The sequence below is a fragment of the Pecten maximus genome, chromosome 10 (genome assembly GCF_902652985.1).
Source record: "Pecten maximus chromosome 10, xPecMax1.1, whole genome shotgun sequence".
In the NCBI taxonomy this organism is placed as follows: Eukaryota; Metazoa; Mollusca; class Bivalvia; order Pectinida; family Pectinidae; genus Pecten; species Pecten maximus.
The window spans coordinates 26,444,327-26,516,415 of NC_047024.1; the positions used below are offsets into that span (position 1 = coordinate 26,444,327).

Here is a 72,089-nt window from a genome sequence, read left to right on the forward strand (position 1 = left end):
TGCGACACTATGTACAAGGTGCGACACTGTTTGTACATGGTGCGACACTGTGTATATGTACATTGCGCGACACTGTGTGTATGTACATGGTGCGACACTGTATATGTACATGATACGACACTGTATATATGTACAAGGTGCGACACTATGTATATGTACATGGTGCGACACTATGTATATGTACATGGTGCGAAACTGTGTGTATGTACATGGTGCGACACTGTATATGTACATGATACGACACTGTGTATATGTACATGGTGCGACACTGTGTGTATGTACATGGTGCGACACTGTATTTACATGGTACGACATTGCGTATATGTACATGGTGCAACATGTGTATATGTACATGGTGCGACACTGTGTGTATGTACAAGGTGCGACACTGTATATGTACATGATGCGACACTATTTGTACATGGTGTGACACTGTATATATGTACATGGTGTGATACTGTATGAACATGGTTCGACACTATATATGTACAAGGTGCGACAATGTGTATATGCACATGGTGCGACATTGTGTGTATGTACATGATGCGATATTGTGTATATGTACATGGTGCGACACTATGTATATGTACATGGTGCGACACTGTGTGTATGTACATGGTACGACACTGTATATGTACATGGTGCGACACAGTATATATGTAAATGGTGCGACACTATATATGTACATGGTGCGACACTGTATGTACATGGTACGACATTGCGTATATGAACATGGTGCGACACTGTGTATATGTACATGGTGCAACACTGTATATGTACATGATACGACACTGTATATATGTACATGGTTCGACACTGTTTATATGTACATGGTACGACACTGTTTATGTACATGGTGTGACACTGTGTATATGTACATGGTGCGACAATGTGTATATGTACATAGTGCGACACTGTATGTACATGGTGCGACACCGTATATATGTAAATGGTGCGACACTGTATATATGTACATGGTTCGACACTGTATGTACATGGTGCGACACTGTGTATATGTACATGGTTCGACACTGTGTATATGTACATGGTTCGACACTGTATGTACATGGTGCGACACTGTGTATATGTATATGTTGCGGCACTGTATGTACATGGTGCGACCCAGTATATGTACATTGTGCGACACTGTATATGTACATGGTTCGAGAATGTGTATATGTACATGGTTCGACAATGTGTATATGTACATGGTTCGACACTGTATGTAGATGATGCGACACTGTATGTACATGGTGCGACACTGTATATGTAGATGGTGTGACACAGTATATGTACATTGTGCGACACTGTGTATATGTACATGGTTCGACACTGTATATTTACATTGTGCGACACTGTGTATATGTACATGGTTCGACACTGTATGTAGTTGATGCGACACTGTATGTACATTTTTTGACACTAGTATTAAATTGTAAATATTAAAGATTATCAGATTAATGTCAGGAAAATGGTATGCAATTTTTTGGTGTTTTTTTTAATCAACGTTTGCCTGAACAATATTCAAGTTGGTAGTAACTATACTTTTTGAAATACAGATTGCTTCATTTTACAAAATGTTCATGTTTTGTTGAGACCTCAAACATCTTCGTTAACCCTATTTTGAACATCTAGTTTGACATAATTAATAGTACCCTGTCATACATCAAAAGTAAATTTCGTTTGTGGAAGGGGATAATAAACCATTGCTTGTGGTTATCTGTTTTGAGCTTTTTTCCCTACCACATGTCCTAAATAGTATAGTTCCTCTTACCAAACTTTTTGAAGGCTTTAGCCCACTGTCTCTGAGTCTGTCAAAAACAGTCTTGATGTGTAACAGGTGGTCCTCCCACTTGTCACTAAATACAACGTCATCAAATTAGGCGACAACATGTTCTTCTCCTGCAAATCTAGCTGGTGCTGATTCCATTCCAAAAGGCATTACCTTGAGTTGGTATTGTCCGAATTCTTATGAATTATGTAAAGAAGGGTAACTGCCAATATCCCTTTGCTAGGTCCAATGTGCTGAAATATAGCGCTTTACCTGGCTTTTCAAATATCCGTCACACAATGTTACGTCGTTGAGTCTTCTGTACACAGAGCCGAGAAGTGGTATCCTTCATTTTGCACCAAGAACATTGGCGATGAGCACGGATGGGCGTGTTATGTATCCACACTGTACCATTATTTAACATCTTAACTGCTTCTTTACTTGTGGAGTTCGATACGGCTCCTGTTGTATTGGCTTTTCAAATGTTGTTCTCAGGCCGTGTGCAACTTATTGTGTCCTGTCGGGATTGGGGTTGATGACGTCATTGTATTCTTGACAAAGCTGATATATCTTCTGATGTTGCGATTCAAATTCTTGCCAAGCTTAACATCCAGCGTATCCTCAATTGTTGGGTTGGAACCATCAACGTCCGAGTCAGCTAGATAACATTTCTGGATAAACATGATATTCTGTACAGCTTTGCTGTACTTGGGTAATAGGTTGATGTGGTAGATGAATCGCTTTTAACGTCCACCGACATTCACCTCGTAATTAATGTCGCTTACTTTTCTTATGCCCCCGTAAGGTCCTTTCCACTGCGCTACCATTTTTTAACTGTCCGATGGTAATAATAATAATACCTCATCACCCGGTCGACGTTCCCGTGCTGTGGCGTTCCTATCGAACCACCTTTGATTCCCATCACACGGTAGAATTCTTGTAACGTTCTAGATGTGAAGTTTGTGACCTGGTCTTCGAGAATAACACGTAGCGCGTCCACCCTGCTAAACACTTCCACCAATCTCATCTGCTACGGGTTGCGCATCAACATCCTTAAAAAAAGCAATGATCCAACAACATACATAAAGGGCCTATTGCATCCATACGTCTTCTGGTGGTCTTTTGACATATATCACAAGTACTACAATACATTTGTATGTCTGTGAAAACACCTGGTCAACAGAATGATTTCAACACTCCATCAGTGGTCAATCAAATAGCCAACTTTTCTGAAAACGGTTGTCCAGTCGCTGTACACAGAGTCTCTCGCTGACCCTTCAATACACAACTGGGGTCGACAATGTCTTCCTAAATCAAAGTAATAGCTGACCCAGTGTCACAGTCGTTAACTTCTCATGGAGCATTGATAAGTCCTACCTTATACAGGTTCACTTTCCTTCCTTTTTCTCTCTCTGACATTCCTTTGCGAAATGTCTATACTTGCTACAGTTGTTCTCCATTCTCGGGTCTTTGTAAGTTTTTAAAGATTTCCCGTTTGAACTCTTACCGAGCGTTGGTTTACTAATACACGTATTCCTCTCGGGAGAATGCAATCCAACATGGCTTCTACAACACTGCTCGATCCATTGTTACGGCATAGCCATTGTGCATGTTCATGTTCATGGTAGTCTTTACCAAATCGAACAACCTAACAAGATATTGTTCAATCTTTGCCATAAGTCCTCTGTTTGTCTCATAATGTCTTTTTGTGTCTACTGCTACAACTTTAGATATAGGTAGTCTCTTCCCTTATCTTTCCGTTAGAGCTTTTACTGAGTTACCAAAGTAGTTGATGTGTTTGGATAGCAACAGTTCTAGTCTCACCTGTTAATAAGGTTGTCCGTTGAAGTATTCAGAACTCCTCTGTCCATCCTACCTGTTATGATAGTGCAGAAAAACGAATGGCATTTTATGTTATGGCTTCATTACCAGCATGGAAATATGATTAAAGTTATAGTCGATATAGCGGTTGTATTTTGTTTGACTTTGGTCGCTATGATGTTTTGCTTCCTCTATCTCTAATTCCAATTTGTTCAGTTTTCTGTCGTGGTCGAATTCTTTTGTCCTCAGCTTCCAATTTGTATCTTTTCTCTATTTAGATTCATGAGCTCGCTCTTTTTGTTCTTTTTTCGTTTGCTGTTTGACCTTTTTTTCATCTGCACCCAGTCTGGAGTTTTTAGATTGCATTTTAAATCGTTTCATTTCTAGTTTTGTCCGTGCTGCCGTCATCTTAGCAGTTTCTATTTCTTCAATAACCAACATTTTCAGTTCTTACATGAGCGTTATACCTTCTCGTTAAGATGATCCTCGACCGCAGCCTCCAGTTTATGTTACCGTCTATGCTGTACTTAATAGGTTTAAATGTTTAGTACTAGACTCTGGTTTTCAAAGATATACACTGACCATGTGCTTGACCTAGGGTGGTCAATTTCTCCTATAACCAAACTGGAATCGCATTTTTGTGAGAGGTTGACATTCTCCTGTTGTTAAGAAAACGATATCTTTATTCACTCTGACTTAAAATTACGTGACGGTGCGTCGTTGATGTGTACTTCTCCTTGAATTCTTTCAGAAAATTCCCTTAATCTATGTAATCATTAAGGAAATTTGCACGGATACCATTTACAGGATAATATAAGGCGTTCCTGAAAAGAAAGCCTCTTCATCGACGACGTTACTGTGCAAATGTAGGTCCCGCAACGCCAGTTCTTCCGTCAGGTCAGCAGAGACAGGGAAACAACGTAGGCACGGAAAACAGGCATGATGCTATCTAGAAATGGAAACTAAACAATTGGGATATTGAAACGTTCTTGTTTATCATAAATATTAGTTGTAGATCTCATGGGAGTGTACGTTATATTAATGACAGTAAGATACATGTAAATTAAGATACATGTAAATTAAGATGCATGTAAATTAAGATACAATTGTACATGTAAATTAAGATAAATGTAAATTAAGATACATGTAAATTAAGATACAGTGTACATGTAAATTACGATACATGTAAATTAAGATGCATGTAAATTAAGATACAATTGTACATGTAAATTAAGATACATGTAAATTAAGATACATGTAAATTAAGATACAGTGTACATGTAAATTAAGATACATGTAAATTACGATACATGTAAATTAAGATACATGTAAACTAAAGCTGTCTGGTTATGTTGTAAGAAAAGAATGATGTAAGCGGCTGATTTTGCAGAGCCAATGATGTCCTTGATTTAAAGTTCTACAGAGCTTGTTAGATCGACATGGTAAGTATGTTTTATCAGTCATTATATCTCCAATATACCTATCGGTATAATTTAAGGACTTAGCAAGTCTTTGTTATCGGTTCTGATTAGCTGTCCAATATAATCGGGTTTGTATAAAAACAAAGTCAAGCCGGCCAGAGAGCTAGTGTTACCGGACAGATGACAAAAAGGCAATCCCCTGAATGCTCTCAGACTGTTCTATTCCCTAACAATCGAGAACCGTCTAGAACATAAACATCTGGTCCATTAAAGTGACAAAAACCAAAATCCCAATTAATGATCATTATTTAACCATACTAAAACACTTATTTCTACCCTAACTCGCGGAATTGATAAAGTAATATCGGTAATTACAAATGACCACATATACTCGCCACTGTTATTTCCTATAAGTGATGATAATCCCTTTTTAGAATCAAATTAATACAAATAAGGGAGCAAAAATTATATTAATTTGTAATTATGGCACTCTAGCAGGCATATCCCCATTCCTCTATTAACTGACAAATGATCAACAAATAGGAATTTCAACTGACACGGTAACTTCCTATAGCTATTTCGCTACACCATTCCATCAAATATACAAACTAATACTTTGATGTTTTCAACAGTCAATATCCATAGTATAACGTTAGAAGCATTTTGTTGAAATGAGTATATATAAAAAGCTTGTTGGAAGATCTTTTCATCTCATTATTAAATACACTCCAGTATATCTCACAACACTGTACTTATAACGCCCTTCGTTCTCTTGGAAAAAAAAGAAAGCTCCCTTAGCGAGAGAACGAATGTAGTTCTTAAGTTTTGGAATGGTTGGGTAAAGAATTAAAAAATCGATTGTTTTGATAAAGGAAACGTTTGTAAGGCGCGGATGTTGAAGATTTAGCAAAAGCTCTTTGGAGTTCTTTCAATATTCACCTTCAAACTGCGCCCTACTGACCGATTTCTTTATGATAATAGGTACTTGATCCATTCTCAATTCCTCCGGTAGCAATTTAAGATGAATCGTGTGTTGTGTTTAATTTCAAGCAATTGATTGACAATGTTGATGAAGTATACCCACAGGAACTTTAAGGCCTTAACGATACACTTGTTTACTTTTATTTTTGAAAATTATCCTAAAATGAAAATCATAAAATGTATTAAACCCAGGTTTTGTCATTGTTTTTTTTTTACCTATTTCATGTAATGTTTTTGTTGTTTAGCGAGTTCTTGAAGTAGAAGGCAAACAGCTGTATGATGATATATAATTAATTTTAGCTGTGCTGTGTCTAATTGTCAATAGTTTTTGAAAGGTACTAATATCTTATGTGGCTTTTGTACAATACTTTTATTGAATAACGAGTCTTTTACACCTCCCAATCCAGATTTTGACAAAACTGTTTCGATCTATTTTGGCCCCCTACTATCATCAGCATCAGGCTCTATGCATTACTGGTGATTACTAGAAGGACGAAACAGTTGTATGGTGCGGTGTTATCAAGTTTGGCTGTACTGTATCTAAATGGCGATTTGAATAGGACAAATATCTTGTGTATCTTTTATAAAACCTTTTCACACAAATATTTCGATTACTACACATTTCTGTCTTCTCCCATTAATGATTCAATTGTAATTTCCTTATTCTAATATAGGCACATCACAGACGTTTTAGAATTTTCGGAATATCCTTTTACAGTTCCTTTTACAGTTCCTTTTACAGTTCCTTTTACAGTTAGTAATGATAATATGTGGCGTATTAAAACATCGCTGCCGTACAAAGATCCCGCGAGAGCCGAGATCTGTATGAAGGAAAACTCTCGCGAGAATGCCAATGACACCATCCCTCTAAACATGGTGGACCTGTGGTTACTTTGATGTGTAGGCTATTTTTCATGCTACTGTAAATTATATGAAAAATTGACACCTACATATTATAAACGTTTCCCTACGATATTCATGTGTTTTTAATAGTTATAAGGAGTGTTCTGTTTAACAACACCGACAGAGAGCAAGGCTAGATAGCCAGAGCCCTATAGCTAGTAATTACCTGGGTCTTTTAAGATATTGTTAAACTGTAATATATATATGATGGTATCATGATAAGAATACCTTTTCGACTTTATTGTCAGTCAACCAAGATATCCAATATCCTATTTTACGGACGATGGACACTCATGTTTCACTCCATGATTAAAAAAAAACAACCCAGAATGTATAAATCAACTGAAACTCATTTTTTTCGGTAACTGATATGAATCTGGCTAAAACATCTAGTTATGTAGGTTTAACCAAGCGTTTCAATCGTCCTACGCAAATAATGACTCAGCTCTCAAGCTTTGTTAACCGGATGGGATTTTCTTTTATCTCAGAATGGATGGCTTGATACATCTCTTTCGTACCGGGTCAAGCGTTACTCACATTTCACACTTAGGGGTAAAACTATATCTTAAATGTTTGGGCAGTTTATTTCTTTTCCTTAACGTCCTCATACCGAGATATTGACGCTTGGATTTGTTGGAATGCAAAAGATTTATCAAATGTGGAGAGCCTGAGTATGTAATACATTTAACAGACGTCCATCTAACACACATTAGGTAGAACGCAAAAATCCCCTACGTGAAATTAAAGATCATAAATACTTAACACCGGTGGCAACACTTGAAATATTTTGACTGTTATAGGTAAGTATTATGAAATCTTACCTAGTGCAAATTCAAGTTTTCCTTGGCAATTTCTTATGTAGAAGGCCGAGCTCTTTGACTGTTACTTCTATGATTACGTTTTGTTTATGAAATGAATTATGACTAAATGCATTTTCAATGGCTTAATTTTAATCAGTCATACATCAATGCCGATCCTGATTTTATCGACATATTGACATATCCGTCAAATTGACTCGTCTCATAGAGTGTCGGTCAAATCATGTTCCACTTTATATACCCGCACCCTCCCAAACCTCAAAGAAGGGGTCGTAAACATTAGCTCTCCTGACGACCTGTGTATTTCGATTTACCTGACTGTAACAATATACAAATATAGCAGTGTGACAGCCAGTCAGAGGGTCAGTAATTGAGCGAAACAAATCCGCCCTGTTGATGGTAAAATATGTATCCTTTGTACACAAAGAACAATGGATACCTATAGATTATATACCATCACAATACATATATTGTTACCTTACAAATACCTCTTCTTGGGATAGCGTTTAGTTCCAAACCTTTCACCGATCTTCTGTGCTCATCGTCTCTTCTAAAATATCCAATATCCTCCAAATGAACGTTCTGAGATGCGTTAAGGTCTACCAGTTTTGAGCCTTGTCTCATTTTAAACCCGTTCTTAAATTACCTCAGATGTTAATAGGACGTTAAACAAAAAATAAACCAAACCCATTTCATAGATACTGCAGGTAATGCATTATTGACACCCTCTATTACAGTCTCGTTAGTACTCTGTTAAAGGACGTCCTCGAGCTTATAACATTTTATTTTACCTTGGCTTAATGACGGTTTACCTCAAGAAATCAGCTGTTCTGTCTAAAAAAAATATTTAGGTCATGTTGAATATTTGCTCTCTGAGCTGACGTTTTGGTTATTTTGTCTTTGACAGTTTTCATTTAGTAGACTTTTCTACTAATATGATATTTATCATTGTGTTGTGAAATTTTGTTGAGGTATTATATGTACCCGCTTATGATGTCATGCTTTTGTCTGCTTGGGTGTTACTAAATCTCTAAAGCCAGGATCATATGACGAATGTATCTAAGATAACCAAGAGTTTAAGTCATGAGATCGATGTCTAAGATACACCAACAGCCAGGGTAATATGAGTGAAGTACATTGTATCAGCAGTCATGATTATATGACGACAGTATAAGGATACACCAACAGTCAGTCATATGAGGACCTTAATGTAAGGGTCATATAAGTACGTTGTTTAGGATACACCTCATATGATGACTGTGTCTTGGATACACCTCATATGAGGACGTTGTCTAGGATACACCTGATATGCGGACGTTGTCTAGGATACACCTCATATGAGGACGTTGTTCAGGATACACCAACAACCAGAGTCATATGAGGACGTTGTCTAGGATACACCAACAGTTAAGGCCAGAGTCATATAGGGACGTTGTCTAGGATACACCAACAGTCAGGACCAGGGTCATATAAGTACGTTGTCTAGGATACACCAACAGCCAGGGTCATATGAGGACGTTGTCTAGGATACACCAACAGTCAAGGCCAGAGTCATATAGGGACGTTGTCTAGGATACACCAACAGTCAAGGCCAGAGTCATATAAGTACGTTGTCTAGGATACACCAACAGCCAGGGTCATATGAGGACGTTGTCTAGGATACACCAACATCCAGGGCAAGGGTCATATAGGGACGTTGTCTAGGATACACCAACAGCCAGGGTCATATGAGGACGTTGTCTAGGATACACCAACAGTCAGGGCCAGGGTCATATAGGAACGTTGTCTAGGATACACCAACAGCCAGGGTCATATAAGTACGTTGTCTAGGATACACCAACAGCTAGAATCATATGAGGACTGTGTCTTGGATTCACCAACAGCCAGAGTTACATGAGGACGTTGTCTAGGATACATAAACCCCAGGGTCACATGAGGACTTTGTCGAGGATACACCAACAGCCAGAGTTACACGAGGACGTTGTCTAGGATACACCTACAGCCAGAGTTTCGTAAGTACGTTGTCTAGGAAACACCAACAGTCAGGGTCAGGGTCATATGAGGATTCGGGAATACACCAACAGCAAGGGCTTATGAAAACGCTGTCTTTGAAATACACAAACAACCAGTCATAAGAAGACGTTGTCTAGCATATATCAAAAGCTAGAATCATATGAGAAAGGCTGTTCAGAACATCTATAGCTAGGGGCACATGGCGACAAATATATATGGGGTGTAAGAAAGAAAAAAGAATACAGAAAAGTAAATAAAATGCATAAGAATTCCGACTAGGTACAGCTAGGCTTGGTCTGACGTTGTGATTATTTTGTTCACTTTTGACACTTTGGTGTATTTCGTCATTGAACGTTGCTTTTGTATCGTTTGTCCAGGTATGCTTGCGCTTGCTCTATTATAATATAATATGCTCTATTTGCTTATTATTTAAAATGAGCATATTTTGTTGTGGTCATGTTTTTTTTTAATGTTTTTACATTTGATTTTTTTTTTTTCATTTTTAATTCTTCATTCAATTAGTGTCGTCCTCCGTACTAGCAACTTGAATACCCATTATTGACATATCAGACAACGTTCAACGAGATACCACCACGACTTAATATGATTATCTAAATGTGACACAGAAACTGATCTATGTAAGCTTAATTATATTGTATACTTTTGTAAGGCTGTTTACTGTTGTCTCACCGAATTGCCTGCATTATCAGTAGTTTGAATACAATATGCAATATCCAATTGATTGTTCGGTCAAGTTATTCCACAACGTGTACAAGTGCTTGTAACAAATCAACAGCAACTTCGATGGCAGGTCTCACTGTCAAATGGAGTCTGTTGTCGAGGTCTTGCCTAGTCGAGCCCTTACCCCGTACTCTCCCTCTATCATGTCCCCATTCTATCAGACTAAGTCAAGTCAAAGCCCGGTTGGTCAAGCTTCACATCAAGGTTGATTTCAGATGATTATTATGTCCGATCTTCGAGAGGTTAACCAAGAGAATTATATAATTCAGACTTATCGCTTGTAGGACTACATTTTTAAAGGCAAGTCGCAGAGGTAGTTAAGTTTGTCAATACAGACTAATCAGATTATTACACAATAGTGCTGCCTACTACAGTTACGGATTATCGATTTAATTACCTGTCTATACACGACCCATCATTTTATGTACTGAATAATTAACCCTTCAATCAGTCAGCCAAGAATTACTTTATATCTTGGATACGCCAATTGAAGCCAAAGTTTGTGATCAATTAACAGGTTTACATACCTATGCACGAATATAATTGCCTCCTTTGGATAAACGAATTTTCATTTTGCCCGTTGCCACTAGTACGTTTGTCGTTGATCGTTTGTGCTGACGTTGAATATATTGCCATCTCACACAAATTTTTCCAGTGATATAAGCCTTTGTGTTGACGTGGCGAATTTTTGCCAACGGGTTCGGTACATTTTAGTTATATTTGAAGTTTTTTTTTAAATGGAATACGTATCTAACATTAAATATATACATGTACATGCACACAAATAACAAAAACACAGAACATACCATTAGAGCACTTTTATTGGATACCATTCTAAGTGATTTACAAGCAATACAATGCAAACCTTACTCAAAACGAAAGTAAAAATCGAGCCTTTTTTTTCTGCCACGTGACTGACTTTTTAGATTTCGTGTACATTTGCAATTTACGTTGTACAATGTAATCGTTCTAAATTATCCTCTGATGCAGTCAAAACGTATTAAACAATTATTCTCGCAATTAAAATGGAAATTTTAGATAACTAAGGTAAATTGAAAATTGATTTTCCCTCCGCAATGAGAAAGTTTGATACAAGAAACCTCCACCAATCTTTCATCTACTTCAATAATGTAGAAGTGTCAAAATATAGCAATTGCAATAGTGGCTATAAAAGATATAATGTTAATCTAATTAGCACAAAAAAGACATTTAAAATCAATTTATTAGATAGCTATATTTAAGGCAGACATTCAAGAACAAAAATTAAGAAGTATATTTACAAAAGCAGGAACCACTATATAAAGGCGAGTAGTAGTCCATACATGGTATTGGTTCGTTCCGTGTATATCCGAGCGTTTGGTATTGTCCTGTTTGTTGTACATCCAGAATAGGTTATTGGCTAGTCGATGTAGAGGTATATTCCACATACGGCAGTTAATTATAGGAGTAATGTTTCCACTCCGACATTCTCTAAGCGTATACCACTACTGATGAATAAAGTATTTAAAAGATAATCGTTCATACATGAAAGTATCCGATAGCCAAACCAAGCAAAAAACGTCACGTACCGACAATCAGTGACAGGTATAGCTCTAACGTTATAAACTTCCTGCTGCGTGATAGCGTGCGTACTGGTTTAACACTTCCGGTACGCAATTACATGCTAGAGCAGCATCACATTTTGGTATCTGGTTCAATAATGATATTCTTGCATTGTCTCCGTATCAATAAACACGCCTTTTCCGACAAACGGATGTAGTATTGTCAACATAAGGCATAATGTACCGTAATCATCCTTATTAGATTACGTACATCGATGAAGTCTGCTTCTTCACAAAACGCAAGGTATCCTTGACGCCAGATTTGCACTTGCATCATCTTCTTAGCAAGCCGCAATCTCATTTACATACTTGTATACCCTTTATACAGGATAACACTCGCTCCAAATCGATGCAAAAGTGCCGTTACACTATCATGTGCTGTTGAGCCACTTCGGCTTATAGTTGTTGCAGCTCCTCGTGTTCCCGTTTATACGTGACTTCATCATCACAAGAACATACTTGCATTATTACAATTAGATAACCGCCATTTCACCGGGGAGCTGCAACAATCGATGCTCTCTTATATAATGGAGCATATATGCTAATAAATTCGTGGTATTGGGAAGCATTGCTTCTATATCCAGGCCTACAAGAGTCTTGCAGGCATCTTCGTCTAAGGAGTACAAGATTGCACTCTTTCTTTGACGTGTATTTCTGTATGTTTCAGTTGTTTATTCGCCAGCTGTGCCAATATTTCTGGGGATCTCTTGAAATAAATCCTTTTCGTATTGTTTTTCAAAGAAAATTTCTTTTCCAATACAAATTGCTCCTGTGGTTCAGACAACTGATTCCTGTTCTCCTTTTCAGATGACGATGCTTTCTTGCATTTTTTACCGATCCTTTCAGTGGCGTTTTCCATCTTTGTATGTTGCGTGTTTGTGTGAACAGATCGCTGTCTAATGTTAGTGAAACTGTCGCAAGAAGAGTTTCTGACCAAAGAGTTGCTTCTGATGGGGATAATGCTACCGACGGTCGTGTTCGTAAGATGTGCTGTCTTGCTCTTGTCACAGACGTTGCTAATTGGCGCATCGTTTCTGCTAATGTCGTTAGTGCCATTTTCTTTAACGGGCGAATCCTTGTTTTTCAATTGTAACGACAGCTGGCGCCACGTAGTTCGCGTTGCGGGCATGTCAATGTTATCTTCCTGTACTTGCTGTTCGGACGTTGCAGGTAAACTTGTGTTTCTTTCAGCAGTGTTTCCCGAACTGACGGTTTCGTCCACAAATTCTTGTGGCGCGGTAGTCATGGAAGAACCAACTGGATTTTCTTTTGCCGCGATCTCATGTTGACGCATATGGCTTTGGAAATGTGCTCCACTTCGAACTTTTGAAAAACAAATCTTGCATTTCTTAAATTTTAGATGCATTTTGAGATGACTTGATAGATCTTCCTGCGAAGGAAGACTTTTCTGACATGTCGTGCACATGAACTCGTTTTGAGAAGTAACGGGGGATGGCTTCCTCCTTCTCGGTCTGTATTTGTCACACTTTCCCTTTAGGACGTGTTTTTTACATCGCTTTTCATCTTTGAAGTACTTGTTACAAAACACACACTTGAAATGCGTTTCTCGCTTATGCTTTTTCAATTCCGATCGGCTGTGAAAGGCCCATGAGCACTCCGAGCACTTCTTCAATTTCAATTTCTTTACAGATTCCTTTCGGTTTATTTTCTTCATATCTTTGAGAAGTCGTTCTATTTTTCTTCCGTGCATTTCTAAATGTTCATAGAACTTATCATTGGATAACTGGATACTGCAGACTGGGCAGATCGTCGCGCTGATTCTTTCATGCGTACGTGTATGTTTCCCGAATTCAACAGCTGTTTGAAATTCAGAATCACATATATTGCATGTGTACGTTTCAACCGATGACTCGACATCCGAATCTGCCGTCTTCTTGTTTTCCACTTCCCGGCAAGAAGTATCGCTTTTTTCCGTATCCTCGTCTTCCATTTGCTCCCCAGAAGTATCGCTGTCTTCCATTTGCTCCCCAGAAGTATCGCTGTCTTCCATTTGCTCCCCACAAGTATCGCTGTCTTCCATTTGCTCCCCACAAGTATCGCTGTCTTCCATTTGCTCCCCACAAGTATCGCTGTCTTCCATTTCTACACCAGAATCAATTAGTCCATCATTCAAATTAGGGATCTTTTCAGTCAACGCGAAATCTTGATGTGACTTCATCTGTACACCTTCAGCATTGTTCACCATTTCATTTTCTTCCTCCTTCACATCGACAGCTGTCCAATTATTCGCTTGTGACATGCTACTCATAGGATCGCCGTTCACTTCTGCCTCTGTCGACGGAAGAGGTGGACAAGCCGTTTCAAACATGACAGCCAATCTTTGAGTACACGTGTAGCAGAAGGGTACGATTTCTGAGCGATATTCGTTTTCCATATTACTGAAAACATCATGAACGTCCAATCGAGGATAAAACTCCCTTTTCACTTGAACGAGTTCCTCTACTCTCATTACAGTTGCACAGTTGGCGCAACTCAAAAGACACGGTCCATCTTTGAAACTCGGGAAGAGCTGTTCAGGGGGAACATACTGGTGACCAAGATCGAAGACCTTCTTTCCTGTGGTGTTATCAATCAGCTGTCCGTCCCAATCGCAGTCGACTTCTTCGTCATTCCCGACCTCCACTCCGAAAATGATAGGCATGCTGGTGCATTCAGTGCGTCTCCTACAAATAGCAATAGTTGAGAGTAGTCAATTGGTCAAGGCTTCGTTAATATAGGCACTCACTCGACGATCACAACAGCAGTTAGTAGATAGTGTTGATGCCGGTTAGAAGAGGAAATTTCTTAGTTTTGTGAATCGTTAACTTTGTCCATTTTGCGTCGGTGTTATGCATTCTTGACCTGCGAATCCATCACCATTATCATTATGGGAACTGCACTCATTTGATGACTTTATTACCATTATCATTATGGGAACTGCACTCATTTGATGACTTTATTTCAAGTTCCCCGATCGGAATTTAGACAAATCAAGACAAAATGTAGCATATTTATAGAACACCGAGACCTAACGTAACACTACAAGAACGCGTTTGTTTATCTAATGACAGTAATTAAGAAACGCTGCTCGTTGTTTACTCAGTTACTATTTATACCTTTTGATCTATCTGTTACTATTTATATCTTGTGATTTCCCTGTTACTATTTATACCTTTTGACCTGTCTGTTACTATTTATACCTTTTGATCTGCCCGTTTCTATTTATACCATGTGGTCTGCCTGTTACTATTTATACCTTTTGTTTTGTCTGTTACTATATATACCCTATGATCTGTTTGTTTCTATTTATATCTTGTGATCTCCCCGTTACTATTTATATCTTGTGATCTACCCGTTTCTATTTATTTATACCTTGTGATCTGCCCGTTTCTATTTATACCTTATGATCTGTCTGTTACTATTTATATCTTTGGATCTACCCGTTTCTATTTATACCTTGTGATCTGCCCGTTTCTATTTATATCTTGTGATATGTCTGTTACTATTTATATCTTGTGATCTCCCCGTTACTATTTATATCTTGTGATCTACCTGTTTCTATTGATACCCTATGATCTTCCTGTTACTATTGATACCTTGTGTTCTGCTTGTTACTATTTATACATTTGATCTCCCCGTTACTATGTATACCTTGTGTTCTGCTTGTTACTATTTATACCTTGTGAAATCCCCGTTACTATTTATACCCTATGATCTGCCTGTTACTATCTATACTTTGTGATCTGCCTGTTACTATGTATACCTTGTGATCTGCCAGTTACTATTTATACCTTGTGATCTGCCCGTTTCTATTTATACCTTATGATCTGTCTGTTACTATTTATATCTTTTGATCTACCTGTTTCTATTTATACCTTGTGATCTGCCCGTTTCTATTTATACCTTGTGATATGTCTGTTTCTATTTATATCTTGTGATCTCCCCGTTACTATTTATACCTTGTGATCTGCCCGTTACTATTTATATGGTGCTGAATATTCTGGTTTATATCTTACTTCTTGACTATGTTATCGATTTTTACTATATAAAGACTGTTGTTCTTTATGGCAATTTTCTAGATAATTGGGATGTTTTAGCGTTCATATCATTGGGTGTATTTATAAGATGTTTAACAAAAATAACTTTTGCTAATTACTGGTGTTTTTAGCCTAATTATTGTGTTCTTGACTATAACCATTTATAGATATTTTTGTTATAGATAGACAGTTAAATAATAGTTAATTAATAACTCATGCCTTGGCTTACGGTTAACAAATCACGTTCTTGACTGTTACTATATATAACTCACAAACCTGTTACAATTACAACACGTGCTCTTACTGGTACATTTCATAATCATACTCTCGACTTACACTTTTTAAATGTTCTTGACTTGTACCTACGTATAGCTCACGGCCTTGACCGTTACTTTGTGGATCTTCTGCGCTTTGTTACTATTTATAGCAAATGATATAATCTATGCTTAATTCCGGTTCTGATCGTCACGGAATCTTCAAAACAGTACAGACAATATCTTCATTGTAAGGAACAGTTATCAAAATACAACACAATTAAAATGAAAATGAAACACACTGGCACAAACTATAAGAAAAAGTTACGTAATCATTTAAATAATACAATTATGAAATCTTAACAACATGAAGCTTGCAATTACGAATGGACCATAACTATATACATGTACTTATCATCAGGTGATCAAATGTTTCTCGTGTGATGGGTGAAATGTCACAACACTGATGATAAGGAACAAAACCTGATGTCTTAATAAAATTTTATTTCAAAATATAATTGTCCAACATTACAAATCAATCTGTAAATGACCGGCTGCTGTAGTTACCTGATCAGATACGGTCTGGTTTCTCGGGAATGTCGTCAGCAGATGGATACAGCGAAGGGCAGGAAAAAATCTACAAAATAGAAATATATATACTTCGTCAATTTCATCAAAATCTGTGAAGATTCATTCCGTATCGTAAAAACAAAGATGCTCACGTAGTGACAATGAATGTGTCACATTGTTTAACTGTGATGTGTCGCAAATGGACGCATATATTACCTAAAGCTAAATAAAGGGCTATATCACTGGATTAAATAATGGGAAAATATGCCCCATTATATATATGAGTATCCATAATTCAATATGTCCGGAAGAAAACTGTATTTTAAGTAGAAGCTAAGTCTAAAACATAGCACGCGACGATAAGATATCGGGTAAGGGTACTAAAACAAAAACAATCCATGAATCAGAATTCTGAACAGGAAAACACGACTTGATATATCAAAACAAAGTATATCGGGTTTCAATATTTGGGATATTAAGGTGCCCAGATACAATTAATTGCACTGAAAAATAGCTCTGAAAGTAATTTGATACCACCACATCCATGGGTCTTCATCTAAAAAGTTCTATTAAAACGTTCAACGAGGGAAAAGATCTCGAAAGCTTTTGTTTTCGTTTTTTTTTCTAATCAGTTAACAAAACTACATGTGCATATCATGATAAAAATAATTGTTAAACAAAAATAAAAGCAAAGTACGTAATTATGTTTTTTTTCTTTCTATTATTACTTGGAATTTTCATCTCGAATTTTCAGACAATATCATACAAGAGTTATGGTCCCTGACCTACATCACAAGATTGAATGCTATGTTCAAGTTATGTTATGTTCAAGATCAATTGAAGATAAATTGGTTTCCTTATTTATATATATCTACATTTGCAAAGTAAGTTTTTATTTAGTCGAATTTAAGCTTCGAGATCGTTTTAAAAAGTAGACATATCCGTACAAAATATTCCATAAGTTAACAAGATTACAAAAGATGTAAAGAATAACATAATCTTAAGTACGAAGTGAGCAGTCAAGCTCAAGCGTCCCGGAATTAAGTAAAAGTTGATCACCGACAGCATTTTATAAATACTGTACAGTATCTACCTGTAGGACATGTAGTATATCACTATCATTAAATCACATTCAACGAGACGTCAATATCAACCCTCGGGTTACCTTGTGCCAGCGAGCGAAAGCATTCCAGACCGAAATGTTTATATACACATCCCGTATAATCATGATCACATCGCTACAATCTCCTACACCATGTACACCGTGTTCTTCGCTAACTGTTTGTAAAACTGAATCACGGTCGAGCTTACACCTAGACGCATATCACGTAGCTCCTCCCCTTTCTTCACTAGCCACTTAAAATCTACGTTCCGCTTGACTGATGACACTGTGCTATTGTGTTACACACTGCTGTGTTTGACCCTCTAGTACGTAGTGGAAATTTTCGTTCCAGACACCTGTCATATGTTATAGGAGCCAATTACTGTCCCACGGCTACAAATCTGACCTTGACATCGTAGCGCGGCATGTGATTCTTTGTGTAAATAAGGTTATTCAGGACCGGCTACGAGTTCGACAGCGCTCCCAACAACACCACATTGCTGATAAAACTCGCACTCAGACTTTCCCTCATCGGCTGATGTCTCGCCAGTCAGTACGTATATACATTACGGCTGTACAACTACAGGCACTTGAAATATTTGAGTGGGAAATGGACGCGTTTTTTTTTCAAATTCTATGTTGACAAGTCATAACTTGTCATAATATTTCTGTGTCAATTTTATGATCATGATTAAAGCTAAGATGATTAATTACAATTTTATTAATACATCTTTTTTTTTAACAATTTACTTCGAATGATTTTAAACAAAGAAATAGTTTGCTTTAACAGCGATATATTTTATTGTAAAATTACGATATCATAATATATATTGCCGATATATTATTCCCGATATTCAGAAGATAAAGTCGATATACACAATTCTTAATTCCCTATTATTTTGATTTCGTTGAAAAAATACACAATTACATACCGATATCGATTCTACAAGCCATTCCGTTTTAAGGCGATATTGTCGATAAAAAATTCTAACGATATTCCAAAACAATATCGGCGATAAAAATAAAACAATTTCTTTATCGATGATAAATTCTACAGCTCCTATCGATATAGTCGTTAACAATTAACTTCCCATATGATATCGCCGATAACAATCCACAATTCCAACGATATCGGCGATAAAACACTAATCATCCCCTCACGATATCGGCGATAAAACACTAATCATTCCCTAACGATATCGGCGATAAAACACTAATCATTCCCTAACGATATCGGCGATAAATCACTAATCATTCCCTAACGATATCGGCGATAAAACACTAATCATTCCCTAACGATATCGGCGATAAAACCCCAATCATTCCCTAACGATATCGGCGATAAAACCCCCATCATTCCCTAACGATATCGGCGATAAAACTCCCATCATTCCCTAACGATATCGGCGATAAAACCCCCATCATTCCCTAACGATATCGGCAATAAAACCCCCATCATTACCTAACGATATCGGCGATAAAACCCTCATCATTCCCTAACGATATCGGCGATAAAACACTAATCATTCCCTAACGATATCGGCGATAAAACACTAATCATTCCCTAACGATATCGGCGATAAAACACTAATCATTACCTAACGATATCGGCGATAAAACCCCCATCATTACCTAACGATAATGGCGATAAAACCCCCATCATTCCCTAACGATATCGGCGATAAAACACCCATCATTCCCTAACGATATCGGCGATAAAACACTAATCATTCCCTAAAGATATCGGCGATAAAACACTAATCATCCCCTAACGATATCGGCGATAAAACACTAATCATTCCCTAACGATATCGGCGATAAACACTAACCATTCCCTAACGATATCGGCGATAAAACACTAATCATTCCCTAACGATATCGGCGATAAAACCCCATCATTCCCTAACGATATCGGCGATAAAACCCCCATCATTCCCTAACGATATCGGCGATAAAACACTAATCATTCCCTAACGATATCGGCGATAAAACACTAATCATTCCCTAACGATATCGGCGATAAAACACCCATCATTCCCTAACGATATCGGCGATAAAACACTAATCATTCCCTAACGATATCGGCGATAAAACACCCATCATTCCCTAACGATATCGGCGATACAACACTAATCATCCTCTAACGATATCGGCGATAAAACACTAATCATTCCCTCACGATATCGGCGATAAAACACTAATCATTCCCTAACGATATCGGCGATAAAACACCCATCATTCCCTAACGACATCGGCGATAAAACACCCATTATTCCCTAACGATATCGGCGATACAACACTAATCATCCTCTAACGATATCGGCGATAAAACACTAATCATTCCCTAACGATATCGGCGATAAAACCCCATCATTCCCTAACGATATCGGCGATAAAACACTAATCATTCCCTAACGATATCGGCGATAAAACCCCCATCATTCCCTAACGATATCGGCGATACAACACTAACCATTCCCTGACGATATCGGCTAAACCAACAATCCACAACTTCAACGATATCGGCAGTTAAATCTCACGATTCCCGAGCGATATCGACGATAAAACACTAACAATTTTCGTACGTCATCGGCGATTTCAGTAAGATATTGTTTAGTCGATAGGAAAGATACACATGCTTCGCGATATCATCAATAACACTAATCTACAATTTCAAAAATATTTGCAATAAAAATCCTCACATCTCCCTCACAGTATCGGTGAGAAAACGATACTGTCGATAAAAAAAATCAGCAATTCCCCAACAACATCGCCAATATCGCGGATAGAAGCATTTTTCACAATTCTATACCAATAGCAATGGTATCGCCGATATACATGTACAATTATCAGTTATCGCATACACATGAATCATCCTCAACATTTACCGGTAAAATGCTCAAAGTTTCATCTGAATAAACAATAACTATGATAGTTCTAAGATTGTGTACATGCAAATTGATAACATGTGAAAGCGATCTGATAACGAAGCATTGATCTTTTTTGAAAAATTTATGAATAAAAAAAATTAACGATCAAAAAACAATTATCAACGTATCGTCCACAAAATCAAAATTACTGTGACGGTATCGACAATAAAATTTACATGCAAATAAAATTACAATCCCGATTATATATCGAAGAGAAAACAATTTAACAGTACAACGTCAACAATCATCAAAAGATATGTTATAAGTAAGAAAATACTGCTCACTAAATGTTATTCGTCGTCAATATGATTTACGGCAAATTGCGTTTGAATGTTCAGATAATATTACTCGAGTGCAACAACTATTGTATAAAGACTATATCACGTTTCCATACCTAGCTCTAGTCGGACGGTAAATCCCACGGACTGAGTGTTGAAGCGCGCACTTCCTCAATAAACTACACACACAGCAACACCCGTCTAACTCAGTACGTGTCTCGCGGCCAAATGATAATATGGTCAGTGTCAAACACGGTTGTAGTGCAAATTTGCACACGAACTTTATAACCCATTTTGATTGGATACCTACCTTTTGCACACGTCACTATCATTTAAGCCCCTCCCCGGTTTTTGTAACGTTTCTTACGACCGCTTGTGGTTCCCGTATGATTAACACTACGCGACACACCTAGTTCACCACTTTGCGCACGACACGAAAAACATTAGCTCCGCCCCCTGTGATAGTGGAAATTTCCATCATGACACACTGTCGATATCAGATTATCACCGGTCTGGGCCAATATGGAGTGAGTCATCGCTTCAAATTTATTGTGTATACATTCCTTGCGGTTAGCCGCGTGGAAGGGTTGTCAGATAGGCCCTACTCGAAGGACAAGAACCACTCCTTGTTTACTCGGCGGGAAATAGTTAACTCTTATCTTCTTGGCGATAACAAACGGTCTTATAAGATTGACTAGTCATTTTAAAAATGTCAACCACACTTTCAATAAAATATGTGAAATGTCTGCTCCTAAAAAAAAATATCTTGAATCAGAGACGTCTCTGCTGGAATGTAACATTTCTCTTAAAAATGAATTACAATAATTCAAAAACACGAAGCATCAGGCGTATTGTAGACAAATATCGTATGTTTTAACGGTAATAAGTGATGTTTAGAGTCGAAATACATATTTTCCAGAAAGTTTAATTTTGACGATCTAAACTTTATTTAAAAGAATGCCCCTTTAACAAATGTTACATACTTTACGCTTTTACCAACCTACAAAAGTTGAGGTTCAATTTTCACCTATAGGTCGAAAGGCCTACGGAATAAAATGAACTGAATTTTCATCATAAAATTTTATGTAGATAATAATTAATTGTACCCCCAACCCCTCCCCCCAAAAAGGGCTTTGGCATTTAGTTGATGCGTGTTGATTTTGTTCATTTTTGATGTTAATCATATATATTTCTAAATTACAGGTGTCACAATCATGCGTTTTTGTAACAAGGAATATATAAGATGTCAGTGATGTAATATCTTTAAAACAGAGACTTTAAATATATCTGACAAATCCTAATCCGTCAGTACTCTGTACAATCTTCAAATTATTTACAGAAAGATTCTTTCGTACCGTGGTCGCTCAATTATTTACCGAGGGGTGGACGGAGGTATACAAAACATTGAATAGAACTGTCAACATCGCGAGGTGGAGGTATACAAAAACACTGATTACACCTGTAACCGTAGAAATAAGTAGGTCTTAGCGGGATTTAATCCCCAAAACAAACTCCACCATACAATTACCACTCTTTACAAGAAAATACCCCGTGGGGAAAGGGTACAAATACACAGGTTTATCTCAAAAGTCCCTCACCCAACTGATGAAAATTACCTATACACATATTGCCACATAATGTCCATAACCGCCCGGTCTTGCTCTGTTAACGTTGTATGTGGCCCGTTCAATTCACTTCTTTTATATTTAAACTGTGAGTCAGCATTTCAGGATTCCATTAATTTGAGGTCGAGATGCTGAAGTATATGGATATTTAGTGATATATCGCTACGTCATCACGGACAGTTGTTAGAGCTATGCCTATGGGGCGGAATAGTTGTGTGATATCGCCAGCCTGAATGTCCATTTGAATACTTTAAACGTCTCTATAAGGTTGTCGTACGTAAAGGATCTAATAATGAAATGGAGTTGTCACTTTATTATTTTTTTAGCATCACCATATCAGTTTGCACATAAAATATATTCGTGACACTGAAAATTAAACAAGGCAAAAAAGTGAATACAAGATTATCTCCCCCTGGTTTGAAGCGGGAATCAGATATAATTATCACTGAGAAAAAATCATAAAACTCTTTTTTTTGTAATTTTAATATTCTAGAGACAAAAGGCCCGTGTAACTTAGGTAAAGCTTCGGTCAGATAGACGTCCTTCCGTCTGACTGGACGACTTTTTGAAATCGATTTGTGGGGTGTATTTTTGTTCAATCAGTAATTTATGGCCGTGCATTAAGTGTGCAATGCACGGCCATAAATAACTGATTGAACAAAAAATACACACACAAGTCGATTTCATCAGTAATTTATGGCCGTGCATTGCACACTTAACTGCCCTGCAGGTAGGGCGTAAGAATTGTACCTACTGCCCCCATTGCATGATCGTAAGAGGCGACTAAATTTGGGATCTTATCTTTTCTCTACTTTCTGAACAACTTTCTTCTTTCTTATGTCTCCCTTGACAATGCCTCACTTTTGGCCTTAGTTGAGCATTCGCCCCTGTGAGGAAGGCTTTGGGTTCTGTCCCCTAGCCGAGACATACCAGTGTCTTTAAAAATGCGCTCAGTATATTAGGAGTGGAACGACTGGTTCGCCCGTTGTCAGTATAATGTGACCGGGTGGAGTGTGCAGCTGGGTGTTTCGGCAGTATGCCTCAGTGAGGTAGCACTATAAATCGGCAAAAGTTCAGGCCTATCACAAGGGGACTTAACACGAACTTACGGCAGCCTCCCACAACACACATACGCACTCGCCACACGCATGCATGTCGCACGCAAGGGGGGGGGGGGGGGGGGGGGGGGGGGGCGTCCTTAAATGACCATAGCTGTTAATAGGACGTTAAACAAAATAAACTAAAACCAAACCAAACCTGCACACTTAATTAGAAACTTAAACATTTGTATTAATCATTAGTCCCACTGAATAACGTCCATTTCTTTCCGTCCTAAAGCACTGTTGCACAATGCATGATGTTTTATGATGAATTTCGGTAACAAACACGAACGTTTATTTCGTTTCCTACATGAACCGTTAAAACCAGCCATGTATTCCCATTCTGATCTATCACAGTTACCTCCCCTTGTCAAGTTTGACGACGGACTTGTAACTACCCCACAAGTACGGTGGATGAATATTTCGGGTGAATTTTGTTTTCCCCTAACTTCGTGTCTGATGCGTTACGTTTTATAACCATCGTCATATAAAATATCGTGATGTAATATTTCAATGTTAGCGTTAAGCTGCAAATGTCAAATCCGTCTGATAATCTTGGATTGGCAGCTCACTAATAACTTCCGTTTATTTAAACCTGAGATTAAGACCACCGGAAGTCTGTGTTTAAACAGGTCACAGTTAGATTTGTCGATCAGTACATGACTCAACTGGTTCAAACACGTCGGTACGGATTTGATAGAACGTAATTATATAAAGGTCGACTAATTTATGTGATAATGGTACCGCTAAAGATAAAAACTAACGTTCTTTAAATTGGTAAAACCCATTTCGTCATGGTTCGTTAATGTTATGTAATCGCATGGGCTCGGCTCCAGACCTAGCGGTTACCAACGTTTTAATTAATCCCCAATATATCACATTACGCTAAACTCTAATATTGAATACGCGGAATAAGAATTTTCTCTTTTGTATTATTTTAAACATCAATTTTACGTAGTAAAACTAACTTCATATATTATAACGCAATATAAATCACAGTGTCAAATTGAAATAAGATTGAGTTCTATAGACTCAATTTAGTTTCAAACTAATAATCTAATGGTACAGACCAGAGATGCTATGAATTACTTCACATTTTTATAATTGACGTTGTCCTGTCAGTGTGTATTGAATAAGATTTACTAAAGTTACTTACTGTATTACCGCTATAGTGCTGATTATCATTATTAAATATTATATAGATTAGACTAATCCCTCTAATCCGCTTTGCGGATCATTCCATTTATCCGAGTTAAACTGAAGTTATCCCTCAATACCCCAACAAAAAGCTATACAATCAGATTAGGCCGTATTTAAAGCTGACACGATTTAAATGTAACTTCCGCATTAAAGATGGCACGGATTTACCAAACTTTTGACTTAATGCCAGTTTACGGAGTCACTCATCTAACGAAAGTACGTTTCTATACATAGGAGAAGTATTTTTTATTCACTATAAAAAATAAATCAAACTTTGTCAAATATTAGGTATTTGAGTGACGAAATGAAAATCTATTCAAATGATAATTTGAATTGCTCGGTCTCGAACCTAAACAAGCTGAACAAGAAATATCTTTAAAAAAGATAAACGGCACAGTTTTAATGCACGTGGTTATAATGTTAAACTGATGGTGAAATAAATTAAGGAACTAATGCGTTTTAGCACGGATAACAAAATTGTATCAGTTTCAATCTTAACTTTGTTTCGCTTTTAACTGTAAATCTGCATTTTTCATTTACCGCTACATTGACCAATTAAATACTTCAGCTTGACCAGTAACCCCACCTGTTGCGTCATATCCGGGGCCAAAAGAAAATTATACGGCTATGCCGAAAAAATCAACCATTGTGTGTTCACCCAGGGACATACATAGACGTATGTTCACCACACACATTTATAACAAGTTATCCATATACATATACAACCCGATTGTTACACATTATGGCATCAATTAGTGTATCCCAGATACATCATTTGAGTAATCCTTGACCGAGTGTTGAAGAAGGGTATTCAGTACATACAATATGGTAGGCCGGTTGTGGACAGGTAATTGAACAGTTATTCCGTAATCGCAGTGGACAGCACTGTTACATTATTTTTAAATAAGCATAAATGCAATCACGACAGATACTATAAGGTATTATGCGAAGTCTACCTGATATGAAGCTTGACCAATCGGGGCATTGACTAGTATGGAAGGCCTTAGCTTCCTGAAGAACAAAGGCGTTATATCATCATGTTAACATGCTAAATCATCATGCCACCATGCTATATAATCATGTCACCATGTTATATCGTCATGTCACCATCTTATATCATCATGTCGCTATTTTGAAATGCAATTTATAGAAGACAACTGCCCTTCAATTGACTTACAACTAATTAACATATTCTTACTTATGTATGCGGATGATACTGTTATCTTTGCCGAAACACCCCAAGGCTTGCAAAAAATGCTAGACTCCCTGCTTAATTACACTACCAAGTAGGGCCTAACTGTTAACACTTCCAAGACAAAGATAGTTGTTTCTAGAAATGGGGGAAAATTGAAAGATAATGAAAATTGGAAATATGATGGGTGTGTTTTAGAGATAGTGAATGAATTAAACTATCTAGGAGTTTTATTGAATTATAATGGAAAATTTAAACAAACACAGAAAAAAATATCTGAACAAGGTCGAAAAGCATTATTTGCATTAATGAGGGTATGTAAGAAACAGTATTTTACTATTGAGACTCAATTAGCAGTGTTTAATACATATGTCAGTAGCATAGTCAATTATGGTTCAGAAGTATAGGGATTCCATAAAGGCCCTGATATCGAAAAACATCATGTCAATTTTTGTAAAAAGTTGTTAGGTGTGCGCAAATCTACTCCAAATATGATGGTATATTTCGAATTAGGCCGTTATCCATTGTACATAACAAAGAAACTTAGAATTTTTAAATATTGGTTTAAATTGCTCAATACTGAAAATTGTATATTGAAATCGTGTTATGAAAATATGCCCCTATTTAAGGACCAATGGGTCTGTGAAATCAAAGATGAATTGAATCGCTTAGGCTTAGGTTATATTTGGGACGCCCAGAATGGAAACGATTTTACTTTTCCAATAATTAAGGAAAGATTATTTGACATTTTTAATCAAAATGGATATAGTGCTATTATAGATATGTCGAAAGGTTTGCTTTACTGGGAATTAAATGATAAAATTCTATTACAGTCGTATCTAACAAAATCAGTTAATATCAGCTATACGAAAGAAATTGCTCGGCTCAGGCTGTCAGCTCACAAGTTGAATATTGAATCTGGGCGATATTTTGACATTGATAGAAGTAAAAGAGTTTGTACTCTATGTAATCTTAATGATATAGAAGACGAATTTCATTTTGTTTTAGTTTGTACTAGGTTTTCTGATTTAAGACAGAAGTATTTAAAATATTATTATAGAAATAATCCAAGTGTATATAAGCTTACTCAATTACTTAATACAAATAATGTTAAAGACTTGTGTAATCTTGGGAAATATCTGTAAGCGGCAAATAAGTGCCGATCACAAGCATGAGATATAGATTGATGTTACTATTATATTATATTATTGCTTTGTTCATTCTCCTGCGGCCAATTTAACATTTTGTATATATGTAAATATCCTGTATATCATATGTTTACACTGATGAGTCGTAAGACTCAAAGTAATAAATGAACTTGAACTTGAACTTGAACTATAGTATATTATCGTGTCGCCATGTTATATCATCATGTCACCATGTTATATCATCATGTCACCATGTTATATCATCATGTCACCATGTTATAGCATCATGTCACCATGTTATATCATCATGTCACCATGTTATATCATCATTCGCCATGTTATATCATCATGTCGCCATGTTATATCATCATGTCACTATGTTATATCATCATGTCACCATGTTATATCATCATTCGCCATGTTATATCATCATTCGCCATGTTATATCATCATGTCACCATGTTATATCATCATGTCACCATGTTATATCATCATGTCACCATGTTATATCATCATGTCACCATGTTATATCATCATGTCACCAGGTTATATCATCATGTCGCCATGTTATATCATCATGTCACCATGTTTTATCATCATGTCACCATGTTATATCATCATGTCACCATGTTATATCATCATGTCACCATGTTATATCATCATGTCACCATGTTATATCATCATGTCACCATGTTATATCATCATGTCACCATGTTATATCATCATGTCACCATGTTATATCATCATTTCACCATATTATATCATCATGTCACCATGATTTATCATCATGTCACCATGTTATATCATCATGTCACCATGTTATATCATCATGTCACCATGTTATATCATCATGTCACCATGTTATATCATCATGTCACCATGTTATATCATCATGTCACCATGTTATATCATCATGTCACCATGTTATATCATCATGTCACCATGTTATATCATCATGTCACCATGTTATATCATCATGTCACCATGTTATATCATCATGTCACCATGTTATATCATCATGTCACTATGTTATATCGTCATGTCACTATGTTATATCATCATGTCACCATGTTATAACATCATGTCACCATGTAATAGCAGCATGTCGCCATGTTATATCATCATGTCACCATGTTATATCATCATGTCGCCATGTTATATCATCATGTCATTATGTTATATCATCATGTCACCATGTTATATCATCATGTCACCATGTTATAACATCATGTCACCATGTTATAGCATCATGTCACCATGTTATATCATCATGTCACCATGTTATATCATCATGTCACTATGTTATATCATCATGTCACTATGTTATATCATCATTCACCATGTTATATCATCATGTCACTATGTTATATCATCATGTCACCATGTTATATCATCCTGTCACCATGTTATATCATCATGTCACCATGTTATATCATCATGTCGCCATGTTATATCATCATGTCACTATGTTATATCATCATTCGCCATGTTATATCATCTGATATGGTGACATGGTGATATAACATGGTGACATGATGATATAACATGGCGACATGATGCAAAACAACCTTTGGTCTAAGGGCAGCCATGGCGTTCCATAGACTTGGTCTGATAGAAAGGAGGGAGAGTTGGGGGTAAGGAACAGAACTCTATTGGACAGGACCACAGCCACAGAATACATTGCCAATCAACAGAGGAACCAGCCATCGTAGTTTCTCTTGTTTGTTACATGCATTACTTAAAAAAAATTTGGACGTTGAAAATATTTAAAAATGAACTAAATCCTGATTGAAAGATAATGGAAAAAGATCACTACAAAATATGCACTTCGTTGTACAATATATTAAATAAAGTCTATAGCCTCTCAATTCAACACATTTCCATGCTTATTTGCTCCTGAAATATGTTGCCACTCCCCCGTCAATGTAAAAAATATCTGAACCATGCAGCCATTCCGAAAGCCGTATAATAGAGGATCTCGTTAGTAATATCCTGTACCTATAAAAATATATACAACCCCATTTACATTTCTTTTTCATCACATTTTACAACATTAAAAATGTTAAAATGTATATATACACAATAAAATAGTTTTCATACCTCCTCTCACGATAAATAAATCCAAAATTTAGACACACCTAACTCCTATACACAATTCCTGTAAGATGTAAATGCGTGAGTAAAGGTGGTGTCTGACAAAGTTGACAGCATAACGGTGTGTTTTATACCCATTTATTTTTGAAATTCACACGTCTCTCTGATTGGATAAAAAAACACGTACACCTGGCCCATTGTTTACATACGAGATGGCACAACCCTGCTAATTATAAATCACTAGCCCTGACAGGGTCGGCTGTATCTCCATTTGCCCACTTTTTAAAATCACAATATGGAGAAAATGTTGTGATAGGGATTATAGTCTATTTCAGAGTAGTTCACCTTGTTTTTACCTGGGATTTACCTGGAATTTTCACCTGTGTTACCTGTGCTACATGGCCATATAAGGAACTATAAGATATAAGTAGCTACATGTATAATTTTATGCAGTACTTTATATAGGAAAAAATACACATTGATTACAGTATTATTATTTTGTTGTTATTTATGATGCGCAATGTACCTGTTTATAAGTATTTATATTTAAATATACAGTACTTTATATGAAAAAAAATAATATAGACCACTACTACAGACACCATCACTACCGAGACCACTACTATCATGGCAAATGCACAGATACAGGAGATCAAGTTTGTTAGGAACATTTAGCAGTGATGCGGCGTTGAATGGGTACTGCACAGGACAGACTCGATTCCTCGGAAACACTTATGTTTCTATCGACTGGATTTACGTTATTTTAAGAAGAATATCATCTCTTAAATTGTAAATGAACGTCGTCTTGACAGTAGGCGAAAACGATTCCAAGAATATTTCATTAGAAACAGAATCCAGTCTAACCGGTCACATCAGTGTCGCTAACTTAGCAGACGATGTTCAACTTCACAGGGGCTCGATTTTGGAGTAAGGTAGGCCTTTGACATCAGTGAATAACCACATAACTATAATTCAGTATGCATACACAACCAGAAACTATGTCGATACTGCCGATTTTTCGCAAGATTTAAAAAAAATTCTGGACTTTAAATGTTGTCGTGTCTAGCATTTCTGACAATTCGACAACGAGCCCCTGTGTGACGACAGTGACAATTCGATTACTTCCTATAGATTAGGAATAGAGCTTATAATAATTTTGTATCGAGTCGGTCGACTTCATTTTTTCTATTAAATTTTACTCTCATCACTTGCGTTGCTTTGTTTGTGGTGGTTTATGTAGATAAATACTAGCATTTGAAATCTCTCCTGGCCGAATGTAACTGGGGACCATTGTTTTTACCAGCAACACCCGGGGCTGTATCCCTATTCTGACCGAATCACTGTAAATTGTAGTATACAGTCTCATGAATACAATTTGGTTGACTAACGACATATAGGAAAATGTAACACAGAATGTAAATATATATGTGTGAATATGATGTTCTTTTTTAACTGAAGAATGTAATATAAAATGTATGAAAAATGTTTTTAGTATATATATTATAATGTATTACCAGTGCTTATGTATAATGTTTGTGGATATGTTAACTATCTAATGTATGTTCTTTCTTATATATATGTATGTAAATATGATGTGTGTATGATGACATTCACGGATTAATGATAAAAAAAAACAAAAAAACTATAACTTAGTGTTATTTTCCCCACTTCTCAGGTACATAAATATACCTCTCTTTTTGCCCACTTTTTAGCACAGGTAAATCATACAGGTAAACACAGGTAAAATTATTATGGAACTGACTATAATTGGTTTTCCATTGTTCTCCTATGTATACACTTTTCTTTGTTCTAAAAAAAGTGGGCAAATGGAGAACACACCACAGGGTCGATGTCCTCTAGGTCACGGGTCAAAGGATACGGGGTATCGTTTTTATAGAATTCTGGGTTAGGTCACTCAATCTTTTTATATATTATAAAGAATTCAAACCCTCATTTGTTATCGAGAATTTAAATAATGTTTGCAACTCTTAAGATTGAAAAAAAAAATTAAATGATAATACTATCATTACCCATCAAATAAATTGTAAACATGCAACAGTCTTAGTTTGAAATGTAGGATTCAACAAGATTCAACAACATTTTATTTTCTCTCAGCAGGTCACATTTATGCAATGCAGTGATTCACATATTGTTAAACATTTAAAAACAAGAAATATCCGATAACCGATATAGTTTTAATGCTGGTGGTTATAATGTAATGCCGCTGGTGAAATAAATCAACGAACTAATGCGTTTCAGCACGGACAACAAAATTAGATCAGTTTGAATCATTTTTGGTGATACTAAGGCAGCATTTGAATCAGGAATATAATTTTATCAATATGTCATTTGAAAAGATACATCCACTTATTCAGCTTGCATTCAATCTTACTTCATTTCGTTTTTAACTGCATCTCTGCATTTTGCATTTACCGCTACATTGACCAATCACATACTTCATCTTGACCAGTAACGCCACCTGTCGCGTCATATCTTGGGCCAAAAGAATATTATACGGCAATGCGGAAAGAAAAACAACTTACCACTGGCTCTACCACAGTGAGTACAAAATTAAATATTAGTTAAGATTGTAGAAATAGAATATGTGAACAATCCTCACAATCTCATATAATATTTATATTTCTATAATTGAATTTAACATCTGTACCTGGAATATAGCCTTCAAGAAAGTGATGTCAAATCGATTGAAAACCATAATCAATTAATCGATAAAATCTGTAATCAAATGATGATCGGCTAAAAATCGCATCTGAACTTGATTTAATTCACAGGTCAAACATTACTGTAACTTGCTTATGAGACCCGTGGTGTCCACCATGTTGTTTAAGCTACAAGAGAAATTAGAAAGGTTTACATTTTATTTACACAGTTTGCATGCCTTTTAAAACTAATAAATTTATGCAATGTTAACTTTGATCCATTATTTGTAAAACAAATATTAGTTTTAATTAAAATATATACATATTTAATTTCCCGTACACTAAACCTTATGATTATGGCCGTGTGATTATATATAAACACCCGTTTAACTATCTTTCATCCGTTTAACTATGTACAAAATACCCGTTTATGTACAAAATACCCGTTTAACTATGTACAAAATACCCGTTTAACTATGTACAAAATACCCGTTTATGTACAAAATACCCGTTTAACTATGTACAAAATACCCGTTTATGTACAAAATACCCGTTTAACTATGTACCAAATACCCGTTTATGTACAAAATACCCGTTTAACTATGTACAAAATACCCGTTTAACTATGTACAAAATACCCGTTTAACTATGTACCAAACGTCCATTCATAAACACCCGTTTAACGTTCCGATCACCTGTTAATGTACCAAGCATCAATTTAGTAATGTTCTGACCACCCCATTTAACTATGTACCGATCATCCCTTTAACTATGTATCAAACACCTGGTTATGTATGTACCAAATACTAATTTTTACATCCAAAACACAGTTATCCGTGAAAAAATCTTTCAGGACACCACCACATTGCAAACTGTTCTCTGAGCCTGTTCAGATTCCTCATTTACAAATAGGGTTAAAAGGTCATGCGGTTATATATACATTGTACTAGTAATCGTATTGATGGCACGGTAGGCTAAAGATGAATGTTTTTTTTTATGACGGTCGTACATAGAAGTGTGTAGGGTGCCTTTTCGCTCGTGGCGGAGTTGCCAACTCCTGCCAACCTTGTACTTTACACAGTACCCAGATCCCAGCCATTTTTCTTTAATTTTCAAAATTAACATTTTATATGCAAGTACCTGCAGTTTTGATATGTAGTTGCTTGTGTTGTTAAACAGCGTGCAGAATGCTCGTAGGCTATATGTATATACATGTATTATCAAACAATCAAAAATGTTTTGTTAAATTTTGGATGACAGTTAGCTACAGTCGACATTTGCCATGTTGACGAGTTACGAGAGGTCTACACATCATGTTATTTTACTATGTCACCATGTGACCCTCACAAATTCACCTGTCAATCATATCAGCTGTAAAAACATACCATGACTCGATTTATAAAACTACAGATTAATAACACCATGGAATGACATGCATACACAATGCTTCTAACTGTTTATCTATAGCTTGTCTGATCAGCCATTCTATACTTCGTACACGTCATAAATTTAAATATCGTATGAAAAACTATTATGACGCCATAAATACACGACGTCACGTGATTTTTACAGTAGTGAGTAACGTGTCGTTAAACTCGGGACGCACCTATTTTTAATTGATACATTAATTTGAAAATCAGTTTTCACGTATTTTCTCTGAAATGCGGTAAATTACTGTCTCTGGGGACATTGTCAAATGGAAACGACCGAGATTCCCACTTTATAAACAGATTGCTTTAGGCATAATGATATTACAACAATCATGCTACAAGAATAAGGGTGGGGTCAATTCCAGTCCCTAGAGACAGTGCCGGGACTTCAATATTACTGAAAACTACACCAAATAAGTATGTATTTGATAAAGTAAAATTACGAAACAAGTTTTACCAACTTGATATATTAATCACTCTTGTAGGATGGAAGCGCGTGAGGGTCTTACTGTGGGAGAAAACCGGAGTACCCGGGGAAACCGTCGGGCAGGTGACCACATACCTTTTCACTTCCGACCAGGGAATCGAACCCCGGGGTTACTATTACGAAGAAAATTCGTAAATATAAGTGAAATATAAAATTCTTAAATATAAGTGAAATGGCAAGCAGTATTGACTGTACTACAATAACGGTAATTACTTTACCAGCCAGCTCATTGAGCGATATAGTGTTTACACTATGTCCGGGAGAAGCTGTTAAGAATATCAGGGTTCGACACTGAAACTACAGTACGAACTAATTACCAACAAGAGGCCAATTTGGCAGAAATAAATATGGAGACGATTATACAATCGGCTTTCAAAGACTAGCATATCTAACCCAGAAGGTCACGCTGACCAACAGGTGATCACGCTGGACTGAGGTGCACACGGCCCCTCCTTGATTCCGGACACAGCTCATGACGTATGTAGCTGATCCCATCATGGGACCAAAATTGTAAAGCCAGGTCTCGACTTAAGAAGACGATTGGTCAACCATTTGTATTCCGCAACTTTTCAATCAGTTGGAATGTTGATAAGCGTTATGCATACGTTTCCTGTCACTATATACTTTATGTTAATGTCAATAAAAGCTAGAACCTGGACGTGCAAAGAGTCTGTTTCATTCTTTTGAAAGGTGCACAACAGAGGGTAGCGATTTCGAATTGAGAAATCACGGGACCATAGCCCCGTGATATTACCACTGCGCCATACATAAAGAAGAGTACGTAATTAATTAGAATTGATATAAGGTCACTCTAGTGCTATTACGATTCCACTTCGAGAGCATACTGATCGGATTATCAAAGGTAGAACTATCAAGACACCTACCATATTAGAACTTAAATATCCATATGTTTTTCGTGATTACATGTCGGGATTTTCGTTAGAATTTAGAATTTGTTCAGTATAAAAGATCTTTAAACGAAAAAAATCTTACCCTGAAAAAAGAACTCCGCCATCTCGGATCTGTAGCCAGCCTCTACCTGAACGAGACGGCCGACAGAGTATATACCACAATACAGATAAATCCTTTTCAGAGTTGATGAAGCATTCAGAGCCCACCGGGGACCGGGATCTCTCTATTGATACATATACAATGTACTAGCCTGTTATGGTTTACAACAATCATTAAGATGAATTTTGAACAATATCTTAATGAATCAAATATAAGAAAATCAAAAGTAATTGAAATCCTTTAATATCAAACTAGCAGTAGAATCAGTAGGATAATTAGGAAGATGGCTTGGTAGGTATACCTCGTCAGAGAGAATTTATAATTTGTGTAAATCGGATATTGGTGATAAATTTAAATGTGAACATGAATCAGTAATATGTTTGAGAAAGAAAAATATTCCAAAATACTACTTATCCGAGTCGAGACAAAATGCAAAGAATTTACAAACAAGAAATATCTTTAAAAAAGATAAACGGCATAGTTTTGATGCTGGCGGTTATAATGTAAAACTGCTGGAGAAATACATTAACGAACTAATTAATAAATGCGTTTCAGTCCGGAATTTTTTTTATATGAGTTTGAATCATTTTTGGTGATAATAAGACTGCATTTGAATCAGGAATATAATTGTATTAATGTGTCATTTTAATATATCTATACATCCACTTATTCAGCTTGCATTCAATCTTAATTTGTTTTCGTCTTTAACTGCTTATTTGCATTTTGCATTTACCGCTACATTGACCAATCACATACTTCATCTAGACCAGTAACGCAACCTGTCGCGTCATACCCGGGGCCAAAAGAAAATTATATGGCTATGCTGAAAAATTGTATATGATAAAATCCTTCTTTTTCTATTTTCTGTACTTTATTAAAGTGTTAGTACAAACATGGTGTACAAGCATACATACTGTACTTGTCAGTCCCGTCCCGGGCGAAAGCAGCCCGGGACAGAGAATAGATGTTATTCCTCTGCCTCCAAATGTAGTCTGGCGCCGTTAACAGATATAAGGTGTTCCTTATATAGATAGGAACATGCCAGTTGTTTACAATTCTTAACCTTTGAACTATATTACATAAAACTATTACATGATCTCATAGGAAATAGCTGGCCAACGGATTAAAGGTACATAGGAAGGTCAATAGGTAATTACGTAAGTAAATCAATTAATACCCTTTTGCCAGGTAACACAAGGGTCACCCAGTTCCAAAGGGTCGGTTATTACATAAGTAAAACAATACACTTTGGCCAGGTAAACACATGGGTCACACCAAAGGGTTAGACAGCTTATATATTAATCAATTTCACTTATTACACTACTATAGCACATGTAGATTTTTGAAAAAAACAACAACCAAAAAAACAATTCAAGTTAATTGATTTTAAATTAATCTTTGAAGCCGTACTCCTCCATTGTTCAATTTCTTAGTAATCATCACAGATATGCACTGCATAAAATATTGTCAAATTGTAGCAACTGTACGCCATATATCATTATTATATATATGTGACCTCTTGTTACCAATTAAATATTGAAACCTCTTTAACAAGGCCCGTCAGACTAAACCGCCGATGGCCACTTCCTTCGTCACTTATACATATTGTATATCACCCGTAAACATACTCATTGCGTATGGAGAGAGAGCACTTCGTTCAATTTAGTATCGGAGGCGATAAAAACAAGATGGATGCCACTATTTCAAAGGCATATTTCATATGGTCCTATTAAAGACCGTTTAATTAAAGCTAAGAATTTAGTACACGAGATTTAGTACACGAAATTTCGGACCATGTGGGGCGTGATCGGGTGACCAAACACAGGACAGGTCAGATGTCCAAATATCAAGCCTAATTAGCTTAACATTTGAACATCTTATCTAAAAGTTAATTGTTAAGAACGTTGATCAAAAACTAGAAATGTCTGGTGATAGGTTACAATATTTATGGATAATATTGATATTAATATTGCAAGTTAGAATATTTGTTTTCTTGAAAATTGTAACATAATGGGCTAAGAATAATGTTAGAATATGTATAACTTTATACATCATTTAAAATGGTAGCTATATATCAGAGACAGCAGGTCAAAGGTCACGTAATACTCGGTTGATGAAAACAACACCCGTGATTGACAGGTAAAGTGCAGAATCTGATACAGAGCTCAGGGGTGTAGGCCGCGTGATTTCCTGAGTGATAGAACAGGGAAAGGGTCACTCCAATCTCAGATGGTATTGGTATAGTCATGATAAGCGATGACAACAAAAATAGGTTACTGGGAGGGGGAGCAATGATAAGGTACATTTGTTGTAGCACGTGTATTGTTAATGATATGCAAAGAGGCGGGGCGGAACAGGGGATATTAGGTATTAGAGGGAGAAAGCTAAAGGTGAGGAGAGAAAACAAGAGGGTCAGTTCAGTTCATTTATTCCGTAGGCCTTCCGGCCTTCAGGTGAAAATAACAGCATGTGATTATGCATCAATACATCATACGAATACATGTAAAAAGGAGAGTGATCCGCGTACTATTGTAATATAAAAAATAATGATAATATTGTATTATGAATTCAATTACATGTAGTGGTAATTAGATCAATTTCAAATGCTAAATTACTGTGATATTTTGCCATAACTTAGAGCTACACTGTAGTTTAAACAGTGTTTATCTATATTCAATACAAGTGTACATATTCATTGCAAATTGTACATTGAAGTAATAAACTATTGTAAACCATATGGTGTTGTTGCGTTACACAATATTAGTTAAAATAAACAATGGGCAAACATTTTTTGTCGACATTTTTTTTTTACTAAGAATACTTACCCTAAAAGAGTTTCAGCTGAACAGATCCTCATTTGTTTGTGTTAATTGTATGATAATATGAGACCTTACATAAATATACAATATTATAATATACAATGTTATAATATACAATGTCATTGTATTAAAGATTTATTCTTATCCCTTATATTTAGTGTTTTTTGTTGGCTCTTTTTGTTTTCTGGTTTACACAATGTGGTGTTATTTTTAAATATCTGACAATAATAATTATGGTAGTGTAAATGTTTATAAATGTGTGCCTTAACCGCAATAAAAGGGCTCGCTGACAATGGGGTCGCCTGTCGCCATAACAACGTGCTTGTCAACTCATTTTCCTAAACTGGTAAATTAGCACTGCGTTTTGTTGGCATGGTTTCAGACACTGGCTGTCCTGTGTTGTAATAACTATGTCCTCTGGGAAGAGACATTATCTACACTGCTTCGGATAGTACGGGTCTCCCGTATGTTAATTTAATCTTAGTTATAAAAGTGACAAATATAACGCCAATATTACCATTTGTCCATCTTGACACGTATTGTATTGTTTATATACGATTTAGAAATCCGTGTAACGCTTTTAATGTGTTTGGGTGACTAATAAATCTGAGAAAACGAAATTGAAAATTGAATAACATAATCACCAATGATACATTATAGTTTTATTAACTTTTCTATAATTCCTATGGTCCGGCTCGCACGTCACTACCGGTTATATGCAGCCTTAAGTAGTAAGTGAGCTGATGTATTTAGCACGAGTTCTGCGTGAGTACGGCATACATTTAAGCATTGAACGGCTTTCAGTTGGCATTCATATTGACTATGAATGCCAACTGAAAGCCGTTCAATGCTTATATTTACCATCTGCGATTTTTTATTTGTTGTGCGATTTTTTTTTTTTTTGAAATTTTCAAATTCAAATTTCAGTTGGCAGTTCATAAGCTGGTGAACTCGCAACTGGATTGGTAGGGTTATATAGAGGCAGTGCCATACAATGGTAAATGTATAACTATATGCTATTTTAAATCCCCGTTAAAACCTTTAAACATTTATAACCGTTTGGATTATAATGAATCCCTTTATCTTTAAATGAATGTTGAATTGATGTTTATCACATAGTCGGTCTACTCTGTATCCAGTGAATTCGCCAAGGCGATAAGTTCGCAATGTCGCTCATATCAGTTACCCCGGGGCGATTTTCATTGGCATTGCTATCTGAAACATGACGTCATGAATCTGGTCAACAAAATGGCTGCCCCCGTTTGATTTTTTCGCGCCTTTTTGGCTTTATAATATGTCAAATTGCAGAGTTAGGTTTCTGTACACTTGAGATATTTTATATCAACACTGAGATCATCTTTCTTATGTCTGTACCTAAAATAATCGTGTATTGTTATGTATTTCCCACATTCAAATATCTCTAGTTGTAACGGATTTTAAGCTGGCTATGTCTTCGTAATATACATATTTTGACAAAATTGCGAAAAAAAAATAAATTGTTGAGTGATATATACCCTAATTATGATATCATGTGAGAATGTAAATGAGCAGCGGGAAATATCTAATATTATATAGGCATGCGCAAACTGTTTTTTATTTTAAGATTGGCGGCCCAACAACAAAAGCAACGCACCAAAATACCCAAGTGGAAAAATGTGAAAACCCATCATGAAATAGCAGTGAAATTTCTCTGTATTCGATAAACAAACACATGTCATTTTTTTATGTTTATCATCCGTGGATGTAACTCTGCGCCCTCAGGATAAATTCACGTTCTATTTTTAGATGTTTATAACATATTTAAGTTATGAATTGCAGCTGTAACTGAGCAGGTTTGAAGAAAATAACATACAGATACATGTAAGTTCAGAAGGGATAATCTTCATATCTAAAAATAAAAACATTGAGAGGCGTAGTAACGAACGCTTTGATGGTAAAGCGCTAGTCACATTCCGTAACTTTTATATATTATAAATACAATTGTCATTTTTCAATAAGATTTTTAACAAAAGGGAAGCATACACAGTTCCAACTAAATTCCAGCCGTATTACAAAGCTATACGAAGTAAGTTTACTATGTAATGAACCAACGGAGAGATTCATTTTGAGTGAGTGTTTAAATTCGGGGGCTCTCTTGAACTTCGATAAAGTGTGTATTCCGTGTTGAACCCCCTGTTGTTATGGCCAATACGGTTATTTTGTAAAATAAGTAGAACAAGGTCGCGATCTTCTTTGAAAAGCAAACAGGTTCTATACAGAGGAGGTCGTCACAGTTGATGAATAAGATAGCTATATTAACAATGGTTCGACGGTGGATGGTGACTGGCACGTTATTGTGTCCATCTTGTAAGTCTGATCTCACCCCGGGTGTCTGACAGCTCCGTGGATATATCTACATCTAATCTCCCGACTGCTCAGAGGCGTACTAATCATGTATTCAACCACTATTCTGCCCGCAGTATCAAACTTAGAGATGTCTAGATTCAGCGTTGACACAGCTAGATATGACATTCCGTAATATTTATAGGATGTATATATACGTGTAGTATTTTGTTGTGTTAAGTTTCGAGCATCAACATTTTGTATATCTTTATTTACAATAGACATCATTGCCCTTGTGCTCATAATCAACATAGTATGTACATACATGGTGGTACTTGAATGAATACATACATGTACTAGTATTGATATTCAGTAGGAACATTATTCAGTAAAGTGTAACAGGCATATTAATATTTTCGTACGATTTCAATCAACACTTACTAAATTGATAAATAAAATATTTCTTCACAGTATTTCTGACAGACTATACAAGCATGAAAAAAACAACAACAACAAAAAACAAAAAAACAACAACAACAACCAACAACAACAACAATATAACCATATAGTAAGCAAAGGATACTGTACAAATAATTCCACTTGTCTCTTAATTAAATAGTATTTCATTTCTTAATTTATTTGCTTTGTATATATCACAGTGGTATGTATACGTCTCTGATTTTTGTAACAAACACACGTGTGGCCCGCTGATTAATAGATCTTGAATCTTGTACATAGTAAAAACGCCTGTTTGGATATTAGATATTGTCAAGTCCCTGTGGCCATCGTAACAGCAGTGGGAAACCTTAGGGGTTGTCGATGTATAAAAACCCCGATTTTGATACGGATTCAGAATGTTTTTGGACGCTTAATTTATAGTGTTGTGGTTGTTAAGTGATGTCAAATGTTACTCAAAATCCCGAAACCGAGCCCCTGTGATGACAGTGGCTAGCAATGACAATACATGTATACGGGCTAATGATAAAAATAACAAGGACAGTGTTGAGTGTTGGTTGACCCTAGGCACACATGCGCTAATGCTATCATTCGTGTGTATCCATGTAGTAATAATGAACGACAGGCAGCCAGACGAAAGTTTTGATAGAACTGTATGTATACCTTTCCCGTTGTATTTTGTTATTTTTGTGAAAACGTTTTGACACCTTAAGCAGTAATTCAAATCACATCTTGGCCAATTTTAATAGATTCCATTATTCTCAACCAGATTAGAACATTTTACCATTATTTGGTCAGCTCTAAACGTAAACAAACTCAACAAGATAGTAATTTACGTAAGTTATTACCCTTGTTAAACAATCACCCTTACTCAGCCTTATGTCAACAGTCACCTAAAGTTCAACATCAACATGTACACATTGCTTTAATACGAATATCTCCAGACTTTCTGTTCCCAGAGTTATCGTTCCTTGTGCTTTCACACCTTAATTTTCGTTTGAAACAACGTTAATTGATTTAGAGAAGCGTATGTGAACCTACATTTACAGCAAAATTGCTACACAAACATATCTAAATTTCGTTTAGAAAAACTAAATAAGACAAGCACACATGTACCATCTGTTTGAATGGGGCATGTAACGTTTATCGTTTAAGAGATCATTAATATAATCAGAATACAACCAAGGGGAGATAATACTGCCCTGGCGGATCCACTGGCTTATCCAAAACATATTGCAGACGTTTTGATATTATCAACGCTAAACATATCTTCGTATAAAACATTATTACCTGTACATATTTCCTATCAAAACCTAAACGTGCAAAAGTTTGAAACCCAACCCGCCAAGCCACACACAATCAAAGGTTTTAGAAATATTTAAAATACAAGAGAACAATTCAGCTCCGTACTCAATATTTTCTTGCCCAATATATGAAGTCATTCTTCTTTCTGTCATACATATTGTAAAGGATTGACATGGGAAAGATTTGACAACTCTCGTCAAAATATATTTTTTTATGTATAAGAGGTACATGTATAAGCATTATCGATCTATAACTATTTGGATCACTTTTGGCTTACCTTGACTTTTATATAAAGTGAAAATAAAATCCTGCTTTATCAATTCAATATTAATTGTTACTAAATAATTATACACTTTTTTTTTTACGAAATAAAATTTTAAAATATTGTAAGATATTAGAATTGTACATATACCCGTGTCAGTGAATTGAATGAAAGTATTGTTAAACCCCTCAAATAGGTCACCCGTCATCGTCAAATAAGACCTCATTAAGGCGAAACGAACATTTGTTGACCCTTTGATAATTATTTTTCCCACGATATCGTATCCACGATATTGATCTTAAATACCAAATTATTTACATGACAATTGGCCACTTTCCAATTCAGCGCCACCTGGCGGATCATAATCCAAGATGGCGGCGTATGGTGTGTCCGTGTCACAGCACATGTTTTTAGTGTTTTATCAGCGCTACGCGTCAAATTAGACTTTTTCCAGAAAATCTTCGTGCTTAAATGCGTATATAGGTAAGTAAGTCTTTATTTTGGAATGATTTTATAAGGAAATAAGGCGATATAAGACCGATATACACTTGTTCAAATACCCCAGGTGAGAAACCCTGCAGAATGCTATGTAACTCATTTACACAGGTGTAGCATTAAAAATCGGTCATTGTATGATTCACGATTCATTTATTAGTTCTTGATTTGTATAGATCGAATAGAATCAGTCACTGCTTATGAAATGACGGCATCATAACGATGATAGCGAAATAAATAACGATATATTTATAAATACTATTTGCACCAGGTAACATTACAGGTAATTTTGAAAGGTGTTTTGAATGCCGCCATTTAGCCTATACTATTTTTAGAGCAGGTGAAAAGTCACGTGATCTATCTAGGATAGTGATCTTCCATTGATTCATTGTATTTTCTATTTCATGTCACCTGACATTCGTATTTAAATAAATATTATAAAAAGTACTGGTATAGGCCTAGTGGTTTAAAAACATATTATGAAAACAAACTTTGATTTATATTTTTCAGATACAAAATGCCTCATCACTGCTGTGTGCCACATTGTACAAATAATTCCAAGACAAAAGATGGTTACTCTTTTCATACATTCCCTAAAGACCCTTCAGTGGCAAAAAAGTGGGTGATTGCTATACGCAGAGATCAAGGTGCAGATTTTGATATCAACAAAGAGACAAGAGTATGCTCCGTTCACTTTAACGCAGACTCTTACCATCCTACCACTGCTATTCATGTTCGAAAACGTTTGCGAGGGACTGCTGTACCATCAGTATTTCAATGGACTGTACAGAAACCCGTCAGAAGGAAACTCAGCCTTCTCATGAAAAGTCCAAATTGTGGAAATGTAGAATCCAACAATACAAGTTTCCCAGAAAAACATGTTTTGGAAAGCTGTAATAATGATTGTGATGAGCCTTTGCTTGTAGACCAGCCTTTTAGTAGTGAGGATAGTTTAACAAATGTGGATTGGGCTGAATCTCCAGACAAGAGTAAATTAAAAGAAACCAACAGTGTTCTACTTCACATTAGGAACAAAGAGAAGTTTTCAATTCTACGGTTTTGTAATTCCGATTCTGATATCAGATATTACACAGGATTTTCATCATACCTAGCCTTACACTGTTTCTTCACATTCTTACAACCGGCTTGTAGCTTTTTGTACTATGTAGGGACAGACAACACATCTGAAGGGACACCTTACATATTTCTCAACAAACGTGGAAAGTCCAGATCCTTGTCGCCTATGGAAGAGTTATTTGTAACTCTTGTTCGTCTTCGGAAAGGTTTACCAGAAAAACATTTAGGTGACCTGTATAACCTTTCTGAGGGACATGTGTCAAAAATACTCAACACTTGGATTGCTTTTCTTGACAACAGACTGTCTTCGCTACCAATTTGGCCACAAAGAGATCATGTGAATAACACCATGCCAGCAATTTTCAAGACATATTTTTCCTCTACTCGAACCATAATTGACTGCACAGAAATATTCATAGAACACCCATCTGCCTCGGAGTGTCAGCGGGAGACATTTTCCTCGTACAAACATCACAACACTGCAAAGGGTCTCATTGCCATCGCACCAAGTGGCCAAATCACATTTATTTCTCCGCTCTACTCTGGGCGATGTTCAGACAAGAAAATAATTCGCCATTGTGGATTGTTGGACCTGATAGAGGAAGGAGATGGTGTCATGGTTGATCGCGGCTTTGACATTACAACAGATCTTGAAAACAGGGGTGCTCATCTTATAATGCCTGCCTTTTTAAGTGGAAAAGACCAATTCACTCCTGATCAGTTATCTCAATCCAGAGAAATAGCAACAGTGCGCGTCCATGTTGAGAGGGCTGTGAGGAAGATCAAAGAATTTGAAATTCTGAGACACACAGTTCCCATCACATTGTGTCCTATGCTTGAAAAGATATGGAATATTTGTGGACATTTGGCTAATTTCTCAGGGAGTGGAACATTGTTTAGACAACCCAAAGATGTCTCCACTTGTAAAGAATAAAGACACATTGATAATGCTCTCATGTTTAATGAAATGTCAGATTCTTTTCATATATGAACACTTTATAATATGATACATATAAAACATGTTTCCATGGTGATCAAAGTTTCAAAAATATTATGTTGAATTTTGTACAATTTTTGTGACAATAAAATGCATTTTCAAATACTGTCATAGTAGTAATACCATGAAAAAATTCCAAGCAAAAAAGTTTGTAAATAATACATTTCTACAAATGAAATATCAGAAATTGTCCAACCGATATTCATATCATCATATATATGCATCAAACATTTATCACTAGTCATACATTGTAATATTCCAGTTGTTGTCTAGATCTATAAAAATGTATTGAAGAAATTTTATATTATCACAAGTGATGATATAGGACAACTTGGATTTCACTGCATCCTTTCTTAAGTTAATCTTTTTTCACTGTTGAAAATATAAAAATAATCTGTCTAAATTATAAACTATATTGAACCATGTATATGAAATGTCAGCATAGCGCAGGAAATGAATATTGTTCACATATTTTTAAACTTACTCTTTACAAGAAGTAATGACTATAAATAAATAATTTAACTAAGAAACTGTGAAATTGAATGTGGACTAAAAATACAAAATTCAATAGTAACAACTTTCATTTTAATTTTTACATGTTACAAGTCATAATTAAAAAATATCACAATTCAATGTCTTAATGACTATGAAACTAATAACAGTATTTCAACAAAAATTCTGTACAGTACAATTGTGACAATGGACATAATTTGTATGACTTGTGCTTGTATTCAATTTTATGCTACCATACATGGTTTAAGATTGTACTAGTGTACACTGAAACCATCAATATATATGTACATTGTGCTTTTAACACGAGACATGCATATGTCCTACACTAACTATCATATTGAACATTACATGTATATGTGTCAGTCACGAGTGCAAAAAAGGAATATAATGTATGAAATATCCTATGTAAAAATTAGAATAAATTTTGTTTTCCCCAAGTCACTTTTGTACATGTTGTATGTAAAACCCATCTGCACAGACATGTGATAATTATGATAATCAACACATTGAAAGAATCTAGTCAACATGCGAAAATATATGGCTACACACCATTTTTCAATATACATAAAGTAAAGTTTGTATTTAAAATGTCAGTCTGGATGGGTATTGCATGTGCCTCTTGTACTAAACAATACAAGTCGAGACCTTCACTGATCTTTTGTGCGGAGACAATCAACAAAATGTGGGAGCAAATGGCTGAAATAGATACTGTTGAGTTTAGGCAACATATTAGAACAGAAAAACTCTGAATCACGATGTATCTCTACTATGGCAATGTCTTCCGGAGGAACGAATACTACAAAGTCACACTTCTCTATTCCACACAAATTCAGTTGTCCTTGCACTTGATAAAAGTAGTCGTGGGATTTTTTGAGTTGGATTTCACCAGTTGTCGGGTTTTTTTCCAAATAAAAGTTTTTCTCCTTCATTTGTGATAATATACTTGTCTTCTTCTTGAATACAGAGTATGGACATTTGATTTCCACCAGTCTAATCTCATTGTTGACTTTTACTAGTCTATCAGGTGTCACTCCAAGATGGGGTAGTTTGGGGTTTACAACAAGACCAACTGGTGAACTAGCACATGGTTTTTCCTTTTGATACAAAGCCAAGGCTTGAGCTTCATAATTGATACCGTGACGGACACTTTTTGACGTGAAAAACTTCTTCTTTTGTTGAAACGTATTCACAGGGTCTGTTGTATTTTTCAGGCGACAAAAAACACCAAAGTTAGATGCAGTAATACGGTATTGTCTCTCATTAAACCAGAATGAAGTCTTGCTCTGTAGCCTTGTATTTTTCTCTATGAACTTGGCTCTTTGGGTGTCTACACTCACATTAACTAGGTAATGTTGCTGGATGTCTGATTTGAGTGCCTGTGGCAATTCTATTTCACTGAAGCTAGTATTGTCAACCATCTCAAACAAATCTGCGTCTAGGTTTACATCACAGCGTTGCCTACATGCCACAGGTTTGAAATTGTTTTCTCGAATGGTGTCCAACACTGGAAGGTTTAAACCTGATGCATCAAACAGGTTAACAAGTTTGGTTAGATCATTACCTGTAACAGATCTGGCAAACTCGGGCACAGGGTTATGAGTAGCTGCAGCTGCACACAAATCCTTCTTCACGGTCTTAAACGGATCATGTTTGACAAAGTTGATGTCTCTGAACAGAAGAGGCTCATCAGACGTTGGTTTTCTAACATGCCACAATTGCAACTTGTCTGTGCATGTTTTCACATCGGGCATTGTTTTTACATCCTGGCGGTGAAAGTCAATAAGACAGAACAATGTGGCTACAAGGTGCTTACATTGCCCATCTATTCCTGCTGGACATGAGCATGTCCCCCACTTTAATTTTGTTCCTCCATGTTTCAGGCACATGTATATGTTATAAGTTTTCTGCTTCATTGCAGCTTGGCATTGACCTCTGAAATATATCAAGTTTCCAGTTGTGGTACTGCTCAAACCTGTTATTTTTCCCTCTCGGAATAGTGTCCAGCCTTCAACCCTGTGGCGTTTTGTTTTCACAAAGTCAAGAACACTTTCATCGATGTCCTCAATAGGGAAATCTTCACCCCATCCTGTCGTTGGTGCCACGCGTCCTTGAAAACTAAGGAGTCCTTTTTTTGAAATTAAAGGGTTTATTTTCATTAGTTCACAGCAGCCAGGACAAAACCATTTTGCAATGTTCTTAGCTTCTTCTTCATCAAGATCAACACAAGATGGATGGAACCAATCATCACAGAGATCACATCTAACCATTATTTTTTCTGGATCTTCTGGGGTCTTGCAAACACAGTGCAGTGTACGGTCAGTAGATGCAGACTGGTTCATCTCCTCATGATTTCTTTTTCGAGACATGGTTACTTGTTGTTGGTACCTATATAAGTAAACAAAAATAAATAGACACATGAAGATTAATAAGGTTAAAGCTTATCAATAAATAATAGTACAGCTTATGATATCGTAACATATTAAGCTTTTCCATGGTAATATTAGCTGTTTATATTATAATAAACCATTAAGACTATATGCATGTATTTATTGCATTTTACTGACAGAAATCCTATATTATCACTAGTGATGATATAAGGTTGTTGACTGTACTGCATGGAAGAAATCTGATAAAATCACTAGTCATAATCAAATGTAAGATTTCTTGAATTCAATGCATTAACATAAAAGATACATTCAATGTGCTTTCAGATGTCTGCAAATGCATTTTAAGTTTAACTGCAAATGCAATAAACAGAAAATTTAATAATTTCTCGTTTGATATAAAATATATATCACTTGTATTTCAGATTTTATAATTAGATAACACTTGTGCTACACACTCGTGAAAATATAATTTATAAATAAATCTGTCATACTCATGAAATATATCTTATATTAAATAGGTAACTCTGAATATCCTCATTGATTCCTATGAGCCATATATATATCAAAATATTCAAAAGCAGATTTTACCCTGTTCTTAAATAGGCCTAATAAACAACATAACTGAAGATATATATATTTGTCATTATAACATAAAACAGGGCCAAAAACAAAACATCAACATGACTGCTAAAAATCTTTTTTTATTTTTGGTTAAAAAAATATTTTCATCATCATGTTTTGTCATTATCAACCTCTTGATGTCACGTGACTCTACCTGCTCGAAATATAAAATGGCGGCATTCAAAACACCTTTCAAACTTACCTGTAATGTTACCTGGTGCAAATAGTATTTATGGATATATCGTTATTTATTTCGCTATCATCGTTATGATGCCGTCATTTCATAAGCAGTGACTGATTCTATTCGATCTATACAAATCAAGAACTAATAAATGAATCGTGAATCATACAATGACCGATTTTTAATGCTACACCTGTGTAAATGAGTTACATAGCATTCTGCAGGGTTTCTCACCTGGGGTATTTGAACAAGTGTATATCGGTCTTATATCGCCTTATTTCCTTATAAAATCATTCCAAAATAAAGACTTACTTACCTATATACGCATTTAAGCACGAAGATTTTCTGGAAAAAGTCTAATTTGACGCGTAGCGCTGATAAAACACTAAAAACATGTGCTGTGACACGGACACACCATACGCCGCCATCTTGGATTATGATCCGCCAGGTGGCGCTGAATTGGAAAGTGGCCAATTAAGCAAACCTGTGTAACGACGTTCTTAAGAAGTTTACACAGGTTTTGCGGAATTCCATATCCTTTAAATCGCCGGAGTCACGCATGGTCAGGCTACAAAAATAAATATTCGTTAACATACAATACATGATGTTGTTTTAACTAATTACGTGTGTAAAACAAGTCCATTCTTGTCGATTCATGTCCATACCTGGCTCAGGACTTTATTTCTGTTTACCTATGAGTTTGAAATAGGTTACGCACCGAGTTTTGTGGATCATGACACGGAGATCTTGAATATGTAAGCCAAATTTATAAGACTGAGTCGAGCAAGAGGGTTACAAAGAAGATTGAACAAGGGATTATTGTTGTATTGGAATTAGTGATTAAGGATTGCTGGAGTATTCGCGAAAGAAGATTATTGGAGTTCTTACGAAAGGCTCAATTTTCGAAATTTTAAAGAACAGGCTATTTAAGTAGAGCAACAATGTTACTGAGTATTACATACTGGAAAAGACCCGAGATGTTCCTGGGGAGGGGGAGCCAAACCCATCTGTTCACTAACATAGTCCGATGGGAGACGATAATATGCACACAACCGACCTAGGGGTATTCTCTAAATAATTGAATCATTCTTTTCTGGAACATTGTTGTCAGATCAAGGGGCGGGGCAGTTATCCACAAAAGCTGCCCCCAAAATTCATAGCTTACTTTACGTCACACCTACAGGGGCCTGGACATTACCTTACGGCCTGTTAAGATGGCGGTCTGTTCAAATCGCAGTACGTCCGTTGTCCGTCCTAATCTATATCCTCTAATCTGGTCGGGTGGCACAATAGTAACGCTCTTGTCTTTCACCTAGGCAGTCGGGGTTCGATTCCCCGATCGGAAGTGTAAAGGTACATGTTTGGGGCCATAAGCTGTCTGACCACATGTGTTTTCTTAGGGTACACCGGTTTCCTCCCAGAACACACCTCGCCTGGTTCCACCCGGGCCAACTTAAAACTGCTTGATAAAAGTTTTACAGGTAATTTTGCTAGCTAATACATCTCTGTACGTCGAGGTCATACTGTCACTGAAACAAAATGGCGGCGCCCATGCAAAATCATAATCTGTGCTACAAATAATTGTTAGTATGGGCGATCTAAATTTCATATACGCTTTCAGGGGATGCTGATAAACAAAACTGTTAAACACTTTCTTTATGATTTTTATTCTTTTTTTTTATCTTAAATATTCTGGCGTAAACACAGGAATGTACTACATGTAATACGCTAAGGTCTGGCGCAGTCATGTGTAACACAAATAAAAAAATAAAATCTCTTTGGTCGGACACCTGTTCGTGGAAAAGGTATAGTACAAGTTTTATCAAAAGAATATATCATACAATGTAAATGTAATTTCATACGGCATTCAAATAAAAATGCTGACTGGCATGGCTATTTTACCCAGGTAAAGCCAATTTCAAATATTCACATTAAAATTCCTCAATTTTTTCGGTGCTTTTGGCGTAAAATTACAGGGACAGTTTATGAGTAAAATACGTCGTCGTCAATACAAAAGTATATACGTGTGTATTGTATGCAAGATTTAGTTGCCCTTAGCTTAAAGGGAAATGTCCTGTTTTCACTTCCCTTTCTATATCTCTATCCCCTCCAGATTGGGTGTTCCTGTGCTCGATCCCTTCTGGTGACTCACGCCTTCTCTCCTTTATCCGTCTATACCAAGCCCCTTTTGTTCCTCACTCTCCATCCGCTTCCTTTCCGACCTTCTTTGTTGCTCTATTATCACTCAATACACCCCCCCCCCCCCTCCTACACTCCAGTCACCACTCCTGACCGGATATGTCCTCTGTACTCTGTATCCTCCCCACATCCCTGTTATATCCCTACACTCCAGTCACCACTCCTGACCGGATATGTCCTCTGTACTCTGTATCCTCCCCACATCCCTGTTATATCTCTACACTCCAGTCACCACTCCTGACCGGATATGTCCTCTGTACTCTGTATCCTCCCCACATCCCTGTTATATCTCTACACTCCAGTCACCACTCCTGACCGGATATGTCCTCTGTACTCTGTATCCTCCCCACATCCCTGTTATATCCCTACACTCCAGTCACCACTCCTGACCGGGTATGTCCCTCTGTACCCTCCCCACATCCCTATTATATCCCTACACTCCAGTCAGCACTCCTGACCGGATATGTCCCTCTGTACTCTGTACCCTCCCCACATCCCTATTATATCTCTACACTGATCTAGCCCTCTCTCCTTGTCCCAATCCCCATCATTTTGTCAGCAATTTAGCTTGGCATTTGTTTAAAAAACCTGTCTGGTATCCATGTAATCAATGCCCAAACGGAAACACGTCGGTTCGCACATGTGTTTTAAATTAAATTGTTTACGATGTAGGGAAGTGTCGGTTCATACCTGACCCTGGCTGTTAATAGGACGTTAAACCAAACCAAACCAAACCAAACCGGTTTATACAGTACCTGGAGAGGGAAAGTGAAAGTAACCTGGAGAGGGAAAGTGAAAGTAACCGCTAGAGCGCTGAGAATAATATATATGATGACTGGCCCACTCAACGGCTGTTTAGTTTTTATTTCATCCAAATGCAAAACAAGCATATAGGGAACAGTACAAACATTTTCGTAATGATCATGACATAGACAAGCATAAGATGACGGAGGACAATATTACCATCAATACTAATGGGATGTACAAGACATGTTGTAACTACATAGAGGATATCTAACAGCCTCTTCAGTAATACCAAATATATTTCACGAGTGGGGCTAATATTTTGATATTTTTTTACGTGTGCGCAGCACGAGTGAAAAATATCAAAATATTAGCCACACGAGTGAAATATATTTGGTATCACTGAAGACACTGTTAGATATTCTGTTTATTACATTTTTTATCAACGAAAAACCTACCCCGTATGCTAACTAGGCCTACAGCGATAATTTGTAAACAAAAAAAGTAGTTCCCCCTGTCCAGGTGCTGACATATATGTTTGACTTTCTGATTGGTCAATTATTTTGGTATTTTCTAATCATTAATTTGATTGGTCAAATCAGCAAAAGTGATATTTTTCACTAGTGAAAAATATCACTTTTATAGAATGAATAATTTTTGATATTTCACTGGTAAAAATGTAATAAATTGTGTTATCAATATACACTGTAAACTCACCAGTTTTAACTTATTGAATTATATGACAAAACCGTGACGTCATACATAGTAACGATACGTCATAACGGATTACCTCATACTATATAAAAAGCTACAGAAGCAACAGTGACACTGATGAAAAATGATGAATCAATAATAGCAACAAACTCAGATCAATTTAAATACTTGCAAGCAGGGCTTTTCTTTTCGCTGTAGCACGAAACAAATACTTACCCAACATATTCAAAATTTTAACACTTTTACTCGAGAATAATTCAATAAACTTATACACACTTGGTCGACAATAAAAAATACTTTTTGATGTATGTCGCCCTTAATTCGGAATATGCCGGACAGAGAAGTACAAAATGTACTTTATCCTCTACGTCATTTTTATTACAGACAGTACAAATCCTCTGATTTCTAGGGATGTTATTATAACGCCCAGACTCGATATTAAGACTGTGACATTGCATACGAAATTGGCTTAAAAACTTCTTAAATCTATGATTGATAGGTTTAATTAGATAAAACTGAGTACAGAAGGAATCCACTATATGTTTATACAAATAACATTTGGGGGATACATCAAAAGCACTATACAATTCTTGAACAAAAACATCATGAATACGTTGGGTTGTATATTTGCAAAAAAAAATGATTTTCATTTAAAACACATTGATTTTCCAAACATATCCAAATCCTAAACTACAAAGTTCATACTTAATATGATAGACCCAATTAGTTTTACGATTAAATTGTTTACGATGTAGGGAAGGGTCGGTGTATACCTGATCCTGGCTGTTAATAGGACGTTAAACAAAATAAACCAAACCAAACCAAACCCAACCAAACCCAACCGGTTTATACAGTGCGGAGAGCGAAAGTGAAAGTAACCTGCGGAGAGGGAAAGTGAAAGTAACCCTAGTCTAGAGCGCTGAGAATAATATATATGATGACTGGCCCACTCAACGGCTTTACATAACGAATTGTTATTTGAATTGTTTATTCAATTTATAATCTATAATTATCAATGATTATTTATATTCACCTAAATAAATCATACATAAATCATAATAAATATAGAAATCATAATAAATACAGAAATCATAATAGATACAGAAATCGTAATAACTGCATAAATCATGATCAATAAATAATAAATTAAATGTTTGTTTTTGTTTGTTTTTGTTTAACGCCCAATTAACAGCCAGAGTCATTTAAGGACGTGCCAGGTTTTGGAGGTGGAGGAAAGCCGGAGTACCCGGAGAAAAACCACCGGCCTACGGTCAGTACCTGGCAACTGCCCCACGTAGGTTTCGAACTCGCTACCTAGTGGTGGAGGTCTAGTGATAAAGTGTCGGTACACCTTAACCACTCGGCCAGGAATTTATGTATTTATCATGATTTATGTATTCATTATGATTTATTCATTTGTTATGATTTTTTTTAATACATTAAAATATATTAATAAATCATAACAAATGAATAAATCATAATAAATAATTTAATCATAATAACTGCATAAATCATAGTAGACGAATAAATCATAATTAATAAATAAATCATAATGAATACATAAATCACAATAAATACATAAATCATAACAAATAGATAAATCATAATATATAAATAAATAATAACAAATGAATAAATCAAAATGAATACATCAATCATAATAGATAAATAAATCATGAAAAATAAATAAATCATGAAAAATAAGTAAATCATAATAATGTCAATCTAATAATGTCAATTATCATAAATTTTCTGATAATAACGACATGAACACGCACGAAGGGAGGTAACAACAACAGGAACAAACACAAAAATAACGCTAGTAGGATATATATTGGTTGTTTGTACAACTCCCTGAGAAACACCATTCAATGATGTACACCTATGTGATGTTAAAAAAAATCATGTTTTTTTTGGTCTCGTACACCTTTTTGGACAGAATGTTAATGGCATATCAGAAATGCTAGGAGAACAAAGTGTGATTTGAAGTGAACACTGCTGTTTGACACATCTTCTATACGTGTTGTCGAATATGCTATATGGATGCTTGTAGAACTGACAAAAACGTATTTTGTTTAAAATCACGGAAGTTCAATTTTTTAACCAGTACATTTTACTCAGAATAACATTTTTTTGCAGATTTAACTTGTATAAGTGCTGCTATTAAACTTTTTAAAATATCTAGCAAATTAAAAGGAAACAAGTTAATCTTTCTAAAACAGCCACAAAACGGGAGGTCCCTGTGCTTCCTTTTATGTCCATTTATTAATTGTGTTATTTTTTCACCATTTCGGGTCAGAAATCAAAAGTGCTTAAATAATTTCAACATTGTTGTTTGTTATTTTCATTATATTGAACATTACAAAGTATTGCCACACACTGATGATTTGAGCTATTAATCTATAGTATCTTTATAGTGACATCTTATGTTTTTATACATTTTAATTCATGTTGCTATCATGAATTGTAAACTGATTAACCCCGTCCTATCACGTGATAACATAAGATAAAAATTAGTCAGCATGATTAATTTGGTTTTATCGGAGTATTCAACACAATCTAAGGGAGATAATCAGATAACTAAGCATGGGGAAGAAGCTAGTTCCGTCCGTGTTCAGAAACTAACCTCAAGTCGGAATCGAACATTTTATGTTTGTTGGCCCAACTACCAAACCACCTGGGTTCCACTGGATGATCTGGTTTTTCTCCCACATCTCTAGCATCCTTCGCGGGCCAATAAATAAATTTTACATTATTAGCACAGTCGAAGGGAGCTAATCAAATCACAAGCGAGGACAAAAAGCTAGGCTGTTTTCGTGAAGCCTTTTCATTTGGGATTGGAATCAAGCCTCAAATATTTATTGGTCGAATTTCTTCACCGGAAGAAATCTTTTCAGGTCCACAAATGTGTCAAAAACAAACAGTATATGGTAGATATTACATCCACGCAGGGTAATGAACTGGGCCCAGTTGCTCTAGGCTCAGCGGACCCACTACCATTCACACTTATCTAGGCTAGTAAGGTGCCATTTTCTTTCTCATTTGTATATATTCAAGCGTTTTAATAACTTAAATTACTGTTCATTTAAAAATTATATTTTCCTTATCATGCAGCTCAAATATGGCGGTAAGTCACAGATGGCATCATGATATATGTTTCAAAAAGGAGCGAAAACTGTTTTATATAGCCCATCAGGAGTAACTAGGAGTAAGGCTGGTCACACGTTAGTTTAAACTGTGTTTTATTTGTCAATTTCCATTTAACAATATATATACAACAAATAAATTATACAAAAAGAAATCAGAAACAAGTATCAAGACACTTATAAAAGGTCAAAGGCTCGCGTCCATTATATATATACATGTAATATACAGTTGTATATCATGTATTTATATCACAATGGACATATTTATGGAGCTCACGTGCCGTTACTAAGCAGCATCAGACCTTGTAGCTAAGCATATATAACATTTGTTTTTTTAACATGATCTATGTTTAAACAAACATAGTGTGCTTTTATCGTTTTCTTAAAACAAATCATGTAGCTAATTGTAAGTGTATTAAATTTCCTACAATCGATGAAACATTGAGCTTCAGTAAACGTGTCTTTATAAAAACATCCGCAGAAAGCCACAAACTCAGCGAAGTGTGTCAATATTTCGTTCCAAAATGATCTTCCCTTCGAAAAGATTTTTATCGTTACATTGTAAATGTACACATAAATATGTAATGAAACATACAATATATGGTTCGCTTAACTGCTCTGGTGACAGATGAATAGAACAATCATCAATATTGATAAATGCTGTTCTTGTCTTCTCCACATTCCGGTAACTGGTTTGACGTACACTGTACCGAACACGCTTTCAGCAGTTCCTCACTCAACAACGGAAGTTGTCGCGCGACTTCAATTTTGGAAAAACAAAGAAAAGTCCAGTTTTGAGTAATCTGTAAAGCCTACGGATGGATGTTTCAGTTTTGGTTCTGATGATATCCCAGCTACTTCAGGGTAAGTTTAAAGTTCCACTAGGAATATATATGTTTTTATACTGGGCTTTACAAAGATACAACGTATTAGAATATCATTCAACAACACTTAGCTCACCTAAAAACATCAAATGTTCCACAATAATATGTGGTTTCGGAATTTTATAATACATTTTGTACATGTTGGCGTTTAATTATTTTCTTTCAATGATGGTTGACTTACTGGTGAGATATCCCAGATTGTGTGACTCTCTTCTTAAAACTTTATAAATATTGATTGTAATACTCCTGTCCTACAGTGGTATCTGGTTTCAGAATTTTACGCTTACGTGGGTGATACTCATAAGACAGGTTTGTCTTAATAAATAAATTCCTTCTGTTCCAGATCACGTTTATTTAGGTAATTAGTAAATATTACTCGAAAGGTATGGCGCATACTAGCCTGTTTCGACCTAACGCGAGGTGACAGATTAAAAAAAAAAAAAAAAAAAAAATGAGTATCAAAAACTGAGCTTTTGAATACAATCTATATCATATAAATATTATTATTTGCAAAAAAATGTGTTTGTTAATTGCAATGGATATTTCATTATACGACCGCATCATTAGGCTTTTGGCAACTTTCAAGATGGGTTTTCCCGAATTGAAGTATTTTTTTGACAAAGAGCGCATCGGAGGACCAACTTTTACAATGTCTTTTTTCGTTCTATGTTAAAAAACAGCTAAAAATCATATTCCTACAAAGGAGTAGTCCTTCAACGCGCTGTATTCGAAAACATGGGAAAAAACCCCAAAAACAACAAAAACAAAAACCGTCGCGTAAGAAATATATTTATTCTAGCTAGACTGAGTTTAAATGATAATATAAACTTCGTTTGTCAATAAAGCTGATAAGCTCATATGGTAGAGCCACCGCTTAGCAACTGGAACTTCTTATTTCGTAAAAAGATAAAAATGTTGAGATAGAACATTTCTCTTTGATAAAACAGAAGAGTATACTAACGGATTTACTCCGTATCGTTTAAAGTTAAATGTAAACAAACTACAGCGTCGACAAGAGATATACCTGTACATGAATGGATAGTGTAAAATTACTATATGATACGTCCATTTCACTTAATTTGTTTTCGTAATCGTTCACAACGTAGAGCGCGACGGTCTATTTTCCTACGGTTCGCTGTTCGAATTTAAAACGACAATGCTTCGTTGAAACACCTATTTACCAACAAGAAGTTATCTGTGCGCTTAGAAATAATGGTATACGGTTGGTGTAAAAAGGCTTTTACTGCTAAAAAATACATGTAATATGATTAAAAAAAAAAAAAAGAAGAAGAAAATTTGTGTAGCCAATGTTTGACAAGAATTCCTACTCAGATCACGCTAGCCAAGTGCGTTCAATAATATGATACTGTTCTATCGCGGGAAAAGAGAATGCTGTATTAAACATACCTGACTTCCGAAATTGATAGAAGAGATGAGAAGGAAATGTGTGTGTGGGGAGAGAAGGACTGGCTTTGGGTTGGAATTGTTTTAGGCGCCATTAACATTTCGCATAAAGTCATTTAGGGGTCATCTAAATAGCGAATCCAGTGATATCAGTTTTAAAAGCCTTATATTGGGCCTTTCTATGATGCAATTTAACAGAAGGAACTTGATCAATTTTTAGTATGTATTCATAGGCATTGTTGTTAACAGAGTAATGGTCGAAAGTAAATCATCACGTGATTTTCACAGCATCAAATCAGATCGCCGTGGCCCATTTCGCGCTCTGCGTTGTAAACGGATTAAGAAATATTGCGTTTATGTAGTCAACCAATATCATATGAAATAAAGTAAAATTAATAAAGCATTAAAAAAGAACTGTTCACTGTAAATATCTCTGAGCATGGCACCAAGAGAAATTGTTCAACAGCTGAGATAAGATACAATGTATATATATCTGAAAAAAGACCCAAAACCCCACAATTGAATTATTTTTCTTGAAAATACCCTTCTTACTATGATCAGATTAATAGATTTGAATGCCTCCCTTAATGCCATATTTTTTGTAATATCCCATCCGTCATTTGCATTTCAAGGTCAAAACAAAATAAGTGTTTTTACGTACTTCCGGTCAAACAAATGCCCCTATTGCGTTTTAATTCATACAAAGGAATCCTATTAGCGTGCTGTAACACTTGTGAGCAGAACAGCATGACTACGTTTTTGGTTTGCTAGCTTGTGTTACTTATAATTTGTATTCCATATATAAGAAACTGTTAGCATCGACGGCAAATTATTGATAATTTTGATAAAATACAGGCCAACATTTTGGTTTATATTCTCCTGTATAGGTGACGACATGTAATGATCAATTAAAACCGTTATCAAATTAAATCATTAGACCAAATATTCCACTAAGTTTACATGTACATTGATTATTTTTCACCATTAAGATGAACCAGGTATGGAGAGGTTGTCAGGTAAAGCGTTTCCCGATCTACCGTTTGTTTTAATGTTATAGCCTCTGTGTACTTGTCACACCTTTATAATAATGAATCTTTTATAACGAAAAAACGACGATCAACTGCCGATTTGCTCGTTACAAAGGCGACAGAGCGAAGACAGGTAGATACTAGACAGGTAAAAACACAGGGACTCGACACGAAGTCCCAGACCACAGTCTCTACACATATAAAGTGTGTATGGACCGTGGATTTGGAAGTTGCGCCAGGTCCCTGTGGGTGAAACAATGTTTATCCTGGAATAATCGTTACATATTCAAACAAGCGTCAAATGTAATCTTTAATCTACCCACGGCTGCCTTGCGCGAGCTTTTGACAACGGGACCGCAATGTATTCTGGGAGGGAAATTAAAAAGTGTTTTTTTTTTCAGTACATGTAACGGTATAAATGGTATATAAAAATCTTCTGAGAAATGTCTTACACAGTTTTTTTTAGAAACACCGAGTAACGTAATCCTGGGCCCGTATACATGAAACCGTACTCGTGCTCAAATGCAAATTTTGTGTTCAGACTCAAATATTTTTTATTAATATAATGTCTGAATTATTACATATCTTTTTAAAGATTTAAAGGATTTTCAGAAAGAATTAAGCTGAGATATTATCTACAGGGTGTAGTTTTTTTAAAACTGATATTTAATTATTTAAGCCAGTTCACAGGAAGATAGGATGATATTGGTTTCATCAATACGGGTCCTGCTTACGTAATAAATTCTTTTTTCTACCTTGAGGGAAAACAGTGAAAAAAAAAAAGTAGCACCTTGACATTTCTCTTTCCTTTCATAACTTAAGGATGACCCTTTGTTATTCTTGTTTCCCATGAACAGATGATGAGAACAATAAAATGGCAGATGTGCGTTACGCAGAGCAATGACGATATTTATTTTAGTTTTGGCAGTGCCGTATATGCAAATGTGGAACTGTGGTTGAAACACACCAAACGGAACCCAAAATAAACCGACGGTAACCTACATTAAATCTCGAACGCAGAACATGTTTCTACAACACGTATGTAACTTCCGGTTAAGCATGCACTTATTTTCCCTACTCCGGGATAAGAAATATATTTTCGTGGTCGAATGTGTGGTCATTGTCAGTCAACAAACCCTTTCAGCAAATTAATTACATTTTGATGTTGTAGAAATGTTGTCCAGTTAATTGAAGAATAAAAAGATATGAAAGAAAAGACATTACTTGCGTTGCAAAGAAAACTACACTTCTCCACATTAGCCATCTCAACTGGCTAACAGAAGAATACAGCAGGTGTATTCATTCACCCTCCTATCCCCCAATAGATAGCGCGGGTGTGACCAGACTGTTACGTAACTTAAATAGTTTGGTTTGGTTTGTTTTTGTTTAACGTCCTATTAACAGCCAGGGTCATTTAAGGACGTGTCAGGTTTTGGAGGTGGAGGAAAGCCGGAGTACCAGGAGAAAAACCACCGGCCTACGGTCAGTACCTGGCAACTGCCCCACGTGGGTTTCGAACTCGCAACCCAGAGGTGGAGGGCTAAGTGATAAAGTGTCGGTACACCTTAACCACTCGGCCACCGCGGCCCCAAAAACTATTTAAATAGACCGGTTACACAATCAATTCTTTTAGAGTTATCTTTACGTGAACTCCGGACGCTTCCAGGTTGCCAAGTTTTCGTCCAATGGCCGTGTCCGACATGCTCCGGGACCTCTGATTCACTCGCGCTATTTGACATTATGGTATCTGATTTATAAAAATGTTTATTGGCTGTTTTAGTTTCAGAAGCCGTGGTGTCGGTAAGAGATAAACTATGGCTGGAATGTGTACAGAAAAAGGACATTGTCTTCGAGTATTCCTTATTCCACACATGGAACCTGACATTATTGGAATGCATGGGTCTTTGTTTAATGACTAAGCAATGCGTGTTTGCTAATGCTATTGCAAATACTGGAGAATGCAAAGGATACACGAATTTGACGTCATCAACACCCAGGATTGGTGCACGACTTTGGGGAGGTAGGCTTTGCCACTTATAGTGTAAAACCTTGTCTAATTAGATAGTGTACTATGTCTTACTGACAACGCTAGGACGTTATGAAAGTCAACTTAAAACAAAGACGATATGGTTGTGATGTAGATTAAGAAAAATATCTGAAGGCTATCGTATTGATTAAGACGATATGATAGTTATCTTGATTAAGACGATATCATTGCGATTCCGATTCAGACAATATGATTATTATGTCGATTCAGACAATATGATTATTATGTCGAGTAAGACAATGTGATTATTATGTCGAGTAAGACAATGTGATTATTATGTCGAGTAAGACAATGTGATTATTATGTCGAGTAAGACAATGTGATTATTATGTCGAGTAAGACAATGTGATTATTATGTCGAGTAAGACAATGTGATTATTATGTCGAGTAAGACAATGTGATTATTATGTCGAGTAAGACAATGTGATTATTATGTCGAGTAAGACAATGTGATTATTATGTCAAGTAAGACAATGTGATTATTATGTCGAGTAAGACAATGTGATTATTATGTCGAGTAAGACAATGTGATTATTATGTCGAGTAAGACAATGTGATTATTATGTCGAGTAAGACAATGTGATTATTATGTCGAGTAAGACAATGTGATTATTATGTCGAGTAAGACAATGTGATTATTATGTCGAGTAAGACAATGTGATTGCGATGTCGATTAAGACGATATGATCGTAATGACGATTAAGTCAATAAGATAAAGATGTCATTTAAGGAAATTTAATCATTATTATGATATCTATCTAGATTAGCAGTCCCAGTGGTAACACTTTTGACATTATTATGGGAACACGGTGTAAAGTTTTGTAAATTTACATTTCTTTCTATTGGATTGATAGTGAAATATTACAATGTAAATTTAAATATAAACAATGTTTTCAACAGTTGATGTTATCTTAGGTCAAACGTAATAGATTGATATAATTGAATGTGATGATACACACAGAGTATAAAAACTAAACTCATTTTTGTATTGCTAAAAGGTACAAATAATTACCGATTCAATGATTGTATAACTGTATTACATCAAACTGGTTAAAACATCTGTTTGTGACTTCGTTTACTACGTGCTAAGCATATCATCTGCAAATACTGCAATCAGGGTTAGGTCGAGATGACCCCTATTCTGATCAATAATCATCAAAAATTGGCCAATGAGAGATGCGCTTTCAAAGCGTGTTCGTTGTTGTTACATTGATGCCTGGAGTAAGTTTATCCGACAAATGGAGCAAGTGTTGGCATTGGAAAAGGCGACCCATGGTTTAACTTTTAATTTGAACAATTTCTTCACTCGTTTGTTGCGTCACCGTCAGCCTCTTGTACAACAAATGAACACCCGTACAAGCATTCGCAGTTCGTTCAACTATAGGCTCTCTAGGATATGCTGACATTTTTCTAGGCGACCGGCTGATTGGGTAATCTTAATTCAGAGTCACCTGAACGGGACCCTGCAGACAAAGCAGCGGATATATGCTTTTAATCAGATTTGCATTACAAGTTAGATCTTAGAGTTAACATGCACTTGTCCAATCAACACTTAGCATTTTATTACAGGGTGTACCTATTTGTTACAGCTTGGTGTCCATACATCTATCTGAGTCCAGCTGGGTTATGTGTCACCTTCTCAACCGTCGAAGAACAGTGGAATGATGCTCTGAGCACTTGCGAGTTAGCAGGCAATCATCTTCTCATTCTAGATTCACAGGACAAGTTCGATACCTTTAATACCTTCATGAACAGCTATGACGATAAGAGTAGGTGTTAAATTATTGTTAATTTTTATATTATATTTCTGACTGCGATTCATTATTACCTGGCACGTGCTTAAACGACCCTGGCTGTTAATAAACGTTCAACAAAACAAACCAAACCTGTTCGACAGGGCTTCGCTCCGCTCACAAGATACCGGTATTTGGAAACCGTGTTGATTTTTTCATTTGTTAATTTCTTTGGTTAATATTAATATCAGGAGATGTACGTATTACTGATTCAAAATGCGGAAAACCCCAATACACACGAAACAATGGAATTCAGCATCAAGAGTAAATATACCCTTTGGTCAATAAATAAAGAAGATCTAGGGTATTGCTTTTCAAGATGACTTCTGGCAAATTATGTCCATTATGCCTATATATTTACATTTGGTGTGGCAATGCCCTTATATATTACTAGTAAATCCCTACCAAAAGCAGCTTCATTTATGAGAGTATAACTGAAGTTGCCCTGTAAACAAAGATGGCCGCCATACATTGTAAAGTCACATTGACATGAGATTTTAATATTAATATTTTAGATTCATTAATAGAACGTAAATATAAGCGATAAACTGCCTAGATGCGGCAGACCTACTGGTATAACTGCCACATGTGTCACAGACAAACAATCATGGTGCGTTAGCGCGCACCATTCAGTTTGTCTGTGACACATGTGGCAGTTATACCAGTAGGTCTGCCGCATCTAGGCAGTTTATTGCTTAAGAAAATGATACTATTGACGTTTATTCACCGGAAGTTCCCTTCTCCCCCATGACATGACATGCGCAATAAAGATGCTCATTTACTGCAGTAGGAATTCCTACTGAAGACGATTTCTCGCTACCGGTCTTCTGTAACGTACAAAAGGGAGGTAACTGAAGCTGTCTAGCTATTGCTACTTATAAACATCATCAGAGGATCGAACTTTCATGTTTGTCTTTATCTAGAGTTCGTCCATGTGTTTGTCGTACGAACGTCCAACCGTTGTTAATCCGTAACGCTGGCTAACAGAGCCCACGTTTTATAACGTATTGCACAGCTAAATTCAATACCTAACTCTGCTAATGATAAAACAATGTTCATATTTTGTTCTTATTATTTATAGAACATTTTAAGATATATTTTATATATTTGGGTTTCCTTTCGTTCCTTGTCTACATGTATGATTTTAACACTGATCAGAAAACCAAAGCTCATTTTGAATTTCTACAATGAAATATGTATTATCGGGGGTCGGAGGTTGGGGTGTATAGCATAGTTTGTCATCCTATAGTTAAAAAGATATTTGGACCCATGTATGAACTGTAACACTGAATAGTTTACACCAATGATCGCTTCTGTTATAGGGCTGTACTACTGGGTAGGCGCTACCGATGCCGGGGACAAAGACTGGAAATGGCTCAATGGCGAACCCGTAAACACGTCTTTCTTCTACTTTGCTGAAGCCGACTACGACTATGTATATGATTTCGTGGGAGTTTGGAACGTAGGCACGGGCTATGCTTTAGATGCATCCGACGGCTCGTTGACGTTTCCTGCTATCTGTGAATATGATGTCTGCGCTACCACATAACAATTTTCCTGGAACAGTTGTAGGATTGACCGAGTTTGTGGTTTTTGTCAATAAAAGAATTTGTGATAGGCTTTTGAGCGACGAACCAAATTCACAAGAAATGTTTACCATCATGGCAATCGCTTCGTTAAAACAACACTAGAAGTGATAATGGTTTCACTACATAGATTCAAAATCAGACATGTAACGAATGAATTTCTATGAACATTCACTATAAAGAGGATATTTCAGATAGAAAGCGGTGACATCATTTGGATATTTTATGAATGTATGAACGCAGTTTTTCGAATTCGTTTACAGAACAATTATGAATTTATTTTCTTCGTATATAGTTCCCTGATGTTGCGACGATCCATCAATTAAAATCAATTTGGATGTCATACCAAGCTCAAATCAATTTATCTAAGTATTTAGCTGCTACCAGATGCGATTATATACTTAAGTATATAATATAAAGCATACAGTCTCATATACTAAATGTATTTGGTACACACTTAAGATATGGTTGAAGCTTATTCCACATAAATATCAATATATATTTTACAAGAGGCCCATGGGGCCTGTATCGCGCACCTGTTTTGATTAGACCAAATGTCAAAATAATGTTCATATTCAAGTTGCTTTATTTGTAAATCTCAAACAATGCTATATATGGTTATAGTGTGGGAATCCGAACTGCTTTAAAGATTAATGAAGTCCAGACTCTCTAAGGTCTAAAAGACCTCAATAATTGTTTTTAGAACATGCATTCATCACTTTATGGCTAGTAGCGATTTAAAGGAATTACCTCTATTTCCCCTATTGGGCCCCGCCCCTTTGGCCCCATTGGGTCTGAGTCACTATGCAAAATCTGTTCCCCTTCCCCCAATGATGTTTCTGACCAAATTGGGGTTCAAATCCATTCAAAACTTTATGACTAGTAGCGATTTAAAGGAATTACCTCTAGTTCCCCTATTGGCCCGCCCTTTTGGCCCATTTGGGGTCAGAGTCACCATTTATGCAAAATCTGTTCTTTCCCCAAGGATATTTCTGACCAAATTGGGTTCAAATCCATTCATAACTTTATGACTAGTAGCGATTTAAAGGAATTACCTCTATTTCCCCTATTGGGCCCCGCCCCTTTGGCCCCTTTGGGGTCAGAGCCACCATTCATGCAAAATCTGTTCCCCTTCTGCCAATGATGTTTCTGGCCAAATTTGGTCAAAATCAAATAAGAACTTTTTGACTAGTAGCGATTCGAAGCAAATGTTGACGGACGATGGACGGACGGACGGACGACGGACGCTGCGCCATGACATAAGCTCACCGGAGCTTCGGCCCAGGGGAGCTAATAACATTGTACATAGACATCCATGATCAAGACATTTGACGCATACCATGGACGTATGAGTCCATGATATTTTATTATAAACCTCGTATATTGTGCGTGATATTCAATTTAATAATTAAGTCATGTATGTTCATTGAACATATTTGCTTAAAAGATATCAATACATTTATGTAAATTGTGGGTACTTTCATGGCATAAGAATCGTGTATTATCACCTTATATATTAATGTTGCTTTCTTATATCACAAATGTTGCTTTTCTTTATATCACAAATCCTGCCATTTGTTTATATCATTGTTAACAATTGTATGGAAAAGAGCGTTGTAATTTATACAACTTGCGTCTAATTCATCTTGAATGTTTTCAAATATGTTTGAACTAAAATTCGTATAAGAAATACCTCCATATTTTATGTACGCATTTCTATGTTTCATTCAATTTGTTTATTTGAATTTTTGTATAATGCGTTTTTGCTTTGTAAAAGTATAATTTCACGATCGTTAATCGCATTGGAAATTTTAATGATTTAGTTGGAAATATACATTTATTTCTGAGGGTATTCTGCAAAACAGACGCTCGTTCCCACGTCCGCGTCAAGATCAGTTAACAGGGTTTTCCGGAATTTAATAGAATATGATGTGAAAACTGAGATGGACACGTAGTAAGGAAAGAAGCAAATCAGAAATCCAGCCTGAATGTATTGTCTAATGAACGTTTTTTTTTTACATATAGGTTGATAAAGATAATCAATTAACTGGTTTCCAAATAATGATAATTCGAGTTACTTCCCTTGGTTAGAAGTAAACTCATTTTGCAGTTAGCTGCAAGGCTCTTTATATTCATTATATATTTTTGTATATTTTTCTGGTTTTTTATATTTTGTCCAAACAACATTAATGTATATTTGACTTTCATTTTAGTGTTTTAAATCGCTTTGGTAAAGAAAAGAAACGTGTTTGGTATACACTTGGCTGTTTTAACTCTGGATCAACACTAATATTAATTTAATTTAAAAAAATAGTTATGCTGCAACGTAATGTTTTATTTCTAAATTATTACCATACATATATACAAGTGGGTGTTTACATTGTGATAAAATATTGACCTGATGAATAAGTAATAACACGAGGAATTAATTATATTTTTTCAAACGTATACTGTAAATGTCGTTTGTTTTTATGATCTTGATTTTCGCGGCTTTTCTAAAGGCTTAAAGCAAAAAGTATATTTTTCATCTCCCTCTTTCACCAAAACGGGGTATATTACTTTGGGTTTTTCCTTCGTTTGTCACGCTTCGTATCCGTTCAATAACTTCAATAAGTCTTAATGGATTTTCTTCCAACTTGGTTACAAGGTATAAAACTACTAGTGAAAAATATCACTTTTGCTGATTTGACCAATCAAATTAATGATTAGAAAATACAAAAATAATTGACCAATCAGAAAGCCCGACATATATGTCAGCACCTGGACAGGGGGAACTACTTTTTTTGTTTACAAATTATCGCTGTAGGCCTAGTTAGCATACAGGGTAGGTTTTTCGTTGATAAAAAATGTAATAAACAGAATATCTAACAGTGTCTTCAGTAATACCAAATATATTTCACTCGTGCGGCTAATATTTTGATATTTTTCACTCGTGCTGCGCACTCGTGAAAAATATCAAAATATTAGCCCCACTCGTGAAATATATTTGGTATTACTGAAGACACTGTTAGATATCCTCTATTTATTTTACGGTGTTATGGCACATTCATTAGCTGAAAAAAATATTTTATGCTATGTCCATGCAATTACTCCCACAAATCTTATCCGATTGTCATCAAACATAGTAACAGAGTTATTGTCCTTTGATTTACGATAAACATTGTTATTTGCCATTAAATAACTCTCCCAACTATTTTCCCGAAAGCTTTTAAACTTAGGAAGAGCATTCGATGTATTAAGGGCTCCGCTAGATTGGTGGTAGGATTTGGTATTGGTACATTAGATTGGTGGTAGGATTTGGTATTGGTACATTAGAAGAGATATCTTACAAAATCATTAATCAGTTTACTTCATCTCGTAATACATGTTCAATAAAAGATGTTAACTTCCCCGATTTTGTTTTGTTTATTCATTAATGATAAAGAATTTGAATTAATTAATTCTAATTGTCAAAGCTATCAGTTGCAGTTGATTAACCTGTTCATTTTAATGTACGCTGACGATACTGTCCTGTTTTTAAAAAGACATACACGACCTTCAAAACATGTTAGGTAAAACCGGAAAAAAACTAAAATGGTTGTGTTCAGGAAAAGTAAAAGGATTTATCCTTTTGAACGTTGGACACGTATGCCAATTGAGTTGGTAGATCAATTTCGTTACCTTGGTCTAATTGTTAATTATACTGGTAAATATACTGTTGCTTTGAATACTTGTAACTTTGCTATGCAAGGCAGAAAAAGCTTACTTCTTGTTAAACAGGAAAATGAAAAGACTCATGTTAAATTGTGAAATAAAATTGTCATTATTTGATACTTATATTTCATGTTTACTGAACTATGGATGTGAAGTTTGGGGATTTTGTCCGGCACCACAGTTGGAGAAAGTACACTTACTGGTCACATGTACTTGGTATAAAAGAAAGACCGCCAATTCTTCAATAGTCTACTCTGAGCTTGGACGTTTCCCTTTACAAATTAGTCGCAAGATTTCGGTTTTAGAATATTTGATTAAACTTCTGAATACGGATAATTATGTTTTAAAATCATGTTATAATGAACTTGTAGAGCTTAACATAACGAAGCCAAGATGTAAAATGAATCTCATGTTTCATGTAAAGCATGAGCTAAGTAGTCTCGGATTCTATGACGTCTGGTTGTCTAAGTGTGTTCCCATTGAAAAACTTTTTTTGCTGTTATACACTCAACGGGTGCATGATATTCTTATCCAAGAGTTGAGAAACAATTGATTATGTCCTCACTGCGCTAATGTGTTAGATTTCATTGCCAGCTAAACATTTAGTGCGCCGTCTTCACAGCGCAATCAACTTGGTTTTTATCGTCGTGCTTCATTTGAAATAACTTTAATAATGATACATTTTCAATGCACAAAGTAGGCATCAGATTTACCGCTGAAGTCTTGGCTACATTTAGAGATATCTAGTTCTGGATCCATTTTTAATTGATTAATAGAAAAATGATAATAATTATAAAAACAAACAAACAAGCACAAAAGGAAACGGAAGTACGAACATTTAAATCGATATAACCCTTTTTATCTCGGCACCTGTTATTGGCAACCGAAGTCGTAATGTCGTATTTCCAAAAACAAAAAACGTTCATCTTCATCGTCCAAAGTATTCAACAACTCCTATCCTTTAGATTATCTAGGCAGCTACTCTCGTCTCTGCTTTTAAAATAAATGTATGTGTTGAAAAGATTCTGTTTTTTTAAATGCCTTGTTTTTTACCATATATGTTTTGTAATGCTAAAGTCAGGTGGGGTCGATTAGAGAACTACTTCAATCTTGTAGACTACTGATGTGACCGCTGCTTACATGAATTGACTGAGAGAAAAAGAACGTATTACTTCCGTTTTTGAATCACGTAACATTGGAAATCTCTCCGTATGACGAATGGAGCATTCTGTATCATTTCTTTTTTATTACTTGATATTGTTTTTCACCTAGGGGACACAATTCAATGTTTAAATATTACCTTTGAAATGTCTTTTATTGATTCCAAAATTAAAAAAGGTATTACCCCAGAACAAACAAGTACATTAATGTATTTAAGTTATATTCTAAACAAATTTTGTCGTTGGAGAGTTACCTCCCTTGTCCCATTATTTTTACCGTATTTCCAGTCTCCTTCATTATGCTATGTGAAAGCGGGGTGGGTAAAGCAGAATAGATCATGATTTTCATTTAAATGTATTTTTTTTTTTATATAACTGTCATTTATTTATTTATTTCATTTTATTTGAAGGGGTGGGAGGTTGGGGATGTTTGGGGTCACCTGTCTGACTACTCTACTTTCCAGGCATGCTCAGCTATTTGACCTATTTTGCCACAAGAAATGTATTAATTCATAAAAAATAAAGAGTTGAAAATTATTGTTCACAACAATGTGATGAAATGTTAACAACAATGAATGATTCTAATGCTTTTATGGCATTTAATTCTTCAATACACCACAATGTATAAAACATTTCAATATTGTAATGCAATTGAATAACATTCTAGTAATTATGTTTTCTCCAAAGTTTGTTAGTTTGAATAACAGATTTAACTATATCACAATTTTAGATATCTTGAAGCACAGCAGTTCCAGTTATCAAAGTTGAAAATATATTAGTTCCTCTCAAAGATTGGCTCCAACAGGAAATGCTTTGTAATTTTATTTACTCTGTAAAATACAAGGAAACAAAATGCTTGAGCTTTGTTTTATTTCAAAATTACACGTGAATTTTAAATCAACTTTCTTTTCCAAGACTAAAAACACATAATTTTGTTTATCAATTTCAGTTCTACAGTAACAGTATATAACATTTTACTTTATATTGGTAAGTATACAGATCAAGGCCTGTGATCTTAAAATGTACATTTATAAAAGCACAGCATTCAAACCTTTATATACGTTGATGTAATATCAGGCAGAACAAAAGTACAAATTTCAATATGCTGTAATATTATTCAAAAAAAAAAAAGAAAGAAAAAACAAACATCAGATTTAACATTGACATTGAGTGAGATATGGCCTACTTCACTAAAACAGTAATTATTTCATCAATTTTTCAGCTGTGATAAAGGTTTACAAATATTAATACCATTTTTTGGGAAGAGTTATCTCCCGTACTGCCATGGAATTACGTTAAATATTGACTTTCCTAGATCCTCAAAGTGATGTATGTAAAATACATCTTGGTATAAATCCCAAATCTAAGTGTATGATTTGGTACAAACTTCCAGCGGAATGAAAATTTAGGAGAGCTGGTTTACTGGTTTCAAGGTCATCAAAATTTCTCATACACGCCAAATTTCTGGTAAAATACTCACTCCGTGAGATTCCAGTATTGGCAATACCCTGCTATACAGTGCTGGCTGATTTTGAGACCATAGAAAAACTCATATAATATCCCTGTACATAGTTCTGATGTGGTATGTAATAAAGATAACCAGAATGCTGGTCAAACATATATAATAAAAGATAAGTTTATGATGCTCAAGATGTTGAGTCTACTGCTGTTCATACCAATGATGTTTGACAATTATTACAATGCAAATTTCTATTTTCAACGCCACGTTTTTCATTCAAATACTGGTTCTGAACATAATACATTTTTAGACAGGAAGACTGTTCATGTTGATTTTGATGAATTTATTTCTGAATTCCATGTGAATGTAAATTTGTCTAATGTTCCGAAAGACACTTTTCATCAATGTCTATATCGGCTTAGATACATTTTTGATGAAAATCCCCTACAAGGATTTACAAATGTTGTACAACATAAGATAAATTGAAAACCGGAGGTATACTTTAAAAGGGAAGCATTGGGAACTACCCAGCCTAATGAGGGCATTATTGCACCAGTTGATGAGCAGGACAGCCCGATATCTAGTCAAGTATTTCTTGTGTGAAAGCGTATATTTACAGATGATAAGTCGTCACCATCGAACATTTCTTATTGCGATTACCGTTAGTAAAATTCACAAACAAAACCTTTTCGGTACACTTTTCAAAACTAGCAGGATTTTACGGAATCCATCGACACTTGTAATCCGCATTATATAACAGCATTAAATATGAACTCTGGATTTTTTCAAATGGGTATCAAGGCTGAATCGTCAAAGTAAACTGCACTAAACCCCCTGCTTTAGCTTTTATGAATTTCTTCGCCTACCTATGGGTCTTAGCATGGCGCATAATAACTTTCAACCACTGATGGACAAAATACTACATGAACTCACTTTCAGATCGGTGATATGTTACCCTGATGTCAAACCTGTGGAATCCAGTGCCGTTACCAACCTTTGTAAGAAAAACCGTATTGCTATGAAACCGTCCATTTCAAAACCTTTCGATCATGTGGACTTGTATACAGTGGGTACCAGCGAAGATAATACCGTAAAGGCTGCTAGAGAGGAACCAAATATAATCACCTTCAATAAGGAGATCGTCACTTACGCAGAACCAGTGGCTAACTGATAAGAATAGTCTACATAGATAGACTCTAGTCCAGATGAAGTCACATCCAGTTCAGTCATTACTAGGTTCTCCCTTTAACATCAGATGAATTGTTGTCAACCGACATTCTACAATCCATTTTGTTCAGTATTACTAGTACTGCCGACTCTGATAATACAGATGAGGACATTGCAGATCAACATGGCATTTTTGACGGAACCGAGTACAAAAAAGGAAAACATCAAAGAGCTGCAGCAGACGGATGACAAATTCAAATCAATTGTATCCTATTTGAAATACACTCTACTCTCAAATACTCAGAAAGCCTCCGACGAGTATTGCTAGAGAGCTCTGACGATGCCTTAATCTGTGACATGCTTCACCAATTATAGAATTCCAAATCTAAACGCTAACAGACCTTAAATAATATCAGTTGGCATTGACTGCGTAAATAATACC

The 72,089-nt window shown here is 35.8% G+C and overlaps 2 protein-coding genes across 6 annotated transcripts; one reads left to right on the forward strand and one right to left on the reverse strand.

Moving 5' to 3' along the window:
• Positions 1 to 11,272: 11,272 nt before the first annotated feature.
• LOC117335698 (zinc finger protein 507-like) lies at positions 11,273 to 35,209 on the reverse strand. 5 transcript variants are annotated; one of them, XM_033895865.1, is made up of 4 exons: positions 18,097 to 18,581; positions 16,929 to 16,998; positions 14,172 to 14,754; positions 11,273 to 14,141 (listed from the first exon to the last, which is right to left on the reverse strand). In XM_033895865.1, the coding sequence occupies exons 3-4, from the start codon at positions 14,730 to 14,732 to the stop codon at positions 12,684 to 12,686; spliced, it is 2,019 nt and encodes a 672-aa protein (XP_033751756.1). In that variant the 5' UTR covers positions 14,733 to 14,754; positions 16,929 to 16,998; positions 18,097 to 18,581; the 3' UTR covers positions 11,273 to 12,683. The 5 variants fall into 5 exon arrangements, with proteins under 5 accessions (XP_033751756.1, XP_033751755.1, XP_033751754.1 ...); XM_033895864.1 differs by lacking the exon at positions 18,097 to 18,581 and adding an exon at positions 35,171 to 35,209 and having other exon boundaries at positions 11,273 to 14,754; XM_033895863.1 differs by lacking the exon at positions 18,097 to 18,581 and adding an exon at positions 21,552 to 21,668 and having other exon boundaries at positions 11,273 to 14,754.
• Positions 35,210 to 42,680: 7,471 nt separating this feature from the next.
• LOC117335927 lies at positions 42,681 to 45,875 on the forward strand. Its single transcript, XM_033896209.1, has 2 exons — positions 42,681 to 42,835; positions 43,358 to 45,875. The coding sequence occupies exon 2, from the start codon at positions 43,365 to 43,367 to the stop codon at positions 44,856 to 44,858; it is 1,494 nt and encodes a 497-aa protein (XP_033752100.1). The 5' UTR covers positions 42,681 to 42,835; positions 43,358 to 43,364; the 3' UTR covers positions 44,859 to 45,875.
• The last annotated feature ends 26,214 nt before the right edge of the window (positions 45,876 to 72,089 follow it).

Bases quoted from the DNA above. Each gene is read 5' to 3' on its own strand.
- LOC117335927 (XM_033896209.1), top strand. From the start codon at position 43,365: ATGCCTCATCACTGCTGTGTGCCACATTGTACAAATAATTCCAAGACA.
- LOC117335698 (XM_033895864.1), bottom strand. From the start codon at position 14,732: ATGCCTATCATTTTCGGAGTGGAGGTCGGGAATGACGAAGAAGTCGAC.